The sequence below is a fragment of the Aplidium turbinatum genome, chromosome 6 (assembly GCF_918807975.1).
Source record: "Aplidium turbinatum chromosome 6, kaAplTurb1.1, whole genome shotgun sequence".
NCBI classification, from domain to species: domain Eukaryota; kingdom Metazoa; phylum Chordata; class Ascidiacea; order Aplousobranchia; family Polyclinidae; genus Aplidium; species Aplidium turbinatum.
Genome location: NC_137477.1, coordinates 2,301,599 through 2,373,687, shown reverse-complemented (window position 1 = coordinate 2,373,687; position 72,089 = coordinate 2,301,599). Strand labels below are relative to the sequence as shown.

General features: G+C 39.4%; 3 protein-coding genes across 4 annotated transcripts; 2 read left to right on the top strand and 1 right to left on the bottom strand.

Annotated features, from left to right (window-relative positions):
* The first annotated feature begins 29,043 nt into the window (after nucleotides 1-29,043).
* LOC145771960 (sialate O-acetylesterase-like) lies at nucleotides 29,044-40,445 on the top strand. 2 transcript variants are annotated; one of them, XM_082583736.1, is made up of 8 exons: nucleotides 29,044-29,147; nucleotides 30,377-30,711; nucleotides 30,961-31,099; nucleotides 31,327-31,501; nucleotides 34,445-34,536; nucleotides 35,112-35,245; nucleotides 35,820-36,161; nucleotides 38,347-40,445. In XM_082583736.1, the coding sequence occupies exons 1-8, from the start codon at nucleotides 29,075-29,077 to the stop codon at nucleotides 38,596-38,598; spliced, it is 1,542 nt and encodes a 513-aa protein (XP_082439862.1). In that variant the 5' UTR covers nucleotides 29,044-29,074; the 3' UTR covers nucleotides 38,599-40,445. The 2 variants fall into 2 exon arrangements, with proteins under 2 accessions (XP_082439862.1, XP_082439863.1); XM_082583737.1 differs by lacking the exon at nucleotides 38,347-40,445 and adding an exon at nucleotides 37,872-37,927.
* Nucleotides 40,446-43,052: 2,607 nt separating this feature from the next.
* On the top strand, nucleotides 43,053-47,622 carry LOC145772020 (choline transporter-like protein 1). The gene is made up of 4 exons (XM_082583829.1): nucleotides 43,053-43,587; nucleotides 43,914-44,078; nucleotides 45,142-47,009; nucleotides 47,361-47,622. The coding sequence occupies exons 1-4, from the start codon at nucleotides 43,201-43,203 to the stop codon at nucleotides 47,602-47,604; spliced, it is 2,664 nt and encodes an 887-aa protein (XP_082439955.1). The 5' UTR covers nucleotides 43,053-43,200; the 3' UTR covers nucleotides 47,605-47,622.
* A 580-nt stretch (nucleotides 47,623-48,202) lies between these two features.
* LOC145772040 (centromere protein N-like) lies at nucleotides 48,203-62,454 on the bottom strand. The gene is made up of 7 exons (XM_082583848.1): nucleotides 62,208-62,454; nucleotides 59,722-59,767; nucleotides 56,545-56,687; nucleotides 55,968-56,117; nucleotides 54,056-54,209; nucleotides 53,458-53,594; nucleotides 48,203-48,880 (listed from the first exon to the last, which is right to left on the bottom strand). Exons 1-7 carry the CDS (start codon nucleotides 62,355-62,357, stop codon nucleotides 48,647-48,649), a joined length of 1,014 nt encoding a protein of 337 aa, XP_082439974.1. The 5' UTR covers nucleotides 62,358-62,454; the 3' UTR covers nucleotides 48,203-48,646.
* Nucleotides 62,455-72,089: the final 9,635 nt, after the last annotated feature.

Genomic DNA, 72,089 nt, shown 5'->3' with positions numbered 1-72,089 from the left:
AATTTTGTGAAAAATTGTATGTTTCCGCATCAAATGGTTTGATATGCTTCTAAACAGCTGATATTAGTCCCTCGGCATCACAATTGATGAAAATGGTTGTTTTAATGTCTATTTTCTAGCATATCGTATATGTCGTAGTATCATTGTTCATATCTGTTTAGCTTTTTCTTTCTTTTTAATTGATTTTCAAATTTTCTGCCCCCCCCCCCCGAAAAAAACTCTTAGATTCGCGCCTGAAGTTATGCATAAATAGAATCGCAACAGCGGCAGTAGGTATCGAATCTTCAACCTCTTGATCCAGAATCAAACCACTGAGGTAACCGCCATGCTTATAATTATACCTTCAGATACCAGTTGGATGCTTTTATCGATTGAGTTACACTGCCGCTTACGTGCAGTAGGCAAAATAATTAAATCAAATGAAAATACCATAAAAAATTCCAAACTTTGTATTTTGCTTTCTGCTTAGAGGTCTGTTTACATCAAAGTCAGCAATTATTGAAAAAATTCCAAAAAAACGCAAAATGCTTGAAAATTTATCAGTAATCTTAAGCGTTATTGATTGATTGAGACTGTAGGGACCCGAATGCATTTCCATTGTTTTTAGCTTTCTACAAAATGTAATTCTCACATAACATTTGCGTCTCTTAAAAAAGGCTCACTTGTTGTGCACCGAGATAATTTTGATGGATCATTTTTTACTCAAATAACCTTCCACCGGCAGCTTTCCTCAAGTGATTCTGTTTAATGGCAAGTCATCGCTTTCAATCTTCTCTGCTTCAACAAAACGTTATATCCTATCCGCAGTTCACCTCTGCGACGGAATCTCACCATGGAGTTCACCCTAGTTCGTAAACATTGTTGAAATTTGCCAATTTTAAATTACGTAACTGCTTGCTTTTTCCTTTTTCTGAAAGTGGTTTATATACCTCTGCACAAAACAATTTTTAATTTAGACTCATAAGATAACTTTTCAAATTCAAAATCTAAATTCAATTCGAACTCACGAATAAAAGAACTTGAGACTCATTGTCAGGGGCGCCGGAAGCGGGGGGGGGGGGCAGGGGGGGCGGATGCCCCCCCTGCCCTCAATTTTTCTGCAGATGGAGGGACAGGGGGGGCAATGGTGCCCTTTTAAAGTCATGTAAGCTACTACACATTTTGCAATATAACAATTTCTGCTATTTGCCTTTAGCCTAATTATAATCTTTCATTTTTGCCTCAAAATAATATTTACGGCGCAAAATTTTGCAACACAGTACAGGCCTTAAAACTCGTCTTTTTTTTCGGCAGCCATCGTGGCCTACCGGGAGCTTCTTCTCGGCGGCCAAATCTGCGTGCTTGGAGGCCAAAATACAAAATAAAAATAACGATAGCGCAAGTAAATAGAATTAAACTTGCAACAATGCTAAAATGATCACTTAGCGTTGTTGAAGTCTGGGCCTGGGCGACGTCCTACAATAGAATCGTTGCACCACGCACTAATTGCTTTATCGGGACTGTAATCCAGTAGGCTACTGCGGGACCATCTAACGACACTCGCACGAGTGTCTCCAATGTGGCTGATTTTAAAGAAGTTTGCCATTCTCCTAGAATTCTTTTTAGCAACGAAAAACAACGTTCGACATGATTGTGTTGACGATGACGGTAACGAAATAAAATAAGTATTTCAATGATGTGAAGGACATTACCAAAAGAAGCATAATTTTTGTAAAATACGATCAAAAAATGTTTTCCCTTCGGATGTCAACTAACCTGGTTCTCCTTTTTAACAAAGATTCAATGTCCGACAACATCGAATCGACATAAAAACGACAATATTGCCAGCCGACGTACATTAGCACTTCGGATTAACACTTTGTTAAAATAAACGTCGAGAATTACAAACAAGACTTACAGCGCCGGTGATTGCAGCTGGATATATTCCATCAATAACAAATATTCCCGCACAAAGCAACAGTGGCGATTATGACGCGCTGACCTAATTTTGCGTCACTCTTTGATACTACATATTTTCGACAGTTAATCCACAATCATTCTATTGCGAAATTAAATAATTGGCTAGAAGAGACCGGCGGCCAAACTTGGCCGATGTAGGAGGTAGCACCGGCGGTCATTCAAGCACTACTTTAGCGGCCATGGCCGCAGGCTCCTTTAAGGCTTGACAGTAGGTTACATCATTATAACATAGCATGATGCCCTTCTTTGTATACCGAACGGCGGACACTTGTAGGCTATCATTACTTAATACATAGTGAGCTGATAGATTAGCATTATCGCTATATCTAATCTTAAAACTTGAAAAAAAATTGGCTTTTTAGTAAACAAAAGTGCTCTTTTTTCGTAATCTTGCCCCCCCAGTCAAAAATCGTTCCGGCGCCCCTGCTCATTGTGGTACCTTTGTACCTGGTCACAGCGGTAAACCATAATCTCTTCGTGGGAAAATTGTAACATAAAGTTCCCGGATCCGTTTGTCTGCATATAGTGACCGAAAAAGAAACACTTCTTGAAACGTCTATTCTTAAAGTGTATTCCTGTAAAATTAGCCCGCGGCTATCGAAATGGAGATGCAATGCCTACACCTCAAAACTGTCACTACGATACAGATTACTTGGATAAAAGACGGAGAATTTGTCCAGCTAGCAAGCACCAAATAACCCAGTTAAATGTGCGACCGACTTCCAACAAACAACTTCGAGAATGAATGAGAAAAATTTGTGATAACTCAAAGGCGACGCAACATTTCATGTTTAAACCGGTTTCAACAGGATTGACACGAGTCTTACGGACGATGGTGCAATTTTGGCTCATGTTTTAGGAATTTCCATGACGTAATATTCAGTAGACCCGAACGGTTTCTACATGACGTTTGACCAGGCGAACAACCGTCTGGAACATAGCGGCCCCTAGTTATGACAGTCTGACATGGCATAACTAAAAAAGAATTGACGACAATTGTGAGCCAATGAATAAAAACACATGATAAACAAATTGTTTGAATCACTCACGTTTAAGTTAATACGCAAATACAAAGGGCATGCAAAGAATGAACAGCAATAAGAATAAACACGACGATACATGAAATTGGTACCATAGGTATTAGGTACACGCAAAAATGATGCTATATACAATGATTGCGATAATAACCGACTGTTCTGGGCTCAGACAAGTGTCGGCCACCGCAGACAAAACCAGGCTCAAACCCTAACACTTAGGTGTTCTTTACGGGGGCGAGGCACGAAATATCCCTCAACACATAGTCTACTTTCACTTTCCCCGTACTCTCATCATAGTTGCAGACGGCAACTTTAGCTCTACGAACCACAGGCTTCCCTTTCCTAATTTGTGGAACTACCTCATGTACCCTCCCAAGTTGATACTTCCCACGTTTACCAATGTCCTGGAGAGAACCTACCACTACAAGTTGACCAGGCTCCAAATTCTCGGCCATTTTTAGCCATTTTTTCCGGCCCTGAAGACCTGGCAAGTAAAAATCGATCCATTTACTCCAAAACTGCTGAGAAAGTGACAAATTGAACCGATAATCCCTTCTTAATTGGTCACGATCATGTGGTTGCCCAACAGCACAGTATGGGTCTAAGTATGGGGTCAAAAGTGAGGCAGGGGTGATGACAGTAAAATCCCTAGGGTCGTCACACAAAGGTACCAAAGGGCGTTCGTTCACGATCCGAACGGCACTGCCTGTGTACGTAAGCAGTTCAATAAAATTGGGCTTACGAATTGAAGAGTCCAAAATGTGAAAAAATGCAATTTTAAATTGTTTAACCATTGCCTCCCAGGCGCCACCTTGCGCCGGAGCATACGGAGGTATAAATTCCCAGTTTATCTCTTTCTGTCTCAGGGCGTTGTGAAATTCAGCTGATCCTATCAACTCGGGTAACTTCTTAGATGCTGCCTGAAAGGTACTTCCATTGTCGGAATAGATAGCATTAACCTGCCCACGTAAATCTGTAAACCTTGTAAAGGCAAGTAAAAAATCACTCAGCGACAATGACGTAACCAGCTCAACATGAATAGCGCGAGATGCCATACATGTGAACAAGAGTCCCCAAGCTTTTTTGTGACTTCTACCTTCAACAAAGGTTAAAGGTCCAAGATAGTCTAAGCCGCAATCAAAAAAGGGTTTCCTATGCGCAGTTGTGCGAGACAAAGGTAAATCAGACATGAGCTGCCTTATAGGTCGTGCTTTCTCAATCGCACATACACCACAATCATTAAGATACCTCTTCACGGAGGCATTACCATTAGCGATCCAAAACTTCTGTCGCATAGACAACAAAGTGTGCTGTACTCCACAGTGCGCATTTCCATTATGATGCGACAGTACAACAAGCCTAGTGAAGGGGTGCTTCGAAGGCAAAACAATCGGATGCTTTGCTTCAAGAGAGATCTCGGGAGAATTACTTAAGCGCCCTTCAATGCGGATTACACCAGTGTCATCTACACAAGGTCTGTACTTTTTAAGTGAACGTAATTCTTTCAAGCGTTCCTTCTCACGTTGCGAAGCGCCAACACTACCTCGCTTTATCACTTCCTCAAGGGCATCCGGCGATCGTTTGGTCATTAAATGTACCACATCGCCATACACGCTCTTCTGAACAAGCTTCACAGCCAACTCTGAAGCACTGTTAAGATAAGATGCATCCAGTTTTGGCTTCACAAAGCTACGCTTTCTCGTTTTACAGCACAAAAATTCAACAAAAGCAACCAAATAAGCGATTCTCTTTTTCATAACATACAAAGAAGGTGCGGCCTCGATCAATCTGTGAAGACCACCCTGTCCAACGTCAAGCGACCCCTCTTCGTCACGAAGGTATAGGCTATGGACAGGTACTGGAGTGGCGTTTTCTACAGATGGAATTTCTTCACACTGATAGAGAAGACTAGAACCATTCAACCACAACTCTCGAAATTCTTTCTTTGTAATAAGATTTGGCCGTGTGCCAACATCAGCTGGGTTCATATCGGTAGGGCAAAAACGCCAATCCTGGGCTCCAGACAACAATAAAATATGCTCAACTCGACGCGTAATAAACTTATTCAAACGTAAATCAGGGTTTTTAACCCACTGCAACACAGTACGAGAATCACACCAAAAATACTTAAGGCAGTCGGGCATCTTCAATGCCTCGTAGGCCTGCTTCACGAGTCTTGCTGTATTCAAAGCGGCAACAAGCTCTTTCCTAGCTATCGGCCAAGAAAACTGATTTTTTACAACAATGGTAGATTTACCCAGAACGAAAGACACACTCGGAACTCCGTTAACCAGTCTACGTAAGTAAACAACAGAAGAGAAAGCTTGATTCGAAGCATCACTAAACCCATGCAATTGATATGAAACAATATCATCCGGACTGCACACACCAGAGTTTGCAAAATACCATCTCGGTAACGAAAAATCCTTAAGCAGGTCCAAAGAGCGAAGCCACGACTCCCACTCTTTAACAAAGCTATCAGGGACCTCGGTGTCCCAATCAAACTTGTCTATCGCCAATTGCTGAAGTATAAGGCGTGCTTTTAGAAAAAATGGCGCTCCAAAGCCTAGCGGATCAAAATTTTGTCCAAGCTGACTGAGCATACTTCGGCGCGTGTGTTTAGCTAAGGGCTTTAAGGAACATGCGATACGCATCTCGTCAGACTCGGTTTGCCACACACAACCCAATGTCTTCGCTGATGGCAAAGTCATATTTTCAGTCTGAAAGTCAATGTCACGAATCAAAGGTGAAAGCATCTCATTATCCAAATTTGACAAGACAATCATAGCCTCCTTGTTAGCACTCCACTTACCAAGTTTAAACCCACGGCTATCAAACAAAGCAATTGATTCATGAGTGATTTGCTGAGCTTCCTCCAAGCTATCAGCCGAAAATATAAAATCATCCATGTACATATTATTTGCAATATTGCAGAGAGTCAATTCACCAGCACTGCTGGGATTCTGCTCGATCATTTTCTTTATAGCCAAGCAAGCGATATACGGGCTACTCTTTATTCCCCAAGGGTGTACACAAAAACGAAATGGTATCATCCTACCATTTTCAAGGTCATCATCTTCAAACCACAATATACGAAACAAATCCCTTTGCGACTCAGGTAACTTTATTTGAAAGAAGCATTTAGTCACATCAGCCATGAGCCGAAATCTAGCCAAGACATCTACCAGAGGGTTTAACAAGTCAGGACCCGAAAACATTACATCATTAACACAAGTTCCTCGAAATTCAGACTTGCCATCGTAAACAATGCGCTTTTTTAATTGTGACGTAACAAAGTATGGTAAATACCATTCAAATCCCTTGACATTTCCTGCTTCACCAGTACGCTCAATATAGCCATTTGATTTAAGATCTTTCATGGTGTCAGTAAGGAAATCACGAAGTTCAGGTTGTTTTAAAGCTTTCTTTCTTAAAGCAGCAGCTCTATCTGACGCCAACACAAAATTGTTAGGTAGATCAATATCTTCCTTCAACGGAACAGGTATCTCAAATCGACCATCTTTCAACTCAATATTCGGTTCGACAAGTTCTCTAGCCAAAATATCATTGCGAGACAATTCACAGGTTTCATTTTGCAAAGTCAAATCCTGAATGACTTTATTCAGGTCTGCTATTTCCATATCACGAGACTCAATTTTACACTGAAAGCCAGAGATGACATCCGACTCTGAAGACGTCTGCACTCTGCACACTTTAGCAACGCTTTCCTCTAAGGGTGACTTACCACCACAAGCCAACCAACCGAGAGGAGTGAGTAAAGCATGCGGTTCACTACGATTTTCACCAACACGTTCTTCTTTTGCCCACATCAAATAAGCGTTGTCGTTGCCAATCAGTACATCTACAGTACTACAATCATTCAAATGAAACATATTCACGTCATGAAAATGACGGAAACCATTTAAATCTTGTTTATGCGGTAAAGTTTTAACATCATCAGCCCAAGCTGGGTTAACCACCGAAGTTATATCACAAAACAGTTCATCTGTCTCTAACGACTGGATGTTGAGTTTGACAAGGTCAGCACAAGTAGCTTTCTGACCAGCCAGGGTATCCATTTTAAACGACGCTTTATCGTACGGTTTAAGATCAAGTTCACACACCAAGTCACTCGAAACAAACGTCAACTGCGAACCAGGATCATGCTGACAATACACCAACTTCGATTTGCCAGTCATTGGATTCAAAACACGAGCAGCAGTAACGCGGTTAAAGGCTGCTTTAACATTTCCAATCTTAACATTACGCACAGGAACTCTGGCACGAGCATCATCTTTCCCAACCGAATCCAGAGAATCACGTGACGTCACATAAAAATCATGCAGAAGAAAATAGTGTTTCCTATCGCTGTTAGGCCCACACTTACGACAGTTATTTGCATGAACGCAATCCCTAACCATATGCTGGCGCAAACAATTCAAGCATTTGCCAGCTTTCACAATGACATCTCTCCGATCTTTAGGTGTCAAGCGCAAAAATTCTTTACAATTAGACAAAAAATGATATTCAACTTGACCACGTGACGAACAACAAATGCATGCCGGTAGGTTTTTACGTCTGGCTTCACCACCGCGCGGTGCGCCAACAACAGTCGAGTACTGCGAACTCCCTGACATCACATCATCATGGGGTTTTACGGACGTCTGCCTAACCGGACATGAAGGCAATTTTCCTTTGCCAAACTTTTTAAATTGCTGCGACTCACCAGAATCGCCCATTAGCATAATGCTAAAATCAGTCGACTTACGCGTTTCCTCCCGTACTACAAATTCAAACAAACTCTGAAAGGTAGGCTCATCAGTGCCACCATACTGATCACCTAAAAAGTCAAGATAACGCTGCTTAGCGTCAAACGGGAGTCGCTTAGCCAAATCCAAAACAAAACGTCCTTCTAATTTATCACGCTGACCATAAGCTTGCGCGTAAAGCAAACACTGCGATAATTCATCTTTAAACTCTTTCAGATCACTGGAAGAGGTCGAAGTCAATTTGCTACCATAGCGATACTTTCTAATTTCTGGTTCTGCGAAAAGACCTCCACGAACCCCAAAACGCTGGGACAAGCGAGCTAACGACATTTCTATCCTGTCTTCCTCTGACAAGCCAGGGGTGTCAGAAACCAAATTAGCAATCGTTTGCGCAGCTGTTCTAACACAAGCTGCTTGTAACAAAGTTAAACGAGTCCCCTTAAAGGGCAAAGCTGCCATTAAGGCCGTAACACGATTTTTAAAGAAGATAAATGGCATATTATTACCATCGTAACCAATCAAGGCCGCCTTATCGAAAAACGTCCTACTATTTTGGTATTCAAAAAAGCAATCCTGCTGTTGAGAACTCGATTTAGCGGGAGAAGACAAGCTATATCCCTTAAGGGGCTGAGTGGGCTCAGTCACATGCACAGCCCGACCACGATCCTCACACACGTTAAAATCAGGAGACGCAATACGCCTCTCACAACCACCCAAATTACGTGTAGCTGGGCGATCAAAACCTAGCGGCGCAGAAAACTGTGAAGGGGGCAAAGCATTACTACTAATGGCGGCCCCGTGACCTGTACGCTCTGGGGGAGGAGTTCGGTTGTAATTCGCAGACCTTGGCTCTACAGCATTCGGAAGACCCTTAGCCGCGGCCCCGAGACCTGCTGAAACAGCTGGAAAACGTGTGGATTGCCCTGGTCCACTCACAGGTTGAACGGGCGTTTGGAAAAGGTTATGTAAATTAAACTGCGATTGATGTTCATTTCTGGAATGCCTAGAAGAGCCCTTCTTAGAGCTACGCCGAGAGCCCACCTCTGATCGATATTCAGCTAAAACTACCTCTTTACGTTGTTCAGCCCTCAACTGAGCGTCTTTGAGTGCGAACTCAGCAGCTCTCGCTTCGGCTCTCGCGGCGGCCTCAGCTGCTCTCGCTTCGGCCTCAGCTCTCGCGGCAGCCTCAGCTCGAATGGCCTCAGCTCTCGCGACAGCCTCAGCAGCTCTCGCTTCGGCCTCAGCTCTCGCGGCAGCCTCAGCTCGAATGGCCTCAGCTCTCGCGGCAGCCTCAGCAGCTCTCGCTTCGGCCTCAGCTTGTATCTGGAGCTCCTCTCGTCTTAGCTGCAGGTTAATTTGTGCCACTATCCGAGACGAAGTCCTAGACATCTTAGTGCTTACATTTGAGGCGCTATCCTCAGGATGTATGTCAGCATCCAACATATCTGAGAACTCACTTTCTTTTTGTTCAAAGTTATTTTTTAACGAGTTAAATTCGGGGTCTACCCTATCACGAAGTTCTGCCAAGATTGCAGAGTTAAAGATTTTAGTCAAAAGAGCATGGAAATGCCGTAATTCCTTTTCTAAAGTAGATAACTTAGATCTAAAAATTAACAGTTCCTGTTTATCACTCAAAGAACCTAGGGCTACAGAAAGTTTCCCAATTTGAGTCAAAATATCCCGTCTAAGATGCCGGGCCTCTCGAACTGACTTAGCCTCATCGTTAATGGGTCCCTCCCCAGAATGGCCTGCCCGACCGCAAAGAACATCATCAGGCTTAAACTCAGTCGAGTCTACGGCGGTCGAGTCCTTGTCGCCACCGAGTGTAGACATATTAAATGTTGGGGCTAAATTTAACAATTAAAAAAAATTAAGTTACACAAACACACAAATTATTAGGCTACAGTAGTTATAAAAAACTTAACTGCAAAGACCGTAAAAATACAAAAAAGAATTTAAATGCACGATACCGTAGCTGTACGAGTATGAAGTCCTAAAGTCCACAAACTTGCTTGGATTCTTCCACTTGAATCTACAAGCACAGATGGATTGTCTTTTAATCTTCTTTCTTGCCAATGATTGTCAAAGTTATTTTTCTTCAGTACCAAACTGAGAAGAAATGTCTTTACTTTTCTTTGCTTCTGTAAGAGTGTAGACTACCAACCAACAAATCTTCTTTTATTATTTCTTGTACTTCTAATTAGTTCTTCTGCACTAGCTGACAACAAACACGTCGTTTATTTTTATGCCTTCAAGTGCTTCTTGGCCTACCAGCTAACAAAAATCGTCGTTTATTTTTCTTGCTTTAATTTCTTCTTGACCTACCAACTGACAAAAATCGTCTTTTATTTTTTATGGTCACAGCGGTAAACCATAATCTCTTCGTGGGAAAATTGTAACATAAAGTTCCCGGATCCGTTTGTCTGCATATAGTGACCGAAAAAGAAACACTTCTTGAAACGTCTATTCTTAAAGTGTATTCCTGTAAAATTAGCCCGCGGCTATCGAAATGGAGATGCAATGCCTACACCTCAAAACTGTCACTACGATACAGATTACTTGGATAAAAGACGGAGAATTTGTCCAGCTAGCAAGCACCAAATAACCCAGTTAAATGTGCGACCGACTTCCAACAAACAACTTCGAGAATGAATGAGAAAAATTTGTGATAACTCAAAGGCGACGCAACATTTCATGTTTAAACCGGTTTCAACAGGATTGACACGAGTCTTACGGACGATGGTGCAATTTTGGCTCATGTTTTAGGAATTTCCATGACGTAATATTCAGTAGACCCGAACGGTTTCTACATGACGTTTGACCAGGCGAACATCCGTCTGGAACAGTACCATCGAAGCTTTGTTACGCCAGCAGCGGTTCTGCTGTCATCAGGGGAATAAACATTTAATATAAATAAAACCTAAAACCCCTGCATTAGGTTATTGGAATAATAAACAATTCAATAAAAAACCGAAAACCCCTGCATTGGTGCCCCGAGTGAGGAGTTTTCGGGTTTTTATTGGATTGTTTATTATTCCAATAACACAATGCAGGGGTTTTAGGTTTTATTTATATTAAATGTTTATTCCCCTGATGACAGCAGAACAGCTGCTGGCGTAACAAAGCTTCGATGGTACAAAGGGGTTCGAGGTTTTTTTGTATTATAATGTTTATTCCCCTGATGACAGCAGAACCGCTGCTGGCGTAACAAAGCTTCGATGGTACAAAGGTAACACAATGAGTCTCAAGTTCTTTTATTCGTGAGTTCGAATTGAATTTAGATTTTGAATTTGAAAAGTTATCTTATGAGTCTGGGTTAATTTTCAGTAATATTATGAGTCTAAATTAAAAATTGTTTTGTTCAGAGGTATATAAACCACTTTCAGAAAAAGAAAAAAGCAAGCAGTTACGTAATTTAAAATTGGCAAATTTCAACAATGTTTACGAACTAGGGTGAACTCCTGGTGAGATTCCGTCGCAGAGGTGAACTGCGGATAGGATATAACGTTTTGTTGAAGCAGAGAAGATTGAAAGCGATGACTTGCCATTAAACAGAATCACTTGAGGAAAGCTGCCGGTGGAAGGTTATTTGAGTAAAAAATGATCCATCAAAATTATCTCGGTGCACAACAAGTGAGCCTTTTTAAGAGACGCAAATGTTATGTGAGAATTACATTTTGTAGAAAGCTAAAAACAATGGAAATACATTCGGGTCCCTACAAATCTTTATCCTCGGACTGGGAAAGCTTCTTGAAGAGCTTAATCCTGGCAGTTTCGCATACTTGTAGAGGCTTTGAATCACTGACGCAGGCCCGGTCACCAAGATTGACAGAGTGAAGTTTCCGATCGTTGAAGTCTTGTTGCCGGGGAATTATTCCATCCATTAAATGCCGCTGAATGGAGAGCAGTCCTTAACGTGCGTTGCTCAAGCGCACACCCCGAGAGTCGAACCAGCGCCGCTTGATCTTGAAGCTTCTTCGTTCCAGAAGTCACGCGCTAACCAACTGAGCTATCGGGGCTTATTGGTAGTAAAAATGTGCATACTGTGAAATCCATCAAGCTTCTCAAATTAGTCGTGTTTGTTTTAGAACAAAAACATAATTATTGTAATTTAGCCTACTGATAATTTCAGATAATTTTTTTTGTTTTCTTTGTGAACACCTTCATTAAAGCAATGGCAGAACGCTGAGTTGTTGAGATAAGAATTACAATATAGGCACTGTAGGCTATATTTTGTGGGAATAAAAATATTTGATTAAGGTAGGCTATGTCGCATAGGTAAATGATACATGTTATAGCCTACTGTATTTAGCATAATTTTACCACGCAACTCGATGCGCCTATTGTCATGCAAAAACTACTACAAGATGCAAAAAATGTGATGTCGGTCTGCATGTCAAATGCTTCAAGCAATATCATATTCCGCAATGACTTGTTTCAGTGATGTTGTGTTACTTTGCTAATTTTCATCTTCATATTTTTTGAACTTTCATTTCAATAAAATGCTTGATGACAATAATGACATGACAAGACATGAACAAGACATTTCCCATTTATCACTTTGAGCGATAAGTAAAATGTAATAACACTTAAGCATTAGGCTACGCACAAAAAACTTGTGAAATTTGATAACGGATTTGCCTATAGCGTCTTATATATAGGACGGCTTTTTTCTCAAAAAGTACAAACACAATTAGGAAAAAAATAATTGTGATATGTTTTTTAGGTCATAATTATGCATATTTAAATTTTCCGAAATTTTTTTTAAGTACTTTCACTTTCGGCACAAATGGGTTAACTTTTTAAGTTAAATGGCACTTACGCATTTGGTTATTATTTTTGGATTAAAGTTATATCGCCAAGCTAGAAAAAAATCGATCTTACAGTCTATAACCGATCTTGTGTTGTTATTGTGTGTGAATTTTGTCTTTTAAACTGAGTTTGTGACGTAACCGCAAGTCTCAAGGCAAGTTCTTGCAATTTTAGTTAATCTACTCATCTAAAGATTTAATGCGCTTAAAACAGTAAGTTTCATGTTTTGACGAGAAAGATTTTATTTTTTTACGATAATTACTAAAAACTAACACTTCCAACAAAAAAAGAAAACACAAGAATAAAATAGTTGATCGTAAGGTGGCGCGAAAGACCATGTTTCCGATGTAAAAGCGGCCTCGTATTGCGACACTTTCACAAACCATTTGCCAATTTCTTTCGCTTCGCTTCAAAGGAATCTGTACCACCTGTGCGCTTACATTTTAATTGTAAAATTCACTCGCGATTGCCGATTGCAGCAAAACAACAAGAGACTTGTTGCATGCATTTTATTGCATTGCAATTTGCCACTCTGAAAATTATTGTGTTGTCAGGGCCGTCGCTGCAGGGGGGGCGTGCCCCCTCCCCTGACAACGACCTGTGCACACACACTTCAGGCACTGAAGAAGAACTAGCTTTAATTTTAGTTTCATTAACTAGGTGGCTAGTAAAAATATTACTTTTCATGGTCTTTCCACTTGCGTGTTGATCCGAAATAAAATTTATCGGCGATTAATTATCGGCGATAATCAAATATTGCCTTTGGCGATAACGATAAACGATAACTGAAAAAATAATTGAGCGATAAAAATTTATCGCCGATGAATTATCGCCGATAATTATGCCCATCACTGCGTGTGATAAAGCTTATCTGCCAGGCTTTAGACAATCTCCAGGGCGAGTCCAAGGCGTATTACGGAATCTTGCTTCCAAACATAACAATTTGCGCGAAGAAGTTGACCAAGATCAGTGATCTTGTGACCTGTGAGGAGTTGAAAGTGAAAGTCCTTGAAGGGATGAAGAAGCAATTTAACATTAAGTGCTTCAACAACATGAAATGCGTTATGGCATCATATCTTCATCCCTCCTTCAAGACGTCGTGGCTACAATTTCTGCACTACGTTTCCACAGATGATGCTGACGCACTGCGAGAAAAAGTCAAGACAGATGTAATTCGACTATTGCGGGAGACAGCAAGCCAGGTTTATACCGAGAAGAGTGACACCAACACCAGTCATGACCCTGAGGATGAATTTAGTGTGTTGGCGCCATCCGGCGAAACGTCCGTGCAGAAGGAAGCAGCAATTGTGGACGCCTTTTTTTGGACAGGAGCAAGTCTTTGAGCTTTTCGAATACCGAGTTAAAACATCTGTTCATTCCTAAATACAACACCCCCATTCCTTCCAGTGCTGCGGTGGAGAGTCTTTTTTCTGCTGGAAAATATGTGCTTATAAGCGAAAGCGGGCAGGACATAGTGACTCTCATTTTGAAATGCTCGTGTTTTTGAAAGATGCGTAACAACAAATTTCCTTTAGAATGTGTTTTCTATAACGACGTTAAAATGACAGCGTAAACGAATGATAACATTCGTTTTCAAGGTCATTTTTTCGTCACTAGGGACTTGAGTGTTTCCTAATGTCATTTTATACAAAAATAGCCAAGAGAGTGGCAACAGTGGTGTCATATGACGAGGAGATTGCGAAAAGACCAAGCGGTGGTCTAGTCAGCAGCCACTTCAAGCTAGGTGATGTATAGGCCTAAATAACATTTTATACAGTAAATACCAAGACGATCTCTATGACAGGCCAGGACACCGCGCACCTCCAGTCAAAAACTTGAGGCGGATGGTTCAAGCGATGTTTTCAGCTGTCACGCAAAGTGCTTTTGATTTTTGCGAGTGCATTGTTATTCAGGGAGCTAAATACGCTTAGGCTAATAACAACAAATTTAAACTTTTTTTACAGAATTTGAGATTTTTATGTGTAAAACTAGATTAGTCTGGCAGTAAAGCTGCAGAGGCCACCAGCCAGCAGGCTAGTGTGTTAGAAATGTTTAGTAGGGGAGAGTGCTCGACAGTGCCCCAGTAACTACAGTGCTCCACTTTGAGTTTTGCCCACAATGCATCCGCCTTTTTCTTCAAAAATCCACGTGACCAACCACGTGCTTATGCGGTTTCATCAAAAAAAAGTGGAGTGTAGCCTACGGTAGGCCTAAGTGAAAAGTAGCCTAGTTCGTTATTGTAAAATTGTTTTTGGATGTCATTTAAAAAATATTTTTCAAAGAATCAAAGTGTGCCAAGTCTATCATTAGAAGAGCTAGAGTAAAATAATTGTGTTTATTCATATAAGGTCATTTGTAGGGAAAGTTTTCGTTACACTAAAATCGTGAGAAAGTTGCAGTAAAAAGTTGCATTTATGCACAAATTTTTTAAAATTCTTAGGGTATGAGATACTCGAAAGGTTCCGTTGTATAACCCAACAGTTTAAGATTTGCAGAGTGTCCGCTTGTTCCGTTTCTTTCTTCGCTATTCAATCGATCATGCATACATTTTTATGTTCTTTAGGTTTGAAACCTACATGACAACATTTCGCTATCAGCTCCTGCAGAGCTGTCAAATTGAGAATAACCAGTGGTGCCGAAGTTAGTTGAGGATTGGGGGGGATAAATCAACATTTTATCAAATTTTAGACAATTTTGCACATTGGGGGGATGCATATTTTTATACACAATTTTAGTGGTACTGGTAGGCCATTAAGTTTATTAAACAATCACCGGACCTCGGTAAATCAGCTGCTAACATCATAATATAGGCTACAGATAAGAAATCATGGAGATGAAAGTGCTACCAGTGCTCTTGTGAATGACTGCTGCAAGATTAAGAAACCAACAAAGAAAAATTGGTACTTCCAGCAAGATTCGAACCTATGACCTTCCAATAAATACTTAGTTTTTCCAAAAAAAAAAAAAACAGAAGTTATACTTTTCTTCTTGTCCTCTCCTTCACTAAAATCACTACACTTAGTGCACTGTAGGACAAAGTCACTAGTCAGGAGACTGAAAACAATCGAAGCTACAAAAGAACATCTGCAAATTTATGACAAAAATAATAACTTTCAAACACATCACAAGAACTTGTTACAACCGAACATATTGCGTCTTACGGTAGTAGGCTACGCATTGAAAACTCATTAGTAATGTCATTTGTGCTGATGTCATTAAGAATATTTTGGTGAATGTTGCAAACAATGCTAGCATTCAACCTTTCCTGTCCCAAAGTACCCGCACAGCAAACAATGTCGGCTGATCGTTGACCAACGGTCGCGAACGTCGCGGTCGGCTTTTCGCCGCAAAACAACACTTTGCCAACTAACATTATTTCTTTAACTGGACAAAGAATCAGTAAAAAAGGGTACAACATGTTATAATTTGGTGATATAAACCACATAAAACATTTTTTTTACCAAATATATATTGTGTAAAACTTGGTTGTGGACACAATGCTAAGACAATGGTGGGCCAACGTCGCATTTATCGTCGTGGGCATTCAGTTGAAAACCAACCTCCAGCCACCGATTGTTTATTTTGATATTCCGGGTGAAATAATCTTACATAATGAAAAGTACCCATTACAATTCTGTGAATTGAAGCTTTTATAAATTTTTATTTCAACAAACGTCAATATCATAAATAGGTTGTTAACACAACGTTGAACCAACGAAGAACCAACGTCACGTACGTCACCGTGGGCATTCGGTTGTCAGCCAACCTTTTGAGAATAAATCTCAATTTTGGTGTTTCTGGCAAACGAATTAAGAGATATGGCAAGTATGTATTATAATTCTGTGAAATGAAGAATTTTTAAAGTTCATTTCAACAAAAATTTAATATGACTAATATAGTTGTTGACGCGACGTTGTGCCAATAGTGGACCCCACAGCGCGTTCGTCGCCGTGGGCATTCGGTTGTGAACCAACCTTTCTACAACAAATATCATTTTTCGTATTCACAACAAAATAATTCGAAGCATTGGCCAGTATATGTTACAATTTGATGAAATTAAAGTGAAAAAAGGTTTATTCTAACAAAAACGCTATATAAAAAATAGTTTGTTGACGTGACGTTGAGCCAATGGTGGGCCCCACAGCGCGTTCGTCGCCGTGGGCATTCGGTTGTGAACCAACTTTTTTACAACAAATATCATTTTTCGTATTCACAACAAAATAATTCGAAGCATTGGCCAGTATATGTTACAATTTGACGAAATTAAAGTGAACAAAGGTTTATTCAAACAAAAACGCTATATAAAAAATATTTTGTTGAAGCGACGTTGAGCCAATGGTGGGCCCCACAGCGCGTTCGTCGCCGTGGGCATTCGGTTGTGAACCAACCTTTCTACAACAAATATCATTTTTCGTATTCACAACAAAATAATTCGAAGTATTGGCCAGTATATGCTACAATTTGACGAAATTAAAGTGAACAAAGGTTTATTCTAACAAAAACGCTATATAAAAATAGTTTGTTGACGCGACGTTGAGCCAATGGTGGGCCCCACAGCGCGTTCTTCGCCGTGGGCATTCGGTTGTGAGCAAACCTTTTGCCAAAAAATCTTAATTTAATTTTATTTATTTATTTGCAATCAGACTCAAAGTCCATAGAATTCAAAATGCTTAGCCTACGCAATTGAATCAAATAGTTTTCAATCAGAGAAAACACAAGTCTCACGAAACAAAGTGTTACAATCACTCATACAAACAGCCTATATTAAAATGTTGCATGACCAAATGCTGCATAAATTTGATTAAAGAAATTCATCTTTTGATAAACGTTTTTACAGCTTTTCAATAGTTTATAAGTCAGTAAATCGGTTGGATATCGGAAATTTTTGGAAATGAAATATAAGCCGTCGCCAAAAATTCATATAAAAATAATATTTTGTTGAAAATACAACCAAGAAAACTCAAAATGCAAAAATTTTGTCTTGTTTGAGGATAAGGATTTTCATTAGCCTACATCTGCCGTATTTAACGTTTGACTAGAATTAACTACATCAAAATAAAATAATTTAATTTGGACCAAAAAAATGATTTCATCATGTTTTTACAATAACCGCAAATATCCCCCATAAAGTAGCCTACAAATGATCATATGAATGTTTGTGGTGGGCAAAAACTATTTCTCAACCATTCAGACTTTCGAGTGTTCAATACAAATTACTTCCTTTAGCCACAAAACTTGTTGTTCTCATCTCGTTTGCTTCGAATTTTCGAAGTATTTCGTTTCGACCTAAAAGTTTCTTTTGAAAAGCAAAGTCCAATTTTTTCACATTCATCCAATGTTTGAAGATGTTGAATCAATGTAAAATGCCTGATTTTGTTCGCCAGTGATTTAACCCAAATAGAATTGTGGTTTAATTAAATCCAAAGTTTGATTGAATTGAATTAAGTTTAACTACTAGATTCACCCGGACAACAGAGCAGAAATTGATTTTCATTGATTCAACGTTCACAGATGTTGATACAAAAGCATGCTTTGCTGGCTGGCAATAAACAGCTTTTTGTTAATTAAGTCATGCATTGGTGTTAATTAGGTCATCCTCTTCTTTTTTCATTTTTTTCCCATGCTGCCCTGCTTTCAAATTTATTCACAGTGAGTTGTGACGGCTTGAGGGCTTGTACGAATTACGAAGATAATATTGCGGTGCTTTGGTATGTCAGCAAGGTCCAACCAATGAAATTGCGAAAGATTTTAAGCCTACAAGCTCCAGCCTTGAATAATATCATTAGTCGCCTGGAAAAGCATTGGTGAGTGTATACTAGGTACTGCATATCGCTGTTTTTATTGTTGTTAGCATTTTTGATAAAGCATGAGATGGTTCAATTAGTTCAATGTAGTAGCCTACTATAATTAATTATAATGCAATACCGATACATAATTATTCATAAATTTAGATTTTAGGACACACCTGGGTGTGTACTGTGCAGTGCATTGATTTTTGTGTTAGTTTCGATAATACTAAATAGCTTATCTCCTGTTTTTTCAATGAAGTCAACGTTTTGTAGCAAGCTTGCGCGGTGCGTTTTTTGTAAGGATTCTGAAAGTAACGAAAAGGTTCCAGATGCTTGTTTAATAGATCAATGAAAAGTCAATTCAATACCATTACTTATTTTAAGTCAGTTTGTTTTAAATGGACACTGGTAAGCAAAGTGTTTCCTCCTACATTGATAAAAAAAGCTCACCCTCAATAATTTGTTTATTTTTATGTCGCCAGTTTTGTGGCTCAGACTACTGTCTTGTATCGCAATTTTGCAATTTTGGTACGATCTAATTGATTAAAAGCAATTAGTTTTAACATAAAATCTAAAAAAACACTAAATTATTTAGTCAAGTTTTTGTTAGGTCATTAAGGTCATTTTCACATTTTAAAGTAAATTGTTTTGAATATTCAGGTCGATGAAAACTTGCTCTATTTGTGAGGAATAGGCTGATGATGATGGATGATGGTGATGACGGATGATGATGAGGCTACATCAGATTTCGATAATCCTTTTTCACTCTAAGCACAAGCATGGTCAGCTTAAGCAATTACCCCTTTACCTTATGTTTCTTTTTCAACAAACTCACAGTTTTTAATGAATAATAACTACAGACAAAGCTTCTGTAGGTAATTTAATGCAAGGTTGCATGAAAAAGGTGTTTATTACAGTGACGAAAAATCATAATTTTGTATTTGTAATAGAAGTAATTCGCAAAATCTTTGAAGAAATGATTTCAAAGTTTATTTGTAGCAGGATAATTCTCATTTTTTTTTCCAGACTGTTGTAATCAATGTAATTCTGAGTTTATCCATGGGAGATACTTTCAGAGCTTTTTCAGTGTGATTAGTTCATTGCTTTATGGGAAAAAGTTGCTTGTTAGAGTTAGTTACGTGGCTTCAGCAACCAACCTTTTCCACTAGACATATTGGTTTGGACCAGCTATTGGCAATTTATCCCAATGACATTATTATTTTTAGATGGAGTACGAAGAACCCATAACTTGTCCACAGCAACAAATTGAAATATCCATGCCGCTATTTCAGACTGGCTGAAATACGCAAGAGATGAGGACTGAGAAGTTTGAGAAGAGGAAGACAGGAAATTTGATTTAATTTGCCTCATGCCCTTTTCTAGACCGCTGTTATATTTAGCATGTTCTTTGTTTTTTCTGTGATGGTTAGAAATAAAGACAAACTTAACTGCCATCTGTCCTACTTTTTGCTTGTATGAGTGCCTTTTCTAGCAATGTTGTACCGAGTGGAATGCTAGTATAGTAAGTGATAAGGTTTACTGCGAATTGAGGCCTCGATCCCACGTCTTCGTGGTCATCATTTTCAGCACAGATTAACTCGAAAAAAGTGAGTTAACAACACGCCACCATGTGGTCAAAGTTAAGAAACGTTTTCGGTTTGGTGAGGCCGTAATGTCTAACCCTTGTCAGAGCAAAACGTGAGCGTTTGGTCGTAGATTAGCAAATGATGGCCAACGTTAGGCCCACGAGTAACCAAATCGTTTTCGCCAGAGGGGATGATTGTAAATTGCGTCTTCCACGTCGACCCAACGAAAGCGTTTGGTCGTAGGTTGGCCAACAGTGCACTAACGTTGGTTCTACGATTAAACAACTCTTTTTTGCCACAGTGAGGATAGTTGTAGGCTAAATTGCGTCGTGGATCCCACGTCGAACCAACGAAAGCGTTTGGTCGTCAGGTTGGCCAACAGTGCACCAAAGTTGGGTCTACGATTAGCCAAGCATTTTTTTTGCCATAGTGAGGATAGTTGTAAATTGCGTCATGGATTCCACGTCGAACCGACGAAAGCGTTTGATCGTAGGTGGCAAATGGTCGGGAAAGGGTTGGCCAACAGTGCATCAACGTTGGGTCTACGATTAGCCAAGCCTTTTTTCGCCACAGTGAGGATAGTTGTAAATTGCGTCGTGGATTCCACGTCGAACCGACGAAAGCGTTTGGTCGTCAGGTTGGTCGCAGGTGGCAAATGGTCGGGAAAGGGTTGGCCAACAATGTGCCACCGGGAGATCGACGTTTAACCAACCGATTTTTGTGACTGACGATTCGCCCAAGGTGGCCCGCTGGCCAAATTTGTTATGCGCCAACGTCGGAAACCAACGGAGGGCCCACGGGACGTTTCCGATGGTCTAACGTTGGACCAACGATACGTTGTTGTGCGGGTAGGCCTATTTCTCAGCCAGGTTTTCAATCTACGAAGATTGGAAAACGACCTCTCACAAGCAGCAGAGCTTATCGGGCTTATCGAGATGCTTGCAAACAACTAAATCGAAGTACAACTTGATGGCAAATAATTTTTTCTAAACTATTGGGGGGATGCTGCCAAAATATTGGGGGGGATATATCCCCCCATCCCCCCTACTTCGGCACCACTGAGAATAACATTGAGATGCAGCTAATCTTTAGGTATTAGGCATGTAGATGCAACTGATTCTTGCAACTAATTCATCTATTTGGTTTGGGGGCCGTGCTTAAATTTACTTTCATCGACGTATCCTTTAAATTTACATCGCATGCACGTTTTAAACTTCTTTGGTTTTGCCGCCGTTTCCTTTTGTTGGTTTTATTCCTGTAAACTGTTGGTAACTTTATCATTGCTGTTGTTTTCCGACAAAGAAAAATAAATTGAATTAAATTTAATTGAATTGAATTAATCCATCACATCTTTGTTATGTTGTAATCCATCCATCATCGTTGTTTGTAATCCATCCATCAGCTCTTTGTTATGCAAATCAAAGAGAATAGAACCATAGGCTACTAGAAATAGTTTCATAGCAGGTTTTTTAAAACACTCCTTTTCATTTTGCGCAATACTTGATGAAAGTTGCAGTAAAAAGTTGCATGAAAAATATAAAAAAGTTGCAAATAGTTGCAATATAAAATTCCTACAAACAGCTTAAAACATCATACTACCGCTACATAAATTCTGAATATTTAGGAAGCTGCCAGAAGCTGTAAAAAAAGTTGCAAAAACTTGCCCTAGTTCATTATTCTTTATATTTACTTAAAGCTACAGAGTGGCATGGTTAGCACTTTCGGAGTTGACTGCATTTTTGTTTGAAACCAAACCTTACATAATCTACAGTGCGCCATCATAACGTCAGTCACAGTGCACCGGGGTGGGGCACATAGGCGTAGCCAGGGGGGGGGCGAACGGGGCCATGGCCTCCCCAAATTTTCAAAGTTTGGATTCCAAAGTTGAACCCTTTGTTGAAAATATAATATAATTTGTATAAATTTATATTGTTTTCCAAGACATCTGGCTATTAACACTCCCCAGGACTTGTTTTAGACACACAGAAAGACACCAATAAATTTTGCAAATCGTAAATCGCGCAAAGTTTACGCGATTTACGCTTCTTTTAACTAATCTGTGGAAGCAATTTCAGAATCGCTTACTCTGTAGGGTTTTTGTGTAGCTGAGTTTTTGTGTTCTCTAATTTTAGCCGCAGTTTTTGCCCGTTTGTGTGTAGATAAGAGCTACCTTTAATAAGTTAATAGCTGTTTATCTGCTAATAAGTTTCATACAAATATTACCCTGAAAGTGTTTCCAGAAAGCGTTATAATCCATTATTTAAGTGTAATTTTGCAAACTTTTTCAGGGGGAGCATGCCCCCGGACCCCCTAGAATACGCGTGCCTTCGGCACGCTCTAACCCCCACCAGCTTTATTGCTTCCCTTGCTTAACCCACCAGGATGCGCCACTGCACATCAGGTGGCGATGTCTTAAATCAAACATTTTGTCGTTCTCTTCAATTCATCAAATATTTGGCCCCCCCCCAAAAATTTTTTCTGGCTACGCCACTGGTGGGGCACTGTTGAACTTAGCTGTAAAATTTTCGATGACGGTTCATTTTGAAAAAAAGGCTAAAAGCAAACACATTTTGCATATACACTACGGTAAGTGTAATAAGCAATGTCTGTCGTTAGTAACCACAATAGTGTGCAAGAAATACGTTATAAAAATGACCTGAAGAAGAAGATGCTGATATTGCCATGGCATTAGATGATGAAAGTGATGACTGTGATGAAATCTATGAAGAAGCTAGTGTCAATGAATATGTCCTTGTAAAATTTAGCATGAAAGGAACCTTCCATCATTATATTGGGGTGATTGATAGTATTAATGATTATGCAGAGTATAATGTAAAATGGATGAATAGGGTAAAAACAAGAACTCCTGAAGCTCCAAATTTCACATTTACAGAAAAAAAAGAAATTTCTGCTGTTTCTAAGGACGACTTAGAATTGTAGCTGCACCTATACCAATTGGTACATCCAGCGGGTCTTCTAGTCTATTTAGATTTTATGTAAACTTGACATCATGGAGAAGACCCGTGATATAAACGTTGGAAAACAAAATCTTTGAAAAACGTTCTTCTACACTTCAATTGTTTATGTACCATATTCCTCCTATTTGTGATCAGAATTTTAGTTTTGCTAAAACACATCTGCAACTAGCTAAAATTCAAATCCAATAACAATTGCCCTCTGTGCATTTTATGCTTGTTTAACCCATGTTTAACCTAATGTGGGGTTAAAATCTCGTTGTCAATTTTGAAATTTTATTTTAAGCTATTGCAGTAGTAGCCTATTTGAAAGAGCATGCAAGCCACATTTATGTAAACATTTTTCTTATAATTATTTTCAAGACGAGTAGCATACCCATCTTGTAAAAATATCGTATTTTTACATTGATTCAACGTTTGGCAATGTTGATTCAATTTTCAACTACAATTTTTCTTAACTGGTAAGTTTCAGGACGAGTTGGATATCTAGCTAACAGAAAATCTTACATTTTCACGTTGATTGAATCAATGTGACGTCAGCAAATTTGTTAGCTGGGTAATTTTTCAGCTAATTGATGTAGTTATAATTCTTACAATATGTTCAATTTCTTTCGTTGCGTTTGTTTCAGATTTCTGTGCATTTACAAGCATAATAAGTAATTAATTCTACAGATGATTACCGAGAACTCTAGTAAGTTTAGCCTATGATAGGGGCAATGTACACAGGCCCGGATTTAGGGGGGGGCAGAGGGGGCAGCTGCCCCGGGCCCCCCGACTTTTGAAGGGCCCCCCTATGTGGAAAAAATGTGATTTTGTGTTATTTTTTCCTTTTGGCCTTTAAAGTTTCTGCAAAATGCTGTGCAGTACTGGACTGATGCTACTGAAGACGTAGCGAGGTGGTTTTTCGCGCCGTAGGCGCAAAAAAAATTTTTGCGCGGGGGCCCTCCGATCTAAAAGTGCCCCGGGCCCCCCATCAGCTAAATCCGGCCCTGAATGTACACGACCACATGGCGCACTGTACTCGACCGTTTTCAACAGTGCGCCGATTTCAGCACGCTTTTCACTCGCCACGCTAAAACTACTAACCATAGAGTGCCAAAAATATGATTATATTCAAGAGCGAAGCTTACATTAAGCTTTCAAAATTAAAACTGTATAAAAGTACAATTTTTTATGCCGAAAATAACCTTAAAGAAAAAAAGTGGGCCACTGTCGAGCACTTTCCCCTACAGGAATTAAAATTGAATCCAAGCTAATTTGTTTAAATTGTGTGCTTTTGAATTTAACATATATGTTTCGTTACACCTGTAGTTTAGAGACACCGCTAGCCCTAATGTGATAAGTGATAATGGGCAGAAAGTGTTGTGTTACTGGATCTGGTTGTGTTGCAGATCTGGTTACGATGGAAATAACAAAATTTCAATGTAGGCATATAGCTTAGCCTACTTAATTAAGGATAGTGAAGAAAGAGAGCGCTGGTTAAAATCAATACCACGAGATAACATACCAGAAAGCAAAGATACTGCAGTGTGTTAGAAGCACTCGTCCACAGATTGCGAAACAGTTTTGTACTACGGTAAATTAAGGCTAGCATCATATCCATCAGTATTCAATTGTATTTCAAAAAGTCCTGTTCCTAATGATGTTTGTAAAAAAGGAGTTACGGTACTCAGAGGGCTCCAAGTAGTAAAACAAAATTGGATCATTGTTGGGTTTTCGGTAAAGCCAGAATTTACCAGATAGTAAATTCAAAGTTGACAGAGAGATGCTTGGGTTGTATCGTGATGATGGTCTGGCTATTTTGCGTAATTTATCCGGCCCAAAAGTTGATTGGTTGAGAAAAAATGTCATTCAATTATTTAAACAACATGGCTTAAGTATTACTGTGGAAACTGGCCTAATTGAAACTGACTTTCTTGACTGTATAGTCCGTCTTGATTGCTCGACAACGTCTTGTTTGTTCAACTCCGGAGTTCAACTGTCGTCACCATAAGCAAACGTCATCCATATAGGAACTGCAATACGATGCAGCTCTTGTTTCACAGAAACAACGCATTTTCGAATAATATAAGTTGGAAAACATTGTTTCAGTAAGTTGTGATGCAATGCAGTCCAGGATTTTATAAAAACAACACATTTTGAACAGGGAAACATAGTTAGATTAGCTAAAGCCAATCAATTCATTTAGGTGGAATAATACTAGCTGCGCATCGCCACCATTGCGCTAGTTCACGCTCCAGCAGAATACTTTGCACCTGTCTGGAGTAGCAGTGTTCACTACCATAAATGACGCTTTGCGTATCGTGACTGGATGCCTGTGACCCTAGACTATAATAACTTTGCAGGCTATAATAACTTTGCAGGCTATAATAAGCTACTGTTAGATTATTCATTGGCCCCTGATAGCTTAATGAGACGATCTAATCAAAAAGTTAAGAACATATCTTACTGACTAATAGTCATGTGGATTAAAATCGCTAAACAAAATACAAAATCAAAACTGTTTCAATAGAATTTAATGTTCAGTTGTGGATCCCATGCAAGCTCGTTCCGCTGAGAAATCAAAAAAAAAAAAAAATTGTTACAAACGTAACGGGCGGCTATGTAGGCTATTGTGTGTGAAGAAATTAGGAAGAAGTTTTAAGTTCTAGTAAGCTTATATTATTGTAACATGAGAAAATAAGAAGAAAAATTATCTACATTCTACAGAAACAAATTGAAACAAATTTTGTTAAAGCAAAGGACAAATTAGATGTCATCTGTTAGCGTTTACTGGCAAAGTAACCAAAGTGGAAAAGGCGCTATATTTAATGAAGAAGACTAAAATAGGAAAATAAAGTTGCTAAGGTTAGCTGTGACAAGAAAAACTTTTGTTTGTGTGTTGCCACAAATGATATATAGGGGAGAGTGCCCAACAGTGCCCCGGGTGCCTACAGTGCCCCTCCCATCGTTTTTCACAATCCATGACAAATTATTCACTCAACTGTACATTACCATGGTCACGTGGTCCGTAGAAGCTGCTGAAACTAAGTTAGGCAGAAATAAGTCATTGCTTGTTGTTGGCAGAAATGAAAGTTTGTTTTAGGGGGTAAAAAGTAAATTTTCAGAACTTTATAACTTTTTTTGTTGCAGTTTTTACGGTGGCTTCAGGGATGCTTCACAAGTTTTCCATGCTTGGTCAGTCACTAGACTAGGTTTCAGTAATAACGTTTCAGATCGTACGCCTCGGTAAAAAAAACTGACGCCATCTTACCTTGTAGGCCCGTGGTTCCAACAGTGCCCCACCCTGAGGTCTCCTACAGTGCCCCGGTGGAGCACTGTTGGAAGCCATGAGATTTTATTAATCAATATGCAGTGCCAAAATGATTATCAACATTTTATGTTATATCAACAATATTATAGATGTTGGGGAGTTTTTGGTAGCCTGTGTTTCTAAGTTTCGGCTGTGGAAGAAGCTTCGTGCTTGAACTATATGTAGGCCTATTGTTTAGTAATTTTGTCTGTCAAATTTGGTTATTTTGCTCCATAAACCAAGCCATTTCTTGTGAACCACATGCCAATATAGGCCTACCAAAGTGTGTTGCGTCTGTATCTTGTGTTAATCATACCTTCCATGTGGTCAAATCAATGATGTCTTTAATCTCCTGCATTGCTTGATTGATGGAATTTTTATCCTCGGACTGGGAAAGCTTCTTGCAGAGCTTAATCCTGGCAGTTTCGCATACTTGTAGAGGCTTTGAATCACTGACGCAGGCCCGGTCACCAAGATTGACAGAGTGAAGTTTCCGATTGTTGAAGTCTTGTTGCCGGTAAACTATTCCATCCATTAGATGCCGCTGAATGGAGAGCAGTCCTTAACGTGCGTTGCTCAAGCGCACACCCCGAGAGTCGAACCAGCGCCGTTTGAGCTTGAAGCTTCTTCGTTCCAGAAGTGACGCGCTAACCAATTAAGCTATCGGGGCTATTATTGCATGTTCTTTCACTGATTGACTGTTGAATAAACACTTTCCTTATTGCAATTGGTAGTTAGGGTTAGGTCATAACACCAAAGCTTTTAAAAAAGTAATTACAGCAACTTGGGCTGTTCTATAAACTACAGCTCAGTGTGTTCGCATGGTTCCTTGGAACCTATTCGCAATATTTCGTTTAAGCACAGTCACCACGACGGGCAGATAACGTGTCCTACATGTTATGATAATTGTTGCTGTTATATTTTGTGTCTGTGATAATTGTGTAGCATATGTACCACTTTAAAAGGTTTTGTCTTGACCTGACCAGCTCAGTGACATCCATCATGTAAAACAATACCGGTACTAACACAAGTTTCATACCTAGGGTAATCATTGCAAAAAGAGTGGCTCAACATTGCAACTAAAGACACCAATTACTTTGATAGGGGCACTGTTGGATCCTACCCGGGGCACTGTTGGACACCATATCCAACAGTGTCCCACTTTGACGGGTGATTTTTAACGCCTGATTATGAAGTTTGTGTAAAACTTTTAAACTTTTTTTTATGTGGAAATACTAAAGAAAAGGAGGAATTTTCATAAAAGAAAAAAAAAATTGAAAAATTTTTTTTTTGATGTCTAAACCTCAATTTTCCAAAAAGCGGGGCACTGTTGGACACTCTCCCCTACACAGGGCCGTGTTAACCGCTCCCCGTGCCCCCCGTGCGAGGAGGCCCACGGCTGATTAGGGTCCGCTCATTTTAGTTTGTCTAATATTTTTTGACTGTTTAAAAAGTAAAATATACTACAGAAGCTCCATAATCAATAACTAATTAAATCATGCAAGGCCCTATCTACTGCTTTCCAAATCCCAGACTGGGGGCTACCTCTACGCACATCCACATGACTGGGGGCTACCTCTACGCACATCCGAATGACTGGGGGCTACCTCTACGCACATCCGAATGACTGGGGGCTACCTCTACGCACATTCGAATGACTGGGGCCTACCTCTACGCACATCCGAATGACTGGGAGCTACCTCTACGCACATCCGAATGACTGGGAGCTACCTCTACGCACATCCGAATGACTGGGGGCTACCTCTACGCACATCCGAATGACTGGGGGCTACCTCTACGCACATCCAAATGACTGGGGGCTACCTCTACGCACATCCGAATGACTGGGGGCTACCTCTACGCACATCCGAATGACTGGGGGCTACCTCTACGCACATCCGAATGACTGGGGGCTACCTCTACGCACATCCGAATGACTGGGGGCTACCTCTACGCACATTCGAATGACTGGGGCCTACCTCTACGCACATCCGAATGACTGGGAGCTACCTCTACGCACATCCGAATGACTGGGGGCTACCTCTACGCACATCCGAAGAGTTGAACCACCGTTATTCTCTCTTCTTTAAGTGTTTTTGTTTGTTTTGTATTCCACCCACTTGGTTTCGGTGAATGGAGGGCCTTGACCTCTTAACATGTGTTGCTTTAACAGGACATTTTTGCACGTAAAGCATTAAATCACCACTTTGGGTTCCTGATTTGCTCGCAATGCACTCAATTACCTTTCCGGGCCTTTTTGCTACATTACGGGCCCTTTTGGACTTTTTCCGGGCCCTTTTGGACTAAAGAATAACAACTTTTATGCTTTAATTTAGTCGTTTAGGATGGTTTCAACCAAACATTTTTGCACGTAAACCATAAAATCACAATTTCGGGCCCCCAACAAACACAATCCTGGGCCCTCAAGGGTACGCCGTACCCTTCGTACCCCCTCTCATAGGCCTTGGGCCACAGTCGCAACTCAAGCTCGCCATAACCAGACACGACACGTCCGTTACTTTGGCAATTTTAACTCGTCTGTGCACTGAGTGTTAAACAGACGAGTGTTAAGCACAATCCAATTCGCCACGTTTGCTACAAGACTTTTGCTAAAGCCGATTTTTGGAAATTTGAAAAAAGATAGCTTGCGTGTATTCGCATAAATAGCGCAAAACTTGCAGTTTTCTAACTAAGTTGCTGATGCTTTTTAAGTACGAAAATTTTAACAAAATTTTCTCTGTCTCAACCCGAGATGGCGCCCCCCTCCTATGTAATCGATGCCTGTGAGATAGTTTAAGCGTAAAAAATCATGCTTGCATGCTTTTACAGACTGGCAGTTAATCTGCAAAGACACCATGTTGAAATTTACATTTATTTTTGTAGCCTATGTGGTGTTTTCTGCTCAAGCTCACGAAGTATTTAATAATGGTAAGTATCATGGTAAGATGTAGCCTAAGTCAAACGTAAAACATGCAAACGCTTGAAATGCAAATCACCCGGTTTGAATGTTGTGATAAAACTTGTGATTTAAAGTGCCCTTACTTTGACAACAAAGCAACCGTTTTTTACATTGATTCATTGTCTGCAAACGTTAAATCAATGTAAAATAACGATTGATTTGCTGTCTCCCAATGATATTGTAATAATATGTTTTATTGATTGATTGAATCTTTATCTTCGGACTGAGAAAGCTTCTGAAAGCTTGATCCTGGCAATTTCTCATACTCAGTAGCGTTGACATGTGAGTCTAGGGTTACCTTTGGACCCCGGCCGGGATGATTTTAGGAGCTCGGACACGGAAATTACCTCGTATTCTTTGGATATAATGCGTTTTTCTTAAAACGGTCATGATTTGGGCCATATGATTTCATTAGTACCGGGCCCAAAATATCCTCTCAACAAGCCTGGGCATACTTGTAGAGGCTTTGAATCACTGACGCAGGGCCCGTCACCGAGATTGACAGAGTGAAGTTTCTAATTGTTGAAGTCTTGTTGCTGGGGAATTATTCCATCCATTAGATGCCGCTGAATGAAGAGCAGTCCTTAACGTGCGTTGCTCAAGCGCACACCCCGATGCGAGAGTCGAACCAGGGCCGCTTGATCTTGAAGCTTCATCGTTCAGGAAGTCACTACTGAGTACTAACTGAGGTATCGAGACAGACTTTAGGTAGCTGTGTAGTGTGTACCCTATGCCAAATTGTATTGGTTTGAGCGCTTTGCAAGGCAGTCAGTAACGCACAGCCAAGTAACCCTTTATAATTACCTGGAATCTATTCCTTTACAAAGTGCCAAGCGGGAACAAGATTCCGTACCACTTTTAAAAAATTCCATGGGTGATACAAAAACTGGATAACAAAGACAACAGGATAACAGGATAACAAACGATGACGCAATTTGCGTCACACCAAAAACTATTTAAAAATGGCAATGAATCTTATTCCTGCTTAGTTCTTAACAAAGGAGTATAGATTCAAGTTAATAATGTTCTCAGCTGTGCCTTTACATGGTTGTACTGATACTACCTGCAATGTAGTACCCTGAGAACGCCACACAGCTGTGATGGATACACCACTATGCTAAAAGTTATTATTAATATCTTACAATCAAAAGCCTAGTTTCATGATGGGATTTTGATTCAAAATATATTTTACTTTCAGCTGATGAAACGTTTGATTTTGCCTCTTACTACCAAGAGAACATGGTGTTGCAAATGGAACCACACCGAGCTGTTATTTGGGGCTATGGAACTGTTGGAGCCATAGTTAACGTATCTCTCTCACAAGATGTATATTCCACCAAAGTAGTCGCTGGACCAAATAAGATAGGAATATGGGAAGTGACTTTATCCTCACAACCTGCTGGAGGTCCATTCACCATCCAAGCAGTTGAAGATAATCAGGGTATGCTGAGCTGGATTTTATTGAAGAATGTACTATTTGGTGATGTATGGATCTGCAGTGGACAAAGTAACATGGAATTCACTATGTCAATGGTAAAGATATAAAACAATAAGTATACGGTAATTGATGAAGTTAGTGCACTTCTTGTATAGAAGTGTAGAAATGCAGTTGTGTAATGGGCGTTCATGTTTGAGACATGGCGTTTTGACAACCAAATCATAAGAATTTCGAGTACCCTAACCTAACAAAGTGTTTCATATGCAATTCTAGAAGCTTCTGTGTGTTTCATAAATTTCACTCATATTTAAAACCTTGATTTAAAATATGCACTGAACTTATAGGTGGCAAACTCCACTGAAGAACTGGCACTTGCCTCAAATTATCCGAACATAAGAGTGATGACTCCAGCTAATGTTCAATCTGATGCTCCTTTGGATGATCTCAAGTCTATTGAACTGTCATGGTCCATCCCTTCTGAAAGTAAGATCTGCATAATAAATTACAAAGAGAATGTTCAATCATTGCATCTGAAAGTTTTAACACTACAGACAATGGAACCTTTTTTGGTCGTCCGACTTCGCCTGCAGCACACTGGGCATGGCCAGAAAGGCATTTAATATCGTAGAAAAAGATAATTGGACTCAAGGTGATGCTAGGATAGTTTGAAAAACTTTACTTTAAATTTTTTCCTATTTTTCTTTCTATAGAAACCTTGGGAGGAATTGATTGGACACATTTTTCAGCAGTTTGTTGGCTGTATGGGCGCAACCTTTATGACCAATTACAGATTCCCATCGGTTTGGTTTCGCCTGAATGCGGTGGAACTTTTATTGAAGCCTGGTCTTCCACTAAAGTCTTGAAAGAATGTGGCCTCGATGAACAGTAAGTTGGTTGGGGTTGATATACGCAGCCTATCTTTTGTTTTAATTTGTGAATGTAATCACACTGCGCATTTCTTATAGAGCGCTGCATCCATTTCAAAGTTTCTTTCTTTCTGTTCTTTACAAAGCAGACAGTTTTGGTGCAGCAGGGTAGAGTTGAAACTGAGAATATTTACATATTCGTGTTTTAATCAGATCATATAAAAAGCTTGATGGGATCAGTTTAATGAACTTTTAGATGTTGTCATGCGCAGACCTAGCTCTGCCGTGATTTTGGTAAACCTAATATCCGCCATTTTGCCAAAAATGACTTTTTTGCATTTTTCTACGTAGACTTCATGCATCACCTGACAAAAATTTGTGCCCCAGTGTAGTATGGTTTTCGAGATAATTGGTGTGTAAAACCTAACATATTCTTATCTGTGCAAGAATAATTTTCTGAAACCTAACATATTCATCTACTCCAATCACGTAACAGGATATCGTCACGTGACAGCCATAATTGAGTTGCATGAAGCGGATTTAAAAGCGTTTGATAAAGTAGATTAGGCTAAAATGTTGTAAAGCACTAAGTAAGCTTAATTATGTAGGCTAGCCTAAAAATGTCCATCCGAACACACTAGTTTTTCTTTTCATTAAATGCCGTATCATTTACGTCTCGCCGATCAGTTTGATTTTTCGTAGCCTACTGGTGTACTGATGGATTTAGTTGATTTTACGGTACGCTAAATAACTTAGCTTGCATACGATTATTAAGATTTTAAAGCAGAGGCCCGGGAGTACGCTACTCAGTGTGTTTGGTCATTTTTAATCAACCGTACCAGATGCTGTGTCGCCAATGTAGTAGCCTACGGTAGCCTTAAATGAAGGCATGGTTATCAAGTAGGCTACCAGCAACTGATTTTAAATCGGCGATAGCCTTTAACCTAGCAGGCTTCTGTGATACTAGCAAAGTTATCTACAGATTACAGTGACAAAATGATACTCAGTTCTGGGAGAAATCCAGAGGCTTACCGGTACCGTACTTTAGGTTTGATTTAGGCTTACAAAGCCAACATAGTGTGGTCAAAGCCAACATTTAGCTTATATTAGACTTTATCATACAAAAACATAACATTAAATAAGCCAATACGGCGGTTAAAGTCAACATCGAGAGTATATATTAGGTTTTATCATACAAACCTAATACTTTTTTATAACTAGTTATCTGACAAAACCAAATATAGCCTACGCGCTACGCTATGTTTTAGTAAACAAACAAAAACCTGGCTCAAATTTCATTCTTAAAAATTTTGTTTGGTTGTCCTTTCCAGCCTTACAAAAGTCAACTTCGAGTGTTTTACATTGGTAATTTTACAGCTATAAACACAAAAAGTCGTTTATCTCGAAAACTTGAAAATGGCGGATATTAGGTTCTGCCAAATCACGGCAGAGCTTCCCTCACCTAAGTTGACAGTTGTGAAGTTTTTGCTGAAGTCTTGTTGACCTACACCTTTATTATTATCTGTTGATGCTGAGTGAAGAACTGAGTGACATTCTCAGCTGGATATGCACATTATTGGTTTATCTTACGTCGTTTAAACCACATTTTTGTCATATCCAGGCTAACACCTGGTGGTTGAAGATTTAGATTAAGTAGATGAGGAGGCAAGAAATCCAATCTTTGTGTCCATCTTCAGACATAGCTTTAAGTGTCTTGCCAAAGACACAGCGGCATCCTCTTGAGTGGTGTCGAACCGGCGCCTTTTTGAGTGCTGTACAAGGACTTTCACCACTCGGCTACGCATCTTACTTTATCTGGAATATTAAGCCTATATTTTTAGAATTTGATTGTTTGCAACTTGAGCTATCCGGAATGCTGCTTTCTAGAGCTTATAGTTTATGATTTAACTGCCACATCACATGTTGTCTTAGGAACAAATGCCTCCTGTAAATATTTTCTATGTATACAGTATCTGTGCTTAGTTAGTTTTTCCAGCTGATCATGCCAGTTTTAAGTGGACCACGTTAATCTAACCCCACTACTTTGATGGCTTATTTATGCTTTATCAGATTCCTTTAAATCAGAGGTTTTCAACCCGAGGGTCGTGACCCCTGCTGGGGTCGCTAGCCGTTTTTCGATGGGTTGCGAGACGCTTAAAAATGCAATGTAGGCCTATCGTTTTCAATTACTTTTTTCAGAAAAAATTTAAAACTGTTTTTTTTCCCCAAATGTCCATTCCTTGACCACCTGAAGTTATTCTATCGTTTAAAGCTTTCAGACGTTGTAAAAGCTTTAATCATAGATATTATTAGATATTTTTCGGAATAATTTCTACATATTTTCACCTAATTGCTGTAAGCTACATTGATTTTTGCCAACTAAAGTTGACCACTAACCACGATATGACAAAAAACAAAGTTACTATTTGGAATTCTATGTCAAATACGAATTTGCCAGCCGACTAAAGTTTCAAATGGCATTGAAAAAATTCAGTGTGTAGACTGTCTTGTCTAAAAGTTCTTTCAGCAATAGTTCCACGCATTGACAAGCTTGTGAAAACAAATGCAGCACTAACCATCTCACTGAAGCTGATTTAAATAAATCCATAAAAGATTGCAATAAAAATGCGAAAATGTAGCTTATTCTCCTTCTTATTATTTCTCCTATAATCTAGCAAAGCTTGATCAGAAATAGTAGTTGGAGGAAATGTAATAAAGACGTAAAGCTAATAACAGCGTGAAAAGACGTTTTTGGTTTTAAAGGTTTGTATTAAAACAGCGAAACGAGACATAACTGAATGTTATCGTGAATCAAATTTGGTTAAATTTTGCATTAAATATGCTTTTGTTGAATATTTTTATGGGGGGTCGCGAGGCTACGTTGATTGCTCTGAGGGGGTCGCGGTGCAACAAGGTTGAAAACTCATGGTTTAAATGAAATCTCTATATTTTCTTGGGAAAGATCGACATTTGCACTGAGTTATTCTGTTCTATGGAATGCCATGATCCATCCCTTGCTGAAGATGACTATAAAGGGAACTATCTGGTATCAAGGTTTGTTCAGCCATAACACGTTTGTTTAAAGTTCGCAAGTTATTTTCTTTCTCCAAAGATTTTATTTGTTTTTCCCATAGTTTAATTTACATTGATGCCATAACCGGAATGTCCATATGTGTCCTGCTGGTAATTCGACTTCATATATTGGCCCCTGAATCGGTCTAGTTTGACCAACACCTGGACTTATTGGCTGCCTCAAAATAGCAGCAACTTGGGTCACGCATGAATGATCGTGATCAGGGCCGGATTTAGCTGATGGGGAGCAGCACTTTTAAATCCGGGGCCTCCGTGCAAAAAAACTTTCTCTACCATCTCTACGTCTACAGTAGCATCAGTCCAGTACTGCACAGCATTTTGCAGAAATTATAAAAGCCAAAAGGAAAAAAATAACACAAAATCACATTTTTTTCCACATAGGGGGCCCTTCAAAAGTCGGGGGGCCCGGGGCAACTTCCCCCTCTGCCCCCCTAAATCTGGGCCTGATCGTGATTATCAATTTGTGTCATCTTGCGTCAGAACGATTAAAGAAGGTCAATCTATCCTGGGAATTGACTAATTAATTCTGATTCCAGGGGAGTCTAACGCTAACCACAACAACGAGGAATACGCCTGTTCGTTCCCAGCCATGATAAGCGATTGGAGAAAGTCTTGGTACGAAGGAACTGGAAGACAAACCGACCCACAATTTCCTTTTGGATTTGTTCAAGTGAGTTCAAGGGTTTAAACTTTTCCTCGCACCAACAGCGCTGAAACAAGATCAACCTCAGACAAAAAATAAGCCAAATTTTTCAGACCTTCAGTAACCGGTCTACCACACCCCGTGTAAATGAGTCGAACAGAATCCAATAGTTTTTAGTCTACAAGCTGAGGGAGAGGAGCTGTAAATGGAAAGAAGTGTGTAGCCTAGCTGGGGAGATGCCTGTTTGAAGAGAATTGTTGTCCGTATCTGTTGTAACCGGGACAGGCTGGTATGAAGAGAAACTTCCACAATTGCCAATGTACTGGAACTACAGAAGTGTGTTGTCCTTCAAGTTAAATACTTTAACGGAACCAATTGCGATTGTTAAAGAGTGATTATCAGGAATCAAGCTATTATTTTTTTTTTTTTAAATCAAAGTGATTTGGTGGAAACAAAGAGAGTTTGCGACTTAATTATTCGTAATTCATAACTGCAGACAATTTTGGGAACTTGTTTTTGCCTCTAATGTAGGCCTACATGCATTGCAAACATTTTCAACACTGCTATAAAAGCAAAGAACAATTTTTTATTTGTGTTCCAGATTGCGCCTTACTTCATACCCGACACTGGACATTATCCTTTAATCCGTTGGCGGCAAACCGCTAATTTTGGTTACGCTCCAAACCCGAAGATGCCAAACACGTTCATGTCTGTTTCTATTGACCTGGGTGATCCCACATCGCCGTATGGAAGTATCCACCCCAGGGATAAACAAGATGTGGCTTCCAGGCTGGCCCGTGGAGGCCTGAACGTCGCCTACATGCAACCCGTCGAGTACCAAGGCCCCTTTCCTGAGTCCACCATGGGGTCGGACAATGGGGATGTGGTGATTGTCTACCCCAACTCCCAACATCTCGTTGTTACTGAAGAAGGCAACTTCGAGGTAAATGACTTGTAACTGGCCTGTGATTGCGTAGTTTAAGGTTCGGAGTGCACCAAAGCTTTTGTCTTCACTCTTCACAAAAACTATTTATCCTTTTTCACATTGGTAGATAGATGTTTATTAGTTGCTGCGAAAAAAAGTACGATAATTCAAAACACAATATACAGTAAAACTGTTGAAAATATCACAATTAAAAAAGCAAATAATAATAGCACCACAGCAACGGGAGGCTGCGAAGTGACCATTGCATTGTTTGATGAAAGCAACTGTACTATCGGATTAACAAGGCGTTTAAAAAATAATTACAATAAACGTACTACAATTATAGTAGAACATATCACCATGGCCACTAGTAATTTGATTCATAAATGCTTGGAGCTTAAATATAGACCTACATCTGCTTTGTATTGTACAGGGTGACCCAAAAAGATTCGTACCAATGTTTTATTCGATTATTTCACATTTGGTACACATCTTGGGAAAGCCATAAATTGACTAACAATTGACAGAAAAAGCTAAAACTCTGGTCAATGGTTTTCCATAAACTGAATAATGTGTGGTCGTAATTTGAAATAAACAGCTTTTCAATCAAAGTCACAATTGAAATTTTCATGGGTACGAATCTTTTTGGGTCACCCTGGTATGTAACTTTCTGTTCGATTAAACGTACTGTGGGCTATTATGCATATTTCTATAAGTTTTTGTGGAGATTTGTATTCACCTCATCGACTAAATGAGATCTGGATCGGTGATCCTGTGCTGTCCGTTGCACCCCGCTATCGACTTTGGTTATTTTGTTCAACTTAACTGTGGTGAAGGTTTTAATAAAAATAATAAATGCATTGTAAATAATGTTATTTACTACATCCTTCAGTTTTCTCTGAAAAGATATATTCTACATCTTTCAAAAACAATAAAAACTATTGATACTACAAAAAGTGCTCAATGCTAAGCAAAAAAGCAAAGCAGAGCGAATTAAATCAAATATAGTTATTACTATCTGAATCCTTAACAGCCTGTTTCACCTTTAACGGATCATCAGAAGGTCTTATTCAAATAGAATTGTATTTTATTTTGTTCTATTTGAATAAGACCTTTTGATGATCCGTTAAAGGTGAAACAGGCTGTTAAGGATTCAGATAGTAATAACTATATTTGATTTACTACATCCTTCATATGTACATTTTGACGCAGTAGCCTACGGCTTAATTAAGTTTGTTTTCATTTCCAACCCATCACAGCGAAATTCTACACATGTTAAATAAGTAGATTGGTGTAAATTGTGCAATGGGGTAAGATGAGCAGCCCCTGTTTATGGAAAAACCAATCGGCAATTTTTTTGTCTTTGTCTTGAATATATTACCCACAATGTCACTTCAGTCAACATATATAAGCTGTCATTATACAATGACAGGCAATTATTCTGTTTATGTCAGTTTATTTCAGTTGCAAAAATTTGAATATTTTTATTGTTCCACTATGTATATCAAATTTTCTTTTTTTCTTTTGGTAGGTATAAGAAATAGGAATATTCAATAAATAAATTAGATTCGTTAGTCTTGTAGGTTTTGATATATTTTCAAGTTTGTCAGAAAACTTAAAATGGGGTAAAGTGTGCAATTGAAATAGGTTGAGCAGTTGCTCAACTTACCCCAAAAGAAATGCCTTATAAGCTATTTAATTTTCGAACCGTTGAATTTGTGTTTTCAGCTGAAAATGAAAAGGTAAAGCTATGTTTCAAAGCAATGTGTATATGAAAAAGGCCGGTAGGAAAATGTTACAACTTAATGGAGTTGCTCAACTTACCCAAGGTCATTGTTCAACTTACCCAATCATCTTTTGGTCGGGGTAAGTTGAGCAATACGCATACAAATATTATTATAAAAAATATATATAAACCACAAAGTGATCAAACTCAGTTTAAAATGTAGCTAATTCACTGCGAAATTCGCAGCTTCAAGTTCAGCCTTTTAAAATTTTCCAAAGGAAACCGCTTTTTGCAAACCGGCTTGAGCAAAAAGGTGGTCTTTCCAACCTCCCTATAGCAGAGATAACAAATAATATAAAAGTCACAAAACGCGTAGCATTCTATAATTGTTCTCACAATAATGTTGGCTTACATACTCTTCATTGTAGCTATAAAAAAAGTTTGTTTTTGTCAATGAGTTTGTTTTACCAACGACAGGTTTGCTGCAATTATTCGAGCTGTGATGTCAACAAGTTTCTCCCCACATCCAACTGGATATGGGCCCCAATAACCGCCTCTACCCTTCGCTCTGTGACAGTGAGGGCTGTAAGCTGCATAGCAAATGGAGGCCGGGCCTCTCATATTCGTTACGCTTGGAAGAACGCCCCGTGCGACTTCAAGAAATGTTCGGTGTACAACGATCTTGGGTTGCCAGGACAACCATTCTACCTGCCAGTAGATGACGTGTAGGGTTGGTGGCCAATGAGAAGAGAGACTTTCTGGAGAGAAAATTTCCACAAGGTCCATTCATCAAGTCGTTTCTAATTACTTTCGGCTGCAGAATATGGTAAAAGTATTTTGTCGGTAACTTTCCAGATTGTAGTTTAATTGTAGGCTTGTTATATCATGCGCTTGTGGAGAAAGAAGAAGTTCATATAATTTAATTTTGTCATGTATCAAATTTGTTCATGGCTGTGTTCCTTCAGCAATCGTCTTGTTATATTATTTTGATTGGTTGGTTGCTTTTGGATCTTTATCCTCGGACTGACAAAGCCTTGATGGGTTATTCCTGGTAGTTTCGCATACTTGTGGAGGATTTTGACGCAGGGCCGGTTGCCGAGATTGACAGAGTAAAGTTTCCAATTGTTGAGGCCTTGTTGCTAGGGAATTATTTCATCCATTAGGTGCCGCTGAATGGAGAGCAGTCGTTAGAATGCATTGCTCAAGCGCACACCCCGAGAGTCGAACTAGCGCCGATCTTGAAGCTTTTTCGTTTAGGAAGTCACGCGCTAACCAACTGAGCTATCGGGGCGGATTGAGAGCGTCATTTCAACGTATTCGTTACGTAAACTTTCAATTATGCAACAACCTTATTATTCATTCTAATAAAGCAACGAAGTTTGTATTAAGAACCAACCATTCAATCGTTTCATATTTTTTTTAAATGTGAGAACATATTTGCAAGAATCTTCGTATTAATCCGTCCTTCCAGGGCAACATAATGTCATCAAGCGTCGTGTCAAAATAGTATCCGCGACGGAACATATCATAATAATGTAAAACACATCGCATGTGTCAGATAGCGATTGTAAAATATGATAGTAGCCTGTCTTTAATCACTTATTATGTATTTACACGCGTTTGAGCTGGCCACCGCAGGTGGATAATGTGTTCTGTCTAATTTGGTGGACAATAATTTGTGGCTGTGCGATGTTTGAACATTGATTGTCTATTTAATATTCTTCCCAGACGGCCACTTTACCTGGTCCAGGTCTTTACCAGATCGGGTACGGATCTGATCAGATCTGGGCCAGATAATGTGGCTGTCTGTGTTGCTGCTCACGAAAGGCTAAGTCAATATTCAACACACTTTATGTATAGAACAAATTGTGCTTAATTGGAAAGCTGCTTTTGTTATTATTCACTCGTTTTATTATGACAGCTGCTCATCATAAGCACAGCTGCTTTGAATCCCACGCAACGAAAGGTTCTACTGTATGAGTGCTGCTGTGAAATGACGTTAAAAATCTTACTTTCATAGATCTTCCTTGCTTAGTTAATCAGCCTAGCTACTTTTTCTTTGTTGATCACCGCTGATTGGATATGAGCTATCTAAACTAAATGGGTATCCAGGTCAAAGTGCAGACTTTAGTACCTCATCATCACTAGCCCCAAACAACAAAATCCGTCATTTGTACATTAATTCAACGTCTGCAGACGTTGAATCAATGTAAAAATGACGGATTTTGTTGTCAGTGGCCTAATACTTTTTGTGCAGTCCATACAAATTTGAGTCATCAGTTTTCGATTATTAAAATATGACTTCAATGTTCACTTCACTGTGGTTTGTTATCAATGTCACTTGTTAATTATTACGTTTATTGAAAAGGTGTGCCCATTGCCGTAGAAGATTGGGGGCAGGGGGGCGATCTCTCCCCCGCAAAAAAATCGCAAATTTGGGCAAAAGCGTCACGAATTTGGGCAAATCAATCTCACTATGATGTTTGGACGTCTCACCAGTTTACAAACTTTACATAAATGTTATAATTTATGAGATACATTGATAATTTCCAATAAATGTAAAATGTTGCCTATTATCCTGGATTTTGGAATGTATTTCATGTGGTAGCTTATTGCAATTTCGGCAGAGTGATAAGTTTCAATTCAATATTTTCAAAAAGTAAGCGTAAAAGAACATAACTGGAGAACAGAGGTAGGCTAAGCTTATTCACTAGCATGTAGGCTACATATCTTCGAGGGTACGATTCAAAGGCCTGCTGGGTGCTGGTAACTCTGAGTTTTTTTTAGTTTTTTTTTTCTATTGTCTATCCATGGCCACCTGGAGATGAGGCCTGATTTGTCACATTTTGTAGATTTTGATTACAGCTACTGCTAGTGCTTGACTGACATTTTTTGAGATGTTTTTACTTTTTGCGGTTTCCTAACGACCAAAAAAGTTTTTTGTTGCCTTGGGGAAGCAGTAGCAAATGAGAAAAAGTAAGTTGAAAAACGCAAAATCAGACTGTTATTGAAAATTAACAGTCTGACTAAAATCTACAAAATCAATTTTTTTTTATTTTTCAACATGTGAGGATGTTAAAACCTATTGTGTCATCTGGGTAAAAGAGTAAATAAAGCGTAAAAATGTAATTTTTAGAAAAATTTATTCAAACGTTCGCCCAAAGTTAGAAAAACCTGGAAAATTCTGCAAAATGTGACAAATCAGGCCGTATCTTTAGGTGGCCATGGTCTATCTTATTTATGCACATAGTTATTAGGACAAATCAATTTTACCATGAGTTTTCAACATTTTATCAGTTTAGGAACTTTGTAAAATGTAGCATCATCAATTTTGGAAGCTTTTGTATTTTAATTTGGGCTAAATGTTAAGCTTCGATTCAGTATCTGCAGAAATTTAATGTAAAAGAATGCAACTCGCAAGCAAATGGAAGCTTATTTCAGATCATCATTAGGATGCCAGCCTACATTTCTTCATGGGTACAATTTTAAAAGCCTGCTAAGTAGGCTATTAGTAACCTTATGAGGTTTCTGTTTTATCATCGGAAACCTGTTTAGGTTTTTCGATTTTTTGCCCATATCCCACCAATGCAGTTATTTTCAAAAATATTTGGCCAAGAATGTCCAGTTATTAACGTAACGATGGTAGACTACTAAAAAAACATTAACTATGATTTCATTGTAATAATGACATTACAAAAAGTAGTTTTGTTCAAACGTGCAAGTTGATGCAAGAAAGATTCAATTTGATGGTTTATTTACGGTAATTGGGACACGGTCAAGTCTATGAATGTAGAGTAAAGTTAATTCAGCCTTGTTTTGCTGTTGTACGTTTTGTTGCCTGTGTTTTCTTACACTGCCAAGTTGATGACTGTGGAGTTATTACACCAGCCAGGGTCGGGAACGCATGGATATGGCTCTTCATGACGACACCTGGCTTACAGAAAGTTTTATCTTAACTTTTCATTACAATTTAATGCTGAAAATACGCTCAGAATGCACCAAGTTAAATGCATTTTTTCGAAATTATCTGGGGTTGGTCTCCGAGACTCCCCGCTGTTTTTCTCATCTTCAGTAAGCACATGGCTTCACTTTTACAACTCATTACCTGCCACTACATGTTAGTTGTATAAACTGTTAAAGCATTATATGGTTTTACGGAGATAGGTTACATTTCCAAAAATGTACTTTTCATGGCTCTCTTACCTTTTGAAGGAATATTTGCAAAGATAAAATTTGGGCAAATTTGTTTGCTCCCAAAATGTTTTACTCTCTTACGGCTACGGGTGTGCATGTCTCTGGCACGCTTGATTGCGCAAATGTGCAATGATATTGAACTTTAATTTTTATGTTAAACACCTCCCGTTTTATCGCTTCTTCCTTTTTCAAGACTCCTGCTATGTTGGCATGTAAGTAGGCTACAGCAGCGTTGACGGGGCACTTTTGAACCAGGAACCGAAATCATTAAGGAAGCGAATATCTTTTTAAAAGGCCAGAATATTGAAATAAAACACTGTAAACCGAATTGGTGGTGTTTTTGTTTGTTTGGTTTGGTTTATCTTTATCCTGCATTGCGGGAAAGCGGACTTGAGCGCTATGCATCGGTGTACGCCTTCCGACGTACACCTGACCCACGCTGCAGCCGACGGCAATGTCTGTTTCCGATTGTCTACTCTACTTATGATTTAAATTTGGTACTACCCATTACTCGAAATCGATCACTGGATAGAGGCAATTATCGTAAAGTTTCTTGCCCAGAGAAACAACAGCAAGTGCGGTGGCTGGAGTCGAACATGCAGGCTCTCGACTGCGAGCCCAACGCGCTAACCACTCGGCCACTGCTGCCGAGTGGTGTGTCATGGAGGCTTTTTTTGGAAACTGAAATGCAGAAAGTAAATTTATGTTTAGCAAACGTTTTGAAAATTAATCTAATTTCATCTTATACAGTTGGCTACTAACGAATTGTTGTACGTGCCTCAGAAGGCCATAACAGTGAATACTTGTTATTCCTGAACATGAATTTAGGGTGCTAGTAAACCAATGACCAACCTTTCTAAACATTTTACTTCAAATTTACTTTACTTCCGAAAAATTGAGCCAATGTGACGTCATAAGATAGATCTGTGTCGTAATTGCCAAGCATCATTTATTACAATATTTTTACACTGCGTTGGTTGAAACATGGATAAAAGTTTTGTATTTCGAACATTATTCCATCAAGTTTTATTTATTTGGAGCGTTCAGATATTTTCGCGTTTGCTACTATGACTGTTGGAGCCAACAAAAACAGCCTTTTTAAAGGCTAGCTCATTCCTTCCATTTTTTCGACGAAAAATGGGCTGTTTTGGCAGAAGGGTTCATGCTTCAACTGACATCGAACCCTTGTTTGAGGAACATGATTCTCTTGCTCCAAGAAAAGCTAAAAAAGTGGCCGATGTTACTTTCCTTTTGTTGTTTGTGATTACTTTGTGTGGAATGGGATTTATAGCCTACTATAGCCTGGATAAAGGCGATGCCGGTCGCATTCTAACAGGAGTGGATTCTTGGGGGAATGTATGTGGAAGAAAAAAGAATGAAATTGTCTACAGGGTTCCTAATAGCGGTATGGATTATTCCAAGCGTCCTTACGAATTCCATTTAGAATTCGGCGATAGTAAACAAAAGATTAACCCACTCCATTTCTTAATTCGTCAAAATTCCGATATAGTTTTATGCGTACAAGTGAGTACCTAGTTACCTACCAATATTGTATGTTATATCATTGTTTTATAATTAGCCTGTTATTAAATTGTTTACTGTTTCTGATAAGGTTATTAAGATGAAAGTAACTTAGACGTGAAGTAGTTTGCCTATTTGGCGTATTAGTTACCTTTTTTTAGTTACTAAGTTATTTGCTGTCTAAGATTGTATAGTAGCCTATTTTGTGTCTAAGTTACTCAAATTATTCAATGCAGTCTATTTTTTATCTGTCTATAAAATTAAAGCAAGTTGCTTTATAATAATAACAGCCAAAACTAAAACAATTCAATTTTCAATTTTTTTTTTAGGAATGCCCAGTTGAACATTATAAACTTGGATGCAAGGAATTCCTGAAAAATAATGGATACTTTTTTAATGAAACATTAGTTTCAGAAAGAATATGCAAAGAAAACCAAAGTATTGCCGCTCATAATCCATTCCTGAGTCGATGTATTCCTTCCGACTTGTCTAAAGTAAATGTAACATTTTTGCTTTCGGTCACTTTAGTGAGATTATTAGACTACTCACTTTCGACAATTTAATTTCATATAGTGGACGTCAGCAGTAGTGGATCCATGGAGCCGAGGACACTTTATCACGAGCTTTTCCCCCCAAAATCGAAAAAAAAATACAATTTTTTTCAATAATTTTTTATTTTAATTGCTGCATCACATTTCGTTCACCCAATGGGGCAATGGACAATTGGACATACGTGTTTTCAGCAGTGGATTTAAAGGGTAGAAATTGTATGTAGCCTATCCTTCAGAAACCAAGAAATTAAAGCAATGTTTAAAATAAACACGTTGCTGACTCGATAAGCCAACAGTTACATTTATTGTTGATCCGCTACTGACATTAGATCTGCTAAATTTATATTTTAAGTGTCTTTTGTAGCTACAATGTTTGTCATGCAGAGAAATCTACTGCAACAACCTTATTCGACTTTTACTAATAACAAATACTATTTTTCCAAGTCCACTTTATTACAAGGTTAAGTTTGAATTGTAGATTCCTTTCAACTTTGCACATGGAGAAATATAAAATTTCTCCCATCAATCAAAGAGACATATTTTAAATTTAACTTGATCAATTTTTTTTTCAATTCGACAAAACAACCGAGTTTTTCGAGATCAAGTAAAGAGTTCAGGAACAGATTGAATAGCCTACTAGGAGAAAAATTGCTCTTTATTTTTTGATTAGAGTAGGCTAGTCGAACATTACGGTACTTACATTTACATCTAGCCTAAACCATTTTATAGAAGCAACCCTTGTTCGAGGGGACTGTCTTTTCCGTAATGACTTTAGGCTACTCCTATTTCTTTTTTCTTTAGGTTGTTTTCTTCTTTTTTAAAGAGGTGTCTATTTTGGGGGCATAGGGCAGTGCCTTGGGGACCTCATGAGCATTTGCTTCAAATTATTCGTTTAACTGCCCTGCATAGGACTAGAATCCAAAGGCCAAGGTTAATCCTGGTCAAATTTATATTAACTAATCATAAATTAATTATGGAAACAATTATTATTTTTGACTTTTTGCAGACAGGAAACGGCTGGCTCTCACTGCAGTCCCTTTATTACGTCATCAATTCAACGAAAGCTTTCCATGAAGATATAAAACATCTGATCCACATTTCTCTTGGAATGTCTTTTGTGACCATTGTCTTCTTTCAAACGTTTTCTGCCGTGACAACCGTTTTGATGTTAGCCGCAACAGTACTGAGCAGCGTAGCGGTAACAGCCTTTTTTTGGATTAGCTTTGATGCAGAAATGGATTTGATTGAAAGCACAGTTGGGAAACACAGTAGTTCTCAGTTGTGGACAAGCGATGTTATCTGCTTGTTAACTCTTTCATTACTGGTGACAATACTTTTACCTTTCATAGTTTTTCAGCTTATTTTTATTGCTTTGAAACGTAAAAAGGTTATCAAAATCTTAAAAGAAGCAACCGTCTACATCTACAACTTACCATGTATTGTGCTTCAACCACTGGTTACCTTTGTTGGGGTGCTGGCGATTGCAATTTACTTTCTGCATATTGCAGCTTATATTTTGTCCCTGCAAATTCCTGTTGTGGATTGGGATGGAATCGTAGTGTATACGGAAAGAGAAGGGACGCCTTCACTAACTCTGCTCGTAATTCACACGTTTGGATGCTTCTGGCTGGTATTATTTTTCTTTGGTTGCCAGCGCGTAGTCTTTTCTGGCGCTATTTGTCGATGGTTTTTTTCTCATTGCAACGCTGAGCAACAACTGTCGAAAAAATACAGCTGCAAATCAGTTCCGGCCGTTTTATCAAGCACTTCTTATTTGATTTCCCACAACCTGGGTTCCGTTGCTTTGGGGAGCTTGCTCATCCCTCCGTTTCAAATTTTCCGCTTTCCGGTGATGTATAGTTATCATAAAATCAAACGGAAAAACGGAAGATTTTCCCGTTGTTTGGCCAAAACATTTTGTTGTTGCTTATGGTGGATCAAACGAGTGTTTCAATACACCAGCCGGTACAATTATATTTGCATTGGTATTTACGGCAGCAGCTTTTGGGTTAGTGGTAAGAGAGCTGTCACACTGTTAAGCCGTATCCGTCCCATGTTGCCGATGAAATACGCCTGCGATCTGTATTTCTTTCTTGTTAAAATCACTCTCGTCTATCTTACAGCATTAGTCGCCGTGGTCTGGTTCAGACTAAAGCACAACATGAGAATCACATCGACGAACATTGTGCCGTTGATAATGGTTTGCATCGCGTCTTACATTATGACGTCATTTTTCATAAATATTTACACGATAACTATCGACACCATGTTTCTTTGTCACTGTGACGATAAAAAGCGAAACAATGGAATTTTAAGGCTAAGTAAAAGTCGTACATTCCTGAAAAGAGCGATAGAAAAAAAGCGACCGAAGCGAGACAGATGGGCCGAGAAGTCCTTATCCATTCCAATGCAGGAAAATAACGCCTCTAAAGCTTATGCTTCTCCCTTGAGGAAAAGGCAACGGCCGCGGGCCGCAAAAGGAAAACGTGGAGCTCCTGGTGAGGTTCGATCTGTAAGTCCTCGGGAGCCGTTCAGCTTGGACAGTCTCAGCTGGGACGGCTCCGTACAGACTGTGGTGGACCGCTTCGACATGCTCGTGGACCACATGATGCATAAAAAAGATCAATCCCCATTGAACAGGAGAAAGCAAATAGACTTGGAAAGCAACCTCTCTCGGACCCCACTTCCTCCAATCACCGTGTCCAGCTCCCTTTCTAAACCGCAATTTAGTAGTTTTTCTCCATGTCTCTCGAGGAAACTCTCTTTGGAGGACTTGTCAGATGAAGATAAAAACAAGATCAAAAATGAAAACGGAATCCCATTCACAGCTGTTCCTCAGCAACCAGAATTCATCATGAACAACGAGATGAAACCGTAAGTGATAAATTTTCGTAAAATCCGTGGTCTGTATTATGTTAAAATGACGAGTTTCGAAGCTAGAAAGTAGTCATTTTATGACATGGGTTCGATTACCACCCCTACCATTAGGTTACTCTTTTTTCTCCTGTAGCCTAACTACCAACTAAAGCTCAAAACAAGAATTAACTCTCTTGCTGAGTGCTAGAAAGGTCACAATTGAACGGTAGCCTCTTATAACATGTTCTGATTGATTCGAGGTTTCAGTGGCAATGGCTGAATTTCTTCATGTTAAAGTGGCTTCTGTCTAGACATCTGTCTTTTGCATTGTTCATAAAATTGATGTCCATGATGCATATCTGTTTCCAGATCCTTATCGCCGGAGATCAAATCTATGAAAAGTACTGAGCTTCCTGGGTGCTCTAGCAAGGAAGAAGTGAACCAAAAAAGTCCCGGAATAAATGGAAATGAGGAGGAAAGAACAAAAGCCAGAGAGGAATATATGAATCCTGCTGAACCCGCAGCAACAAAGTTGGCTACTGTCCAAAGACCATACTTGTGCAGATACAGCAGAGACCTAGAGCCGAATGTTGACTTGAATTATATTATGTAATGTTTTCGATATTAAACCAAAAAAAAAAGTAAAAAGATTGTACGGTAATCAGCATTGTCTTCGTCCATACGTCACCAGCGTAGTGAGACCGCCTAAACGAATGTAAACAATGCGGTTTCGACACCGCTCCAGACACGCAGCAATGTCTGGACAGGTCATCTCAATAACCAATATACCTTTAATAAAAATCGACAGCCGCCAACCATATAGAGCTGTTCAAACAGTTGCCCTGGTAGCGATTGTCACGTAATATTGGTAGGCGGCTGCGTCGTTTTGGGAAGGGTGAAGAAAATAATGTCATGTAATTGAGCACTCTCAATAGAAGGTAATCGTTAAACCAACAGGGCTAAGATAAATTTAAGTCTGAAACCTGATTTTTGAAACAACAAACACTGATTAGGATTCTGTACTTTCTGCTCTTTGTCTGGAATAGTGGATCTGGATATTAGCTCAGAAACAAACAAGACATCGCGATGGTCACTGTGACGTAACACCGCTCATTCAGCAGCGCAGGCGACCTGGAAGTTGAATTGAAACCATCCTACCATGGTGAGACTCTTCCATGCAACACAACATTTCCTTTCAGCATTTATTAAAATACGAATAAAATGACGCAGTATATTGTGCAAACACAAAGATTTTGTAAACCTCCTGGACTCCTTCCTGGAGATAAGTTAGTGAAGGTGGAAGTTGTCTGTAGGGAAATTGCCAATAAGAGGTTTTCCACAGACCGGCATCGTTTTACCCATTTGGTTCCCTTTGTAATGAGCATTTATGCTTCACTAGAATACAAGGCCAGGTGGTACGCGGTTCAAATTCTGGCATGAGCAAGTGACGCAACACCTCGTGATGCAATGGAAAAGCAACGACAATACAACTTTTTACCTCGGTGACTGGACATTCCTGTGTCCACGTCTATAGCAAGAACATGAAAATCTTAAAAGACTGAGTAGTAGAAGCACTATGAATACGATCGCTCTAAACAGCAGGTGAAGCGGCTGAAGCCGGAGTCGCTTAAAAGGCGAGATGGCAATCGACATTGTTACGCAGAATGGCGGCTATCGTTAGTTTGTTTGTCGGTTATCTTCAAGCGCTGTTGCCCTGTGGTGGCGATGTTGGTCAAGAATCGTGGCAAGGGCGTGAGGGAAAGATCAAGAAGACTAATCTTCCGGATCCCTTCCAGAGCATCTTTTCCAACAAATCGAGTCCTGCATCTTATGGTAAAGGCGGGATCAACATCAGGAAGGTATTTGCGTCCTCTGAAGTGTGTGTCCGACTGTAAGAACAAATTGTTTCAGATGATAACCAATGTATTAGATCAGGGCGGTCCAAACCCCGGCATGCGGCCCGCGTGAAGCTTTTGTGCGGTCCGCGAACACTTTGTGCATGCCGGTATTATCAGTGCTAAATCCAAGGTTTAAAAATACACCTACGTTTTATAAATACATTACATTCGCCACAACCCTAAATAAGTCGCGCATAATCGGGTCAATAGGTAACTATGAGGGAACAATGTCGGTTTGTGACGACACAAACGTGCATTGATATTTTGCTTTTGTTGCCAGCGCTTTCTCCGTTATGAAGCGATTAAAAAGCGACACACGGAACAGAATGGCTAATGAAACCCTGGATGCCTGCTTACGTCTGTCGACCACTGAATTTAAACCAGAGATCGACACTATATGCAAAAGCAAAAAACAATAAATTGTTTTGGTTTGCTAATATTAGATCATTCACCAAATAGCACGGGGGGGAAGAACAGGGGAAGAACAGAAAGGGGGAAGAACAGTCACCTTCACGCGGTCCCCCCTGTAAGTAGCATTATAAAAATGCGAAACGAAGACTGTCAAAACCGAACCTCGACCCGGAGCGCTCAGCACAAGACCCCACGAGAACCGCTCTTTTCAGAGCGCGGCAGTCCCACTGTCGACAAGTACCGTCGTCCCACCATCTTACAGCTGAACGCTGAGGGCATCACATCCAGCAAGATTGATGTGATCGAGCAGCTCGCTCATAAGAACCGAGCTCTTGTCATCCTCCTCCAGGAGACCCACTGCACTTCTGCAGACAAGCTAGTAATTCCACACTATTCACTAGCTGGGTCAACCCAAAGCAGGAAACATGGCCTCGCCACGTTCGTCCATGAGAGCTTGAACTGGACGCTTGCAAACTCCTCAGTCAATGAAGAAATAGAATGGGTTTGTGTGAGCATTGAAAATTACAACATCATCAATGTATACAAGCCACCATCCTCACGCCTGAACCCATCATCTATACCCGCATTCCCCTCACCCAGTATCTATGCTGGTGACTTTAACTGCCAGCACACCGACTGGGGTTACAAATACATCAACAGCGACGGAGAAAGCCTGGCTACTTGGGCTGCGAACAACAACCTCGCCCTCCTCTACAACCCAAAAGATCCAGCCAGCTTCTGGTCCGGACGCTGGGGAACGGGCACCAACCCTGACCTGGCTTTTGCAAGCATGGACACATACAGCTCTCTTCCTGACAGACGTGTGCTGGAGAAGTTCCCACGTTCCCAACACCGACCTTCGCTCATCACTGCTCCTAAGCTTGTCTCTCCCATCCCAAGTGCCCCAGTGAAGCGATGGAACTTTAGAAAGGCCAATTGGAATCGCTACAGCCTCATAACCAATCAAAATGTGGCGGAACTACCATCACCTTCTACTGCCAACGTGGATGAGGCCTACCAAGACTTCTGCCGTGCTATCAAATCCGCAGCTAAACAAGCTATCCCTCGCGGCCGCCGAAAGAACTACACGCCGTGCTGGGATTCAGAGTGCGAAAATTTATACCGCTCTTATGTTCGTGCCTCACCAGGTGCTGCCTCTACCTCAGCCGCAACAAAACTGCTCGATCGGCTAGACTCAAGGAGGCTTGAGAGATGGAAAAACACCGTCAACACTATCGACTTTACACACTCTAGCCGGATAGCATGGAGTACTGTCAATAACCTTACAGGTCGTTCAGCACGCCCCTCCCGCCAATGCCCCGTTACTGCCAATAACATCGCATCAGAACTGGTGAAAAATGGGACCTACAAAATAGGCGATCGCAAGTTCTCCAAACTTGTAAAGAGGGAAACGTCTGATCTCTGGAAAATCCCAACACCAGACGAGGAAAGCATCTCTGATGAGTTTACGTCGGATGAGTTCACCGCTGCCCTACAATCTACTAAGACCCGTAAGGCCCCTGGTCCCGATAACATCTGCCCCGAACTTGTACTCCATGCTGGCACCGCCATGAAGTCTTGGCTGCGAAAATTCCTGTCTTCCTGCTTATGCCAACTCAAGATCCCCAAAATTTGGAGACGAGCCAAAGTAGTCGCGATCCCTAAGCCTCATAAGCCACAAGAGGATCCGAAGAGCTATCGACCTATATCTCTTCTCTGCATCCCTTTTAAAATCTTCGAACGTCTTATCTACACTCGAGTCGAACCAATTATAGACCCACTCTTGCCCCGGGAGCAAGCTGGTTTTCGACATGGAAGATCTACTGTGGACCAAGTCACTCTCTTGACTCAAGACATCGAAGACTGCTTTGAGGCAAAGAAGAAGGCTGGTGCTGTGTTTCTCGACCTCACAGCTGCATACGACACTGTATGGCACCAAGGCCTCACCTGCAAACTGCTCCGCCTGCTCCCGGACAGGCACATGGTCCGCATGATCATGGAGCTCGTTTACAACAGAAGCTTTACTCTCACCACCGGAAGTGGTAAACCAAGCAGGTTACGACGCCTTCGGCGTCCCTCAGGGATCTGTCCTGGCCCCCCTTCTGTTTAACATCTACACCCACGACTTGCCAATCACGGTATCCGCAAAGTATGCCTATGCCGATGATTTGGCCATTCTACACTTGTCGAATCATTGGGAAACATTAGAAGGGACTCTAAACCAGGACATGTCGACACTTTCGGCATACCTCCAGAGATGGAGACTGAAGCTCAGCGAAACCAAAACAGTGACGACAGCCTTCCACTTAAACAACCGGGAAGCAAAGCGTGAGCTCAAGATCAGCACCAATGGAAAAACCCTGCCCTTCTGCCCAAACCCTAAATATCTAGGGGTAGTCCTGGACAGGTCGCTCACTTACCGTCAACATTTGGAGTCACTACGCAAAAAGATCTCAACACGCACAGCTTTGCTAAGGCGTCTGGCCGGCTCTGGCTGGGGAGCCGGAGTTGATACCCTGCGCATTGCCACCATCGCGCTAGTTCACGCTCCAGCAGAATACTGTGCACCTGTCTGGAGCCGCAGTGCCCACTGCCATCAAATCGACACTGCCATAAACGACGCCCTGCGTATCGTGACAGGATGCCTGCGACCTACACCATCGGAAAATCTCCCTGTCCTTGCAGGCATCCAACCAGCTGAGCTTCGTCGTGAAGAAGCCATCCTGTCTCTCTCTCGTCGAGCTACGAACCCCAACCACTTACTCTACTCAAGTCTCTACGAGTCTGTGAACGAGAAACCTCGGCGACTGAAATCAAGACACCCATTTGTACGTGCCGCACAACTCCTGATGAAAAGTGCTGAAGACCAATCCATCAGTGCGGCAACCTGGGCGGACCACCAATGGAGCTCGGAGTGGAAGAAGAACTCCTCAAGACTCCAAAGTTTCATCTCCGACACCAGCCACCATCCAACCGGAATGCATTTGCCCAGGAAGGCCTGGGTGCGGCTCAACCGCCTTCGTACTGGCGTCGGACTATTTCGCTTCAACATGCACAAATGGGGGATGGCTCCATCCGCGATCTGTGAGTGTGGCATGGAGGAACAAACCGCAGACCACACCATCTGTAACTGCGCCATCTACCATGCGCCAAATGGTGTGCGTGGACTGCGTGAACTGGATGACGAATCAATTCAATGGCTGCTCGACACCTGCCCAAACATTTAAACCGCGTCGCCGCCACTGCCCAAGGGTGGTAAAAGGCAGAGCCCCTCGACCCTTGAAGTGGCGAAGAACAAGGTTCAAACGAAGAAGAAGAAGATTCACCAAATACATTGAAACCAAATTCATTTGATTTGAACCACGAAAGAACCTTACAAAAATAGAGTCACATCCAACTAATCAGACTTCTTTATTTTATTAAACGATCTCGGAATAATTAAGTTTGACTGCATCAATTCCGAATTCTCACAGTAGACAAACACGTCAGCAAAAAAGAATTATCCAAAATATATAATAAATTTGCACAGGAGGCCTCAATTAGAAAACGATGCCGCAACTTGGCCACTCAGCCGCGTAGCCTACGGTATAATGGTATTCAAACTTTTGTTCCAACAATGGACGACCCAAATTACCAAGCGCCTTCATACCCCCAAGAGAAACAACAAAGGTAAACTTCCCACAATTAATTTAATGTATGACTTTTGCTTTTTTATGAAATCATTGCATTTACGGATTCCTTTCAAACTGTCCATGATCTCAGATTTAGAATCTTACAAATGGAGACACATAGCTCGAAGCTGCAGGTTATTGTCTCTCTTCAGGAGCTATCGTCAGAATAAAATAAACCTAAACGTGGTGAAGTATTCTATTCATAGCAGAAGAAAAGGGAAATTTGGCTAATCAGAAGAATTAAAATTAACGAAGGACCCTAAAGGCATAAACAAATTCCTCTTGACGGCAGAAGCTTCGAGCTATGTACAATTGTACATTGTACTTCTACTTGCAATTTTCAAATGTTGTACCACCAATCAACTCCTCAAGATTTAGAGACAGCTCTAGTAACGAAGCACACACGTTCATTAACTAATTTGAAAAATCTCGGTGGGAGAAACCAAATTATATTCGAACATTCCAGACCTACTTCACTGCACATACCGATATCTCGACCACTTGGAGGCGAGGCTGGAGGTGCTTTCCGAACTGGCGGTCCATCGTTTTTTGAGTGCTCTTCAGCTCCTTCATGTGTTCAATATTTACTCTCTCATCGCAGAAATCACGGGGGTTTCCCGATTCTGAAAGCAGCTACGTGGTTAAATCAGTTTGTTGATTGCTGCACTTGCATTACTACTTTTTATGATCGATTTTTTTCGAAACTTAGAAAGAAAATCCTGAAACTTCGAATGCGATTATACGTCACAATGCCAACAAACAAAGCAGCAAAACGTCACGTCAGGAATGGAGTGTGCGCGGGTTGTATGGCCGTCCGTTGCGGCATCGCTTCCAGCTCATTAAAGACGCACGGAGGCATAGAAGATGGATGTGTTCCAATTCGCTAAGCAGTAAGTGGGATGACGGAACGTTTATAACGTTACAGAAATAAAACATAAAATTAAAAGTTCTTAACCACTTCACTTCTTAACCAAAAAAATCTCACAACAGAGCGACTTGGCGTCTCATTGCCTCCAACCCTCGACGAGGAAAGAACTTAATGATGATGATGAACCATTTTCAACATATTACATCACAATATTACCGAATCTTTCCCGAGGTTTGTAGCAACCATTGTCGAAAGTGTAATCAGCCTGGGGGTCGCGATTATGGAGCAATATCTCGGCAAGCGATTGGGGGGAGGATGATTGCAAGTCCATCTCTTCCACAGCCCGGTAGCCAAGCACTTCTTTCAACGCCTGTTAAACCAAAAATGAATTAAACCTCTAAGTAAAAAAGCGGTCACCAATATTGAAAAAAGGTTGTTCTGGAAATCAACCTGTTTCTGGCATTAAAAAAAATGCTTGGGGGGGCTATGCTTAACAAAGCTATGCTTAATATACCAAGAAGCGCTGCAAGAAGCAACCTTTTCGGCGTCATGTCTACAAAAGCGCATTGATGAGGCTGAAAGCTTCTTACCAGGACAAAATAAAAAGTGGCAAAGAAAAAATTAAGCTTTTGGATAAATCTGCAGAAAGAGTGAGTGGTTTTACAATTTTCAAGACTGAAATAGGAAATAGTTCTTTATGTTTATAGTTTCTCAAATGGCTTAACGCTGCATCAACTTCGAGCAGCCAACGCAGTGTGACGTCATTCTTCTTGGAATGTTTCAGACTGACAAAACCAAGAAAATAACAAACACGAGAGGTCGCTGGTGCGATAACAGACAATAACAGGCGACGCTCGGCAAGAGCGCAATGCGCTTCACCAACGTTTCCATGACGATCAAAGGCCTCGAAATTCACGGCGGACATGTACGCCGTCACAGCATGTGATGTTCGCGGGAAGTACCCTCTAGATCGGTCATATTTGTCCGCCGAGAAATAACACAGAAACTAGCGATACAAATCGTCATTGCATAGCACGAACAATTGTTGCGAGAATATAATTTCCCGCGCATTCTAGCGCGCATCTAAACGATGTGAATACTGTAGCTCTTAGCCTCCATTTAACCAGAAAAACGTTCGATTTTATGTTGCTTCAACGATTGATGGCATTGAATCAGGATAACAAAGGTGAATTCTTCGCCAAGAATCGATGGGAGTACCGGTAGGCTACTTCTACACTAATTACGCACAACTTAGTTCAAGTCTTATGTCACAATGTCTGGCTTTGATCTCCGAGTAATTTTGACAAGGCAAGGTTGGTTATACAATTTTTTTAAGTTTTGGTATTACAGTAAGAAAGAAAAGGCCCAGGGAAAATTCACTTTCGCTCACATGACACGCAAAAATAAACCTAAAGAAAAAGACCTGTAAAACTTTGCACAGCAGAAATAGTAGCGTTAGTGTAAAAGTTTTCCGACTTGTGCCCAGAGCATTGTGACGCAAGAAGCCACACGACCTCGTTCGGTGGAACTTAATCAGTTATGCGGCATATTGAGCAGCTACACGGCGCTTTGACTCTTCAGTCTTCAAGCGCACGTCATTGGTCTGATGAAAGCCTTTCAGAGTGCCTTCGCTGAAATTTTAAAAAGCCTTCTAAACCATAGCTATAGTTCTCAAATGGCGAAGAATTATCAAGATAAAGTGATTAAGCATGACGATTGACGTTAAAACTGGTGTGTCCGCCGTGAGACTTAATTTGTCCGCCGAAATAGCTGCTCAGAGCGGACACGTTTGTCCGCCGTCAACAAAAACGAATTTCGAGGCCTGCGTAGTGCAATCAATGTAACGTGTTTGCAAGTTCACCAACCGGATACATCACCGTCATAGCCGATGTGAAAGTTTTGGAGCGAAACAATTGTACTTAAACGGAGTTAAAAGAAGTTTTAGATTTACAATTCACACGTCGTCCTTCGCCTGAATGCTACTCGCTAAATTATTTTAAAAATCACAGCACGAGATTCATTTTAAGGAGGTTCGTACTACGGTTTGCGGGGTTCGAAGTGACGGCACGATGACGACTCAAAGTTAGATGACGCAGGCAATGATGTCATCAACAATCTGGTATCTTACCCGAGTAACAGCAGGAAGCAGTTTTTTTGTTCCTTTGTTGATGAGGAAAAACTGGGAACGTGGGAAGTGGATGAAGAAAAGCGGTGAAGAGGAGCTTGGCTGGCCCACCCTACCCCACAATGCGAAGCTGTGCTCAAATACTTGGACGCTCTGCAAGACAATCCAAGCTTAACCAGTTACTGTAGGAATTTTGTAATACAGTGAAGAACAGAAAGTCGTACTATAAGAGGGATTGCCAAACTGGTGACGTTCGTACGACACTTTCGAACGTTGTAAATGCTCTTTGAACTTACAGCTACTGAGTCCAATTGTTTGGTTTACTTTTTGTTGCAATTATAGCCAGTTACGCTATACTTTGCAACTAAAGTAGATTGAAATTAAGATGTATCGTATGCGGTTTAAAGTGTAGAGCAAGGTTGGCTAGTTAGCATCCTTGTAACAATGTAACATCACTTTCAAATAAAACACACCCACAATATCAGTAGCAGCAAAATCTTCGTTAATGATGTAACTTTGGGCTACTTAAGCAAAAACAATTATATATATAATATAGAAATTGTAAAAAATCTTTACTCACACATGAAAAAGCTGCATATAGTTTTTGCTTCAAACTTCGCTTGAAGGCCAATGCTTGAAAATAATCATCTGTCAGGGATAAATTAAGTGATGTCTTCATCATATGAGCTCTCCATACCTTCTTCGTCGGATGATCGATGATATCTGTTATATAGTCAAATTGAAGGTGATTTTAGAATTGAGTTTTCATAGCACTGCAAAAGTAAGACACGTTGAAGCTGCAATTTTGAAACAAAAAGTCATCTACAATCTACACAGCACAAAAGTATAAATAGAGTGGACTCTAACTGTTCAAACCTTTAAAAACGATGAAAAACAAAATGAAGAATTGAAGATGGATAAGAGAGCGCTGCTCACAGTAATAAAAGTACATTTCATGTACATCACATTTCATGCACAATACATATTACATATACACACTAGGGTTATGACTTGAAAAAAAAATCAAAATTTTGTGTGTCCTGTAGTCACAAATGATGAAGTTTTATGTCCTGATTTGAAAACTCACAAAAGTTAAGATTGTTTAAACAAAAATCTCCCGCACCAAATTTTTCCAGTTTTTAATGTATGAAGGATGGGCTTCTTTTGGAGATATAGACTATTATATATCGACTAATTTGAATTTTACTGACACAATTTCAATTGCGAAGATTTGAAATTTTATTTTGGTAAATTGGGATTGCACAGATTAAATTATTCATATGGCTTACCACAAGTCAAGTGAATCTGTTGAGAAGAATGTGGTATCCTGGACAAAAAATCTTGCTGTAAAGCCAACAAGAACAAGAAACATGCCAATGATTGAAACCCTGAGTAATTATGTTCGCGTTCCCAAAAAGAAAGACAATATCAGGCGATACCACTCTATTTTGGACCAAGCTAAGGACAAGACTACAAGAACGATTCTAATAGCTGATGAATTAATTAATCTCTGGGCAAAATTGAACTTTCCAGCGGTGACAAAGCAAACAATAATGTCCAAGCTACAGAAATTGATGATGGAGAAACAGGAGAAAAATAGAAAAAGAAAAATGGATTCATTTAAAGATGAAACAAAAAACCTGTTTGACATTAGCATTACCAAGATAGAAGGAGGCTGTGCCAAGAAGACAAAAAACTATATAACCAACAAATTGAATCTAAAGGAAAAATTGGCTATACACAATCAACACAACTGCTCCAAAATCGTTAATCCACCCTTCCAAGAGAGTGCGAACATCAAGTGCTTCACTTACCAGTACCAATGTGGCTTCCCATCATGTCACACCAAATGAAGAAGATGAGACGACATCAAGTGATGTCGAGAGTTGTACAAGTGATGCAGACAGTACTGTGGCAGAATACAGTGACAATATTACCCAATCAAAACCAGTGTTGCATTTTTATACATCGCATGCATAAAAATTGGTTATACGCAAGTTATATCTCTTTCAACCAACAAACAGCAGTTGGCTCATTGTCTGTGCTAGCCTGGCTGATGATGGAATCAGTGTTCCCACACCATCACAATCTGGTGTTTGGAGAGCAGTTATAAGAGATGGCAACAATGCAAAGCTAAAATCAATTATGAAAGAGGAGAATAATTTCTGTTTACACTTTGATGGAAAAAAGATTGGCAAACATGAATAATTGAATATCAGGTAGTATGCTTGAAAAGTCCATCAAGAGAAATCAAACTGGGTGTTCTAAAATGCGAAAGTGGAACAGCTCAAGATATTTTCAGCAGTCTAGAAAACCTATTAGATGAATAAGATGCATGGAAAAATTTGAAAATGGTCATATGTGACACAACATCTGTTAATACTGGACGGCTGAATGGCGTTGTTGTGAAACTGCAAAATGCAATGATCAGCAAGAGTTTTGATAAACCACAGTATATTGGTTGCCAACATCATATTCTTGACAGAGTCAGCATGTATTAGAGTTCTTCAATCCAACGTCTTCAACAAAACCAACTCTCAAATACAAATTTGTAGATGATGTGGTGAAACACTACGAAAACTTGCAGCAATCCTACAAGCCAGAAATTGAGATGGAAATGGTTGAAAACTCAGGATGGAGGGAGGATTTTAAGTTTCTCTTTGAGTTGTGCAGAGCATTCCGCTTCTTCAAAGAAAATGGTAGATTTCCACTAATCAAATGGCATAAACTTCCATATTTACACAATGCTAGATGGAATTCAAGAGCCATTTATGTTATGATTGCCCACTTCCTCATCCCTAGATAGAGAGTAACTCTGGAGATATCATGCTCATTCATCGCAAATGCGTGGCAGGAAGCCTGGTTTTCTAACCAAACGTTTAAAGATGGAATATACCAAAAATTATTTGATGCTATCTTTGAGCTCGAATGTCCTGGAGCCTTAAAACTCATTGGAATTTGGATAAGTCTGTTGTAGATGTCCCACGTACTAACATAATTGCAGAAAGGGGAGTCAAATTGATGGAAGAACTTTACCAGAAGTGCAAAACAGACAAATATTTGAACATTAAATTTGTAGCAATAAATAAGTTTTGAATTGAATTTTTTTTTTTACTTTGGACCACTGTCAAAAATTAAAGTCAGTTTGTGCGGGACATTTTCTACAATTTGAACAAAATAATTATAATTTTCTAAATTTATACCAAAATGTTCATTGATTCCTGCTACAGGCAAAAAAAAAATTTCCTAGTCATAACCCTAATGCACACCTGGTGCAGTTTGAAAATAAATAAAACTATTACAGCTCTGATACATGCGTTTGTGCGAATGGGCAACACTATGGGGCAATGTGACACTGTCAATGACCTGTGCAGAACTAGCCAATAATACAAACAATGGTGGTTATATAATTCGACAAATTACAGTAATCACGCTTGGGAACACACAACTCAACACAACACACTGCAATCATGACAGCAGCCTCAAACTCAAAAAAATCTTATATAATGTCAATGACACTCTTACTCCAACACCCCTCATTATTTCACATGACTAAGAAACTTTGTTCCGAAAGTTCGTAACAAACTGCTACCACTACACAATGATCCTGCAGTTTCAGGCTAAAACAGATTGTTTGTATCTAAATTTGTGAAATGCTAGTTGAAATGGCATCAACAAATCAGTGCGCTTAATGAACAGTCTTGAAGGATGATATTAACAATAAGATATTGCACCAAGAAAACTAACTTATACCTACATAATAACTCCAATAAATGAACATCGTCCAGTTGAATATCGTGTGACTGAAAATAAAAACATTTCACAGTAAAAATGTCGATGTTGCTGCCATTCAAGTTTTAACCAAATTTAAAAAAAACTGCTTTTTGCACAAAGGATTTTAATCCAAATAAAATTGCAAATAATAGGCTGGCTGTTAGATGGAAAGCTGAACATATGTTTATGTCTTGGCAATATGTTTAATAACATGCTAGAATAGCTAAGAAAAAGTCTGTAACCTTTAGCTGCAACCTGTCTTTGATGCAATGTTGTCAATAAAAATTGCAGTAAATGTTCAGCAATAATCCAGATTTATCAGACAATGACAATGTAACCAAAATTAGTGCAACATCAATTAACCTGCTTGCAAAGTGCAATCACTCCAAAAGCAATCAGGCAATGTGTTGTTTACATAAAAGTTAAATATTGTCTAAGGTTATGGTTCCAGAGCCAACTATGCATGAACTTTGTTCTAGGGGTGTTCAATTTCGATTATTTGAATATTCGAAATTCGAAATTCAATTTATTTTCGATTTCCGATTTCGAATATCACAACTATTCACCACACGGCAAAATGTGATTTTATTGAAAGAAACAACATGAAAATTCGCTAGAAAACACAAAAAAAAGTGATAAAAATTTGCGAAAAAAGAACACAAAATAACGTCTACAGCTCCAGGCCCATGTTGGTGTTTAAGAACACAAGCGACATGGTCAGTAGGTCACCCATCAGTCGGGATCTCAGCTTTGTGACAGTCAGACCAGCTTTTGAAAACGATCACTCCGCTGAAGCCGAGGTCGCTGGGATCCCAAACACTTCAAGTTCATTTTCACAGCGAGCGATTCACTGCCGCGACATTTCACTGCAGAGGTTTCGACTCGAAAGCGACATCGAGTATGTTTTCAAGCGCATAAAGCTAAACGCACACTCCGTCTACGTAGCAAATTATGTTGTTTTTGGGTGTAGCCTATTCAACATCTGATGACATTGAATCGACACGAAATGGTAGATTTTTGCTATGTCCCAGGCAGCAAAATCAGTCATTTTTACATTGATTCAACGTCTGCAGACATTAAATCAATGTAAAAATGACAGATTTTGTTGTCTGTTGTTGGATTGTAGCATTGCAACTCGTTCTAGTGATTATTTATCGCGAAGCTGTTGCGGTTTGCATTCAAAAAGTGTTTTCCTCCTGCCGATCGCTAGTTCATCTATTGTTTTATGTATCAATACAGCATGAAAAGTTGCCCCCACACAAAAATATGCATGGGGGCCTGGCCTACACGCAGGCCCGTAGCCAGCCGGGGGCCAGGGGGGCCTCGCCCCCATGAATAAAATTTGCCCCCCCCTTGGCAAAGTCTTAACATTCTCAAGCAACAGCTACAATTATAATGATTTTGCCCATTTAAATTTTTTCGCCCCCCCCTAAAAAAAAGTTGACCCCCCCTTGCTCTGCGGTCTGGCTACGGCCCTGCCCCCACGGCTTAGGCGCCTATGGATTCGGTAAAAATTGGATAAAACTGCGACAAAGCTCAGCTTACACTTTCTGCTATTGCACAACCTAGCTATCTTCATTCTTGAGAGAAATTTGTGTAATGTGGCATTAAAAATGCCAACCTCGAATATGTCCGATACGAAAAACGAATATTATATCACCTTAATCGAAATCGAATCGAAAATCGAAATTGAACACCCCCTACTTGGTTCTCAATATGTTGAAGTTTATAATTTTGAAATTAAATTAATCATCAATTTAATTTCAAAATTAACGTTAATAAAGCATTGGTGATCACTCCAAGATACAGTCGGCATAGACTATACTTATCTTTTGCAGTAACTAATTTGTGAATCAACGCCAAAAAATAAATTACATACCTGTCCTATAAGCTGTGACGAAATTTGAATCAAATTGTCATAACACACAAAAGGTAGATAAAATCAGCCAGGTTTGGCAACTTGGATAATAATTTATAAATAAAGCTTCTATTTGAATAAGATGTTGAGAAGCTACCTTTACTACGATGAAACATTCATCAATAAATTATACAAGTTTCTGAACCTAGATGGATCTCCTTGTTATGTTCAATCGTTTAGTTGCATCCTAATTGAAGGATATATAACTTTTCATTCTCAATAATATTGAGGGACAGGAGCAGAGGTTAAGAGATATCAACGTTTACTTCATTACTTAGCTTGCATAGTTGTTAAAAAGATAATTCTTTATTGCCAGTGGCTGAGGTGTTGCCAGATTAAAGATAGGAAGGGTTAGAGTTAGGAATAAAATTAGGGTATTGATCTTTGCCCAGGACAAAACAAAAATTCCAAAATACAAGTTTTTGTTTTTAACAGCTTTAAATTTTTCTCAAATTAGGGCAGAATTCCTTATCTGGCAACACTATTGAGGCTATTATTACACTATATATTATACCATAATTATAGCCACAGCCTTCTTTATTATTACTTACTAATGCTAGTTGCAGCACTTCGTTAATGATTTGATACTGAACTGTGTTGAAATTGACCTTCCAAGTTGGTATCTTTCCCCATCTTGACAGCAAACCTTTCATTTCCATTTTTGAAAATCGTTTCAAAACCCTTCTCAGTTCACTCTCCATATTAAAATAGAGTTAACAATATATTTGAAAACTAAGCATTTAAAAGAAAAAAGTTTAACTGGGCTTATTAAGGCTTGTCTAAGCACACTTTCCTCAAATCTGAATCTGGTGGATAAAAACAATCATATCAAGTACAGAGATTAGATTGAACAAAAATTTAGGTTACCGTATCTTCAAACAAAGAAAGACTATGAAAGCTTTATTGAGGCAATTTTGCACATATGTAGAGACTGTTAACCACTGAACCAAGCCCAACCATTACCATAGAGGTTCTTCTATTCTCATGAAAAGTTTATATTGAGGGTGACTCCAGTATGTCATCTGTAAGTATGATATCCCATTCATCAAGAGTCATGCATTCAGGATTAAAGAGGAAACTGTAAAATATGTAGCTTAGGATTGTGAGCTCTACGTACATCGTTTCTACGTTTTATGATGCCATTATTACTGGTTCTGGAATGTGTGTAACCCTGCACCTGCAGTCTTTTCAAAGTTTATTCCTGTGTTTTCCTCATGGGGGTGTATTGCGGAAAATGTTTTTAAGTTTGATTTCTACCAGCGTTCTGTTCTCCATTCTAGTAATGGTTTAATTTTGGGAGTCAGACCAACCATTCCATGTTTGTTCTGGTGGTGTCAATTCATTTTCTTACTGCAATAAAATGCTATGCAAGAGTATAGACATTGTTCTCAGGTCACTATGGTGCTCAGGACGTCACTGTACTAGTTACAGCTCTGTATGGGCGGATTAGCTTGCAGCTTACAGCACCGCTACAAATACAATCAATTAAGTTTATTTTTTCATTCAGTAGGTATAACAAAATTATTAACCATCAAAATATTAACAGCCGACAATTTCTACCATACCATACTGAATGAAATGGAGACAATGAAAATACCACAAAGGGTCATTACAAGTCAAGTATGCAACATTGCAACAAGCTACAGATTTACCGCATTGAAATAATGAAGTGTATGAAAATTAAAAAGCCTATATAATTTTTACTGTATCTAGTTTAAAAAGAATACGAAATGACACTGAGCTATGGTAACCTTGTGACAAGGTCATCAGATAGGCCAACTTCTTTGGTTTGGTAGCCTAACTCTACTAAAAGCTTTACAGCAGTGGTTCTCAACGGGGGCGGTACCTTCCCCGGGGGGGGCAGTTTGGTTTTTCAGGGGGGGGGGGGGGCGGTATGATTACTTCGGATTAAGGGGGGCATTTTGATTATTAGGGTGCATTCTGGTTTAACCCATCTACCACCCAGCGTAACGACTAACGATTTTGTCAAAGAGCTTGTAACGTCGTGGTAGCATTTCCTACCTCATACCTGGTGGAAAAGGGATTCAGCTGTGTTTTTCTGCTACATACCAACCCACTTGACATGTCCATAAGAGGTGATCTTCCAATGTTTCTCACTGGCTTTACACCGGATGTGGAGAAACTGGCACTTTCTCACCAAAACCAAGGTTTACACTGACTATCAGTAGGCCTATAGTCCTACTGTTTTCATGCTCGCAAATATATATTTAGAGCTTCGGTAGAGAGTTTGTCTTGTTGAACCATAGGCATACGAAGCCGAGCAATGTGATCAAGTTTAACATCTTCAAGTTTATTACATTTACAGGGTGTAAACGCCAAGTGTAGACAAACAAAAATTGTCATAAATAAAAACAAAATTTGTCATAAAAAGAAGGATTCAGTGGTCCCCTGGGTTGATAGGAGTCTAGGAGACAGCGGGGTGACACTACAGCAAGATGGGGCAACCTCTCATACCGCTAAGTTGGTCCAGAGCTTCTGAAAGGACAATTTCAAGGGATTCTGGTCAAAGGAACTCTGGCCTCCATCTTCGCCAGATTTGAATCCTACCGTATGGACTTTGGTGTCTGGTCACTATTGGAGCAGAAGGCCTGTGTAACCTCCCACAAAAATACTGATGCACTTTTCACCCCACACAATGGTGAGAGCAATGTGTGGGGTGAAAACGAGAAGGGAAAAAAGGACTGAAGAATTGTTGGATATGCTAGAGATGAGAGAGACCATAGACCAACTGGCAAGGGCAAATGGAGTAAGATGGTATGGACATGTGATAAGGAGGGAGGAAGGAAGTTTTCTTAGAAAGGCACTAGATCTAAAGGTGGATGGGAAGAGGAAACGCGGTCGTCCAAGAAGAACGTGGAAACAACAAGTGAAGGATGAGTTTAAAAAAGTCGGACTGAAGGAGGAAGATGCAAGGGACAGGGTGAAATGGAAAGAAGGGATTAAAACAATTGCTGCGTGGAAACAATCGGCCACCTCCACTAGTGGGGAACAAACCGACGATGGATTATGATGATGACTTAAACGAGCTTTGCTCACATTCTGGGATGAAATAGACGCTAAAACTTTGCGTGCAACATGTGCCCAAATTCCAAATAGACTCAGACGTTTTATTCATGCCAAAGGTGGATATTTTGAATAAATGGCGATGGATATTAATCAGTGTGTCTTTGTTTTATTATTTAGCCCTCATTTAATGAAATCTATTCGATATTGACTTATTTATGACAATTTTTGTTTGTCTACACTTGGCGTTTACACCCTGTACATAAACATAAAACTACGCAACAAATTAAGTATCGAACGTTTTCGACATTACAAGATGTCCTCTACAGGAATAATATACATACAAATTAACTACATCTGAAAAAAATACAATGATTAACTAAATCTATATAACAGAAAAGACAAAAACTGCACAGTACTTCTGACTAGCTCAAACTCAACGATATAGGCTCCACGAGAATCAAAGGTAACTGCATCAAAAGGTGTTAAACAGATCACATGATATGGTAGAAAGGCAAGGTGCGAAAAAACTAATTTTAAAATACAGAGAGCAAGAAAGACGAGCCGCAAGCATACAATTGTCTGTTCAAAAGTGGATTGTGACGTTTTATGTACAAGGCTTTCAAGATCTTAGTTTGATACTCAGACCTGCCTCTAGATATGATCTCAAACTGCTTGAAAGAAACGTTATTTTGGCATTCTGTACATGAAAAAATGTGATCTTTAATTGCGCTTTTCTGTATAGAATTCAAATTCAGGTGTTTCCCAGCTCTAGTCGATAAATGTCTTGTTGACATACCGATGTATGTCAGGCTTGCATCACGCAAACAACTGAATTTATAAACGACATTAGAACATAGAGCAAAGGGCGTAGGCGACTTCAGCTGAAAATATCTGCCTACTTTGAACGTCCTATATACAGGGTAAATGTCACAATCAAATTTCTTTTTGACAATTTTAGCTAGATTTTTTGAAAATCTTACCGAATCTTTTCCCAAGAATGGTATATCAAAAAAGTTGCTAAAATTGTCTTCTTTGGGTTTATCTTTCAGTTTCGTATCCAAAAAAGTTTTTAATATTTTATCAAAAAAATTATGACGGGTATCCATTTAAATGTAGCATATTTTTCAACTTGTTAGTTTCATTGTGGAACAACAAGTCCGTCGAGCAAACCAAACGGGCACGAGATAAAAGACATAAGATTAATCCAGATTTCCACTTATTTAGGCAAAAAGCATTGTAATTTAAAAGTAGGCCAGTGTTGGTGGGTTTTCTCCAGATTTGTGTGTCAAACGAGTCATGATTTATTTTTACCTCAACGTCTAAAAAGGCAATAGTGTCATCAGATTTTTCAACAGTAAATTTGATGTTTTGATATTGAGCATTTAAAAGGTTTAAAAACTGCGAACAAGACTGATCATTAAACCTTTCAAATTTTTTTTTCAAGAAATTTTTTTCACCTTTTGATGCAGTTACCTTTGATTCTCGTGGAGCCTATATCGTTGAGTTTGAGCTAGTCAGAAGTACTGTGCAGTTTTTGTCTTTTCTGTTTATAGATTTAGTTAACCATTGTATTTTTTTTCAGATGTAGTTAATTTGTATGTATATTATTCCTGAAGAGGACATCTTGTGATGTCGAAAACGTTCCATACTTAATTTGTTGCGTAGTTTTATGTTTATGTAAATGTAATAAACTTGAAGATGTTAAACTTGATCAAATATATATTTGCTTTTTATCAAATATAGTTACTAGTCTCTAAAACCCTTACAGCCTGTTTCACCCTAAAAGGGAATCATCATAAGGCCCTTATTTTAATAGAAATAGAATTCTATCTAAATAAGGACCTTCTGATGGTCCCCTTTTTAGGGTAAAACAGGCTGTAAGGGTTTTAGACACTGGTAACTAACCTACTTGATGTATATTTGATATTAATGTATTGATGTTATTAATGTATTAATGTATTTGATGTATTGATGTTATTAATGTATTAATGTATTTATTAATGATATTAATGTATTAATGTATTTGATATTAATAATATTGATATTAATATTTTGATATTCATCATCATAATCCATCGTCGGTTTGTTCCCCACTAGTGGGGGTGGCCGATTGTTTCCGCGCAGCAATTGTTTTAATCCCTTTTCTCCATTTCACCCTGTCCCTTGCATCTTCCTCCTTCAGTCCGACTTTTTTAAATTCATCCTTCACTTGTTGTTTCCACGTTCTTCTTGGACGACCGCGTTTCCTCTTCCCATCCACCTTTAGATCTAGTGCCTTTCTAAGAAAACTTCCTTCCTCCCTCCTTATCACATGTCCATACCATCTTACTCCATTTGCCCTTGCCAGTTGGTCTATGGTCTCTCTCATCTCTAGCATATCCAACAATTCTTCAGTCCTTTTTTCCCTTCTCGTTTTCACCCCACACATTGCTCTCACCATTGACCTTTCCGTTCTTCTCAGGATTGCCAGTTCACTCTCTCTCAATATCCATGTCTCGCTACCATATAGCATTGCAGGCCGCACACAGCTCCGATATACTTTCCCTTTCATCCTTAGTGAGAATTTTCTGCCATACAACATTTCCCCACATTCCCTGAACTTTGCCTTTGCCCAATAATATCAAATATTAATATTTGATATTATTTTGTATATTTGATGTAATTCGCTCTGCTTGGCTTTTTGCTTGGCATAGAGCACTTTTTGTAGTATTAATAGCATTTTCTGTTTTATATTTGCTTTTCATAATTAATCGTTTTTGTTGGGGGGCAGTAAAATTTTGCCAATTCATGAAGGGGGCGTTGGGACAAAAAAGGTTGAGAAACACTGCTTTACAGGAAGGCCAAGCAGTGATGAATATCCCGTATGGCAGTATTCAGCTGGCTTAAGTTACCCAAAGCATACTTTTGGAATTAGAAAATGTTTGATCGTTACAAGGCTACAGCAAATCTACCATAAAAATAGTCATGTGAATTTGGAACGGTGTTTACAGGGCGAAAGTCATGTCATTCTAAAAATAAAAGACATTTATGGGCAAAACTAATAGGCGGAAATGCAGAAACGCGGAAATAAGCCGGGCGTGAAATGGCGTTTTGTCCGCAGAAGTAGCAATTTAATGCCGATGTAGAAAACGCGGAACTACGATCTTGGCGTCCATATTATTTAACATAGCGATGACTTCATCATGAAAGAATGAAATGTTGCAACATGGAAAAAGGCGGAAATGCGATTTTTAACAATTCACTACCGAACCTACTGTTATGTTGAAATATCATTGAAAGATATTGTTTAGAAGCAATTGTGAGGTCATTAAATACTTTGACTGTATTAAATTCCACAGTTATTGGAGTAGATTTCGAAATTTAATGGAATTTATTGAAATAGGAAAAGGCGGAAATGCGATTTTTAGCCACAACTCAATACCGAACATTTTCTTATGTTGAAATATCATTGAAAGATATTATTTACTAATTTAGAAGCAATTGTGAGATCATTAAATACTATGACTGTTTAGGTTTTATTTCTAAAGTTATTTCGGCTTATTTCCGCGTTTCCGCCTTTTAGTGTTGCCTGACATTTACAAACTAGAAATTGCTAAATTAATATTTAAATATAACCATAATTCTTTACCCTGTACTTTTTCGAATTACTTCAAAAAAACATCAAGCGTTCATAATCATTGCTCAACTAGATGTTCAACCAAAAATGATAATTAGTACTTTGTTCCTCTGCATGCTACTACAAAACTTCAACAAAGCATCAAGTATAGTGGAGTAAAAATATGGAACTCAATCCCACTTGATGTAAAAAAATCTTTTGACTCATTTAAAAAACTTTACAAAAACTATCTAATTGCAGAATATTAAAGTTGAATGCAGTGTAATTTACTAATGTGGACCGATACTTTTTAAGCTTTTAATTGTTGACTATCAATACCTAATATTGGAACTTGTAATTTTGACATAGCATGGATGCAAGTTTGTTTCTGTCTTGACTCTTTGTTGCTAGTGTAGATATGTTAGTGTAATGTTTACTAAATGTTTATCATCGACTTGGCTGCTTGACTCGAAGACTGTCATGGTCACTTCGCAGCTTCCCGTTGTGATTTACTTACTTCAACAATGCAGTGTACGGTAGGGTGGTCCTCAAATGTATGCAAAAATTTCAAACTTAAAAAATTGTAGTGCACACACTTCTAATTGGTTCCTTTTTATATAAAAACATTTCCCTGAAATTCCAAAACAAAACTTCGTTCCTAAACTTTTCATCAAATTTTCCTATAATTCAACTGATGATCCACTGGGATGCACGGTGTGACAAAACATTTTAAATAAAGTAAACAATATCACACCAAATCAGAAGAATCGGTTTATTTAAATACAGAGCTTTCGCCACACAAGTGTGGCTTCATCAGTATAAACTTATTCAAATAGAATCTATTTAGAATTCTATTATTATTTATAATAGAACTCTATTTGAATAAGTTTATACTGATGAAGCCACACTTGTGTGGCGAAAGCTCTGTATTTAAATAAACCGATTCTTCTGATTTGGTGTGATATTGTTTACTTTATTTCCCTGAAAGTTTGAAAGATTTTAATAAAGGTTTAGAGGTGCCAGATTACAGGTGAAAATTTAATAAATTGAGCGATTTACGATACCCACCCAAGATAATGTAACATTTGCAGTTGTACTTTAAAAAGACATAACACATCATGACAGAGCAAACAATAAACATGAGAAAAATGATATGTAAGAATACTGTACTCTCATCCAACTCTGCAGCAGGAAACACTGATATTACTGGAAAACTAGAAGACGTTGGAGCTGGTATACAAGTCCCCCCCCCCCCCTGGCAACTCATGAAAAAGGGGAATTGACCAAAACATGTGGATTGAAGTGTATGAACAGTAAAGCAAAGGTAAAGTAGTTTCACCCTACCTATATGTTTGGTCGAGTCCTGTCTTTGTCATGAGTTACCAGGGGGGGGGGGGGGGGACTTGTATACCAGCTCCAAGAAGTTTAACTCGCAACAAGATTCTATGGACTGATACACTTTCTGAATACACTTTTTTTTGCTGCAAGTAGGAAGAACATGCCGGTGCTGTTTCACAACTTGCAGAATGTATTGAATTTGCTCTTCATCTTTCGTTAATATAATACATTGTTAAAATTTTGCATCAAAGCAACACATCTTTCGGCAAAGTCATTGATTACATGGAGCCCACCAACAATAGCTTGCGCTTTCTTATAGTTGTCATCAACATGCCATGATGTGATTTCCACCTTCAGAAAGTCACATGGTAAGTTGAGAATCTGGAAAAATCTCATGGTGTTTGATGTGACAAAGTGCGACAGATCTTTTGATGAAATATCATCTGGTACTCGAGAAAGACGCTTTGAAGGAAGGTGTACTGCTTTGATGAGTTAACGCGGATACCATGGCGTTTTTTGAGTAACAGAAACAGCATCATTAAAAAATGCCAGGCCCACAAGTTCTTCATTAAACCACAAGTGCCTCAAAAATGTTTTCATGGCTTTTTGCGATAAACCTGCATCATGTTACTCATACTCATTTATCGTTTTCAAAAGCACCAGGTCATGTTGTGGTGCACATTTAGCTAAAGGTGCTGTGAACCATGATTTTACATACACCTTCAAAACAAACAGAACAAATCGCTTTAAACCACGTTGCTCCTAACTTGACAAATCAAACTGCATTCGAAATAAGCAGATTTTGAGTGCATATACAGCAGTTGCCATCCATCTGGCACAATGAAGGGCACCAGGATGACAGAATCGAATTCCAGGTGGTGGTGTTCCGTTGAGGATTATGACCGATAATTCTTGGTAGTCTCTTGGATGATTATTGTTATGCAGATGGTGGATACAGAACTGTATAATTTCATCAGAAAAAGCTGCTGTCATCTTTTTCCAATGTCACATACCCATCTTTATTCAATGCCACATTGGAAAGTTTGGCCTGCGCGGGGGATAAATCCCCCGCGCACTTCAATTTCCAGCCGCGGTGTCAGCCGCGCAATTCACGAAAAATCACAAGCGCAGCCGCGCAATTCACTAAAAATCACCTCAGCCGCGCAAAATCGCTTCGGCCAGCCGCGAGAATGCAACTAAATAATCGCAACAACTCTATCGTTTTATGCAAAAACCACTCGTGAGTTTTTGTTGAATCGAGAAAATCAACAATTTATGTTCCATTGTTTCACCTTAGCTATGTGATGTATCAACGAAAATTGCCCACCCTCGCAGTGCTTCCACTTTGAAGGATTTTATCCCGAAATTGGGATTTTTCAATGCTTCGAAGGATAAAAAAAGGAAATGAAGATCGGAAGGATTTTTTAAGGATTTTTAACAATTTTACAAGGAAATTTTGTCTTAAAAAGGGAATTGTTGTTTTTAGCACTTTTAAAGAAAATATTATTAACATTCCCTTTCAAAAGTTCTAAAAATGATTGGAATAACGATGATCAGCTGGTTTCCGTCGTCACTCGCCACCAGGAACCCCCCCTCACTCCCTTTCCCATTCTCGCCTTTCTGTCGCTTGATTTCTATTTTCGCTATTTTGGGAATTGGACGTGAGTGCAGTGAGTGAGTTAGTTCTCAATTCTTTTAGTTAAAATCAGGTAATCCGTTGATTTACAGTTGAACTTGAGTAGCAATGACAAAGTTCACTGAGCTTCGACGTAGGCTACAGTTAGGCATAATAAGCTTAGGCTAGTGGTATCCTTCCGGTTTAGAAAAGTTAGTTATAGCCTAGCCTATGCTAACCTATTATGCTGTCATAATAATAGAGCTAGCTAGGCTGTGTATGTGTAGGCCTATAGCCTAGGCCTACAGCATAGATACTGTACACAGACTGAGTCAGTAGGCCATCATGAATAGGCTTAGTATCTTGAAGTTTTTCACCAGTCTCAGATCATTGTGAAGACGTTGCTGACAAAGAGAAAATTTTGGGGAATATTTGCATCCTCCTGCCAAACTTTTAGGGGGAATAATTCTCCTCTCTCCGGGATTTACGCCTATGATGGCTACCCATTGACAAACTGGTGTCGTTATTTAATGATTTTCATATTTTTCAGACGTAGCCTACTTAATACTTATTCTTAAACGGCGATCAAAACAGGATATTTGTGGAGGAGTAAGTAAAAAAAGAACGAAAAGCGGACATGAAAAAACGCTGATGTCCTTTTGCTTAGTTTGCTTTGAGCAAAACAAAAGTAAATTTTGGTTTGGAAGATTCAATACTTCAACATCAAAAGCAAACATTGGTTCTGTTCACAAGAATTGCAATGTCTCAACGGACAAAATTGTCTCAGAACACAGCCCGCTAGCAAAAGAGGTGTTGAAGGCTTATCAACGTACCCTCACTTCCAAGTAGGCCTAGCCT

Excerpts from the sequence above, each read along its gene's own strand:
- LOC145772040 (XM_082583848.1), bottom strand. The coding sequence starts at position 62,357 with ATGGAGAGTGAACTGAGAAGGGTTTTGAAACGATTTTCAAAAATGGAA. Across the intron at positions 59,768-62,207 it reads AAGTGCTGCAACTAGCATTA|TCACACGATATTCAACTGGA; the intron begins GTAAGTAATAAT and ends TTTTATTTTCAG. Across the intron at positions 54,210-55,967 it reads TGCTTCCTGCTGTTACTCGG|GCGTTGAAAGAAGTGCTTGG; the intron begins GTAAGATACCAG and ends TTGGTTTAACAG.
- LOC145772020 (XM_082583829.1), top strand. The coding sequence starts at position 43,201 with ATGGGCTGTTTTGGCAGAAGGGTTCATGCTTCAACTGACATCGAACCC. Across the intron at positions 44,079-45,141 it reads TTCCTTCCGACTTGTCTAAA|ACAGGAAACGGCTGGCTCTC; the intron begins GTAAATGTAACA and ends GACTTTTTGCAG. Across the intron at positions 47,010-47,360 it reads ATGAACAACGAGATGAAACC|ATCCTTATCGCCGGAGATCA; the intron begins GTAAGTGATAAA and ends ATCTGTTTCCAG.
- LOC145771960 (XM_082583736.1), top strand. The coding sequence starts at position 29,075 with ATGTTGAAATTTACATTTATTTTTGTAGCCTATGTGGTGTTTTCTGCT. Across the intron at positions 31,502-34,444 it reads GAATGTGGCCTCGATGAACA|ATCGACATTTGCACTGAGTT; the intron begins GTAAGTTGGTTG and ends TTCTTGGGAAAG. Across the intron at positions 34,537-35,111 it reads GGGAACTATCTGGTATCAAG|GGGAGTCTAACGCTAACCAC; the intron begins GTTTGTTCAGCC and ends TTCTGATTCCAG.